At 37.2% G+C, this 72089-nt stretch overlaps 1 protein-coding gene across 4 annotated transcripts; it reads right to left on the bottom strand.

The window, feature by feature from the left end:
• Positions 1-18492: 18492 nt before the first annotated feature.
• Positions 18493-39514, bottom strand: LOC114319250 (glucan endo-1,3-beta-glucosidase 11-like). 4 transcript variants are annotated; one of them, XR_014349561.1, is made up of 4 exons: positions 39100-39514; positions 35077-36104; positions 25167-25314; positions 18493-18994 (listed from the first exon to the last, which is right to left on the bottom strand). XR_014349561.1 is itself a non-coding variant. In XM_082903366.1 (3 exons), the coding sequence occupies exons 1-3, from the start codon at positions 39161-39163 to the stop codon at positions 25237-25239; spliced, it is 1170 nt and encodes a 389-aa protein (XP_082759492.1). In that variant the 5' UTR covers positions 39164-39514; the 3' UTR covers positions 25018-25236. The 4 variants fall into 4 exon arrangements, 1 of the variants encoding a protein (XP_082759492.1); XR_014349560.1 differs by lacking the exon at positions 18493-18994 and adding an exon at positions 22578-22935 and having other exon boundaries at positions 39100-39512; XR_014349562.1 differs by lacking the exon at positions 18493-18994 and adding an exon at positions 22812-23385 and having other exon boundaries at positions 39100-39512.
• Between the last annotated feature and the right edge of the window lie 32575 nt (positions 39515-72089).

Genomic DNA, 72089 nt, shown 5'->3' with positions numbered 1-72089 from the left:
TGAGGCAAGGCGCGTAGCCAAAACCTCCGAGAACTCAAGACGAACACGAACAGGGATGATCACCGAGTGTTCAAACGGTGACGTCCAAGTCTTGAGGACGGTCAAAAATGGGGTGTCTACAGTATCATGTTAGCACAAGTATATTTGAAGTTTGAGCTATTATATGCAAGAAATGTTGGATTGAATGTTGAATTCGAGCTCAAGAACACATTCTGGAAAACCCATAATTCATGATGTCCGCTCGAGCGGGGAAACAGTCGCTCGAGCATAAAATACGAGCTCCTAGTATTTTTCTGCAGACATGACGTCCGCTCGAGCGCGGAAGTTCACACTAGAGCGGGAAGCCATGTAGTGAAGCCTTCAGCTCGAGCGCCCAACTTCACGCTCGAGCGTAAATTTGATGCATCCAGTACTTTTGCAGACCTCATGGGTCCGCTCGAGCAGGGAAGTCTACGCTCGAGCGGGGACCCTGTTTCTGAAGATTTTAAAAAGGCATTCTGTGTTTCGTTTCCTGTTCTCTTTCACTTCTAAGTACTCTTAGGAATACATTGAGCATTGTAATTGAATTAAAGGGATAAGAATAAAGCCTAAAGAGGAATATGTGAATTAAAGAACGGATTGAATCATTTGTGACTCGTATGTGTTATGTGATGTGTAGGGTCAAGCTCCCGGGCAAACCAACCAACCGATCACTGTGAGTAATATCTTGACAAAGATATCTGAAATATGTTGTTGTCCAATTGCTTACTTCTATGTAAGTTTATAAGTTTGTTAATCTGATTGGTGGACAATGTTTGCAATGCCAAATGAATGGGCCCAAGGCCAGTCTGACATAAATGAATGGGCCAGAGGCCAGTATGATCTGAATGAAAGATAAATGGGCCAAAGGCCAGTTTGACATGAATAAATGAATGGGCCAAAGGCCAGTTTGACAAGAAAGTCTGAATGGGCCTAAGGCCAGTTTGACATGAATAAATGAATGGGCCAAAGGCCAGTTTGACAAGAAAGTCTGAATAGGCCAAAGGCCAGTTTGACATGAATAAATGAATGGGCCAAATGCCAATTTGACAAGAAAGTTTGAATGGGCCAAAGGCCAGTTTGACATGAATGAAAGTCTGAATGGGCCAAAGCCCAATTTGACATGAATGAAAGTATGAATGGGCCCAAGGCCAGTTTGACTTGAATGAAAGTATGAATGGGCCCAAGGCCAGTTTGACTTGAATGACACGAATGAATTGGGCCCGAGGCCGTATGATGTATTTGGAACCGTAATCACTTGACCTATATTTATATATGTTAGATAGAAACACGAATTGGGCCCAAGGCCATTTGGAGCACGTTGTTCTAAATACCATTTGTGTAACTTCCTTATTTGATATTATTCACTGGGCTTTCGCTCACGCTCATTCATGTGTTTGTAGGTGAGCCAAGAGAGGTCCAAACCCTGCCTCAGTGAAGTTTTTGTGGAACAACCAAAGTTTTGAAGAGTCAGCCTTACGTCTCACGCACGAGACTCGTCTTCACCTTTTGCTATCTTTTTATTTTGTCATTATGGTGAGGACTTTGGATACGTTTGTATATAGTTTTGTTTGGCTGACTTAGACTTATATGATCCTGTATGTACAGAGCTTTGTGTAGTACTTATTTTGATGTGAGTTATTAATATGCATATGTATGGTTTGTTATGATGTGCCATGTAAGCACAGCTCTATGAACAAAGTTTTAAATTGCTTCCGTATGGCCCTCTTTAACTCTGTTAAAATACGTTTGGTTTGGTTTTAGGTCGTAGGTAATCTCATGATTACTGGCCGGTTATGTCCTTAACCCATGGGGGCTTGTTCGGGTCATGACACCGAGGCACATACCCCTTAGCTTCAACAACTTTAGCATGATACACTTCAGAGATGTTGATGACGGCCTTTGTTGCTTCCATCCTAGCAGACTGACTTAGTCCAAGTTGGTCAAAGAAGGCACGAAACTTAACAGAGTTTTGTAAAGCTTGAGCATGAGTATCCTCTACAAGTTTTTCCTCTATAGGTACTGTTTCAGGGATCTGGCCCGTTGCGATTTCTTCTAACTCATCCTAGTAGGATGCCATGTGCACTTGATCGCGCACAGGCCCAAGATACCTAATCATATGTACATTCTTCCCCTTGTCCTTGTGGTTAGGATAAGGTTCCTTTCTTATATCGCAGTTGCTTTTATCTTTGAATTTCAATTCATTTGCAGCAACTTTCTTCTTGAAGATACTTTTCAAAGTCTAGCAGTCCCTAGTGGGGTGTCTGGTGGATCTATGATAGACGCAATAATCTGGGCTTTCTCTTCAGCATGTGTTGCTCTGTCATTAGAAGAACCCTGTTGCCGTGGGTGTTGTTGAACTTTGTTGTCTGCCATCTTTTTTGATGAAGTATAAAAGCCACTGCAAGTATGGACCATCAACAAAGCAGCCTCTCTAGTGAAGTCACCAGAAATGTAGGGGGTTCGATGTGAGCAGTGATTAAAGATGCAAAACTACGTTAATGGTCCAATAATGGTGAGATGACTAGAGAGTGAGCAACTAGGTGAAGGTGGAGCAAGTGACTCAAAAAAAAAGAGAATGGCATTGCACAAATGGGCAACATCTCCACCAAATCTCCAAAAATCCTCTCCTTTGGGCCTTCGGAAATGGGTCATATTTATAGGCTTTTCTTTGGTACCAAAGGATATCGAGTAGCCAAATAAAGTAAGGACAACTGTCTCTAAGAATCACATGGAATATTCTGCCTTGGGCCACCAGACTGAAGGTGCTACGTGTCCCTCTGCATGTACTGTGTACTATTTGTTTGGCACAGATGCCTCAGCAAGTGCACTTGCAGTGGGAGTGTTTGCCACTGCAACTTGCCTCCTCAGCTTGAACCTCAGCAAGTGCACTTGAGGCGGTAATGTTTGCAGCTGCACTCGCCTTCTCAATTCAGTTTAGCCAAGACATACATTCTTATGATTTCATAGCCTGCTATTAGCCATGTTTTTGTGTTTACCTCAGCGAAGCCTCCATCCTTAGCCACCTAACTATAAACTTTCCAGCTTTCCAGAGCAAAGGCCACAGCCAAGCCTGCTATAAGCCACGTTGTGCTTCAGTACCAAGCCCAAGGGGACTTCCTTGGTCCTGTCTATGCGACCAAGGTAGGTCTATGATTTGGGTAGATGGAAAGGGAGTCCATTGCACTTGGGCTGCCCTACTCCCATCTTCGCGGGGTCACCATGGTATACTAGTGTCTCTAGGGCTGCTATCAATGCCAAGCATTAGTCTCTACTTGTGGAGGCGACGGTGTTTCCTTCGCAAGTTAGTTGCAGAAGCTATAGTTGTTATGGTGGCTATTTCCCGCGACAAGTTCAAATCGCAGCGCTGACAAAATACCTCTGCAACTTGACTGCTGCAAGTGCTACCTCTGCAACTTAGTTGTACTAATTTTCTCTTTCCCTCAGCAACTTTAGATGACAGTGGTACCAGCAATACTTGGAATGGCAGCACTAAGACAAAGTGTCTCAGCAACTTGACCACTGCAAGTAATGCCTCAGCAACTTGACTTAGACATTTTCCCCTCATGGGATCCACTCAGACTCTTGGCGGGTCGGACCTGCTTCAGCCCACTGTTGACCCACTTCCCTTGGGCTTTGGCCTATGCTCCTTTAATCATTCCTATTCGCCTAATAGGGGCAACCTCTGCACTTAGGTCCATACTTAATTTGGACTTTAATTTCTGATCCTTTACACTAACTATTATGGGTTAGTGGTCAATTTGATGATGTAAATATTTCTCATATTTGTAATTCCTCTCCTATCCTATCGATTGAAAAAAAATAAAATAAAATAAAAATAAGATAAAATAAAATAAAAATAAAAATAAAATTGGTGAGAGATTAACATACAATTTGAAATATTGATTTATGCTTAATTTTTAAATAGATATATTATCAATTGAACTAAATTTAAAAAATATATATAAAATAAATAAATAGCAAAGATGATACAATTAAAATCACATGAACTAAATTGATACAACAGTCAAATTACAAGGATCACTGATATAATTTTCCCCCCAAAACAATAACATTTTAGGGCTCATTTGGAAATGTTTATGTTTATCAAAATTTTGAAAATCATAAACAAAAGTTTATATGGTGTCTATGTTCACTCAAACAATATAAGCAGTTTGCAGATTTTACTAAATTATGGTAACTAAAAACAATATTTTTGTATTTTAAAAATAAGTTTTAATTACCTAGCTAACCTCTCACCTCCAGCCATCATCGTCGGTGATCTCTTTTGCTCACTACCTCCTGCCACTAATAAGCACCTTCAACAACCATCTATTGCTGGTAACCACCTCCGGCCACCTGCATTCATTTATTTTCAAGACAAAATTTTAAAATACATATATACTGAAGGAAAATAACACGGGTAACCGTACTACTTGATGCGGAAATGATTTGGATCGGATGTTTGAAATACGAGTCTCATCTAGAAAACCCTTCTTCAATTGAGAAGTTACCAGAATTTCCCAATATTGTATCTACACTCTAAATCCCTAGGTTCTACAATGGTGACCTAAGAGGAAAGAACAGAGAGAAATATTTTAAAGAGATTTTTCGAGTAAAGTCCGGCACCAATAATCCGTATTATTATCTTCTCTATGTCAGATATATATAAAGAATTTCTACTGATAGAGGTGGAGTTGTGTCACCAACAACAACTCAAATACCTCTTTAGATAATTCTCTTAATTATTTTATAGTATAAATTATGTGAATTGTTTACAACGATGCTCCATGAGTTATGGGTCAGACCAAATCTGACCTAATTTCTAACATAGATGAAAATATTTTTGATTTTGATTTTTATTAATATAGTAAATTATAAACTATAAAAGTTATGAAACGACAACTGAGATTGCATTGCGAGTAGTTAGGGGTTTGTTAATTGCTTTAGTAGTGAAAATTATCTTCATCTACCTTACATTTACATAGGAAAATGACACCCCACAAATTATAACTTGACACATCTTTAAAGCATCATTGAAAAGGCACAAGCTTTTACTTGTATTTCACCTTCCCCTCCAACTTCATCAAGTTGGCTTAGAACACGTGACAGTTCTCTACATAATTGTGGGGGTGTTTGGCGAGTTGGATATTACTCCCTTTTTGACTAAAATTTATAAAAAAATAAAATAAAATAGATTAAAATTGTTAATAAGACACAATATCATAAATTTATAATCATTTCACTTTTTCTCTTACAAATATCACATTCAACTACAAAAAAATTAATTATCTTCCCAAATATAAAAATTTTAACCCATTAAAATAGTCAAAAACTAAAATAGTCTATTAAAATAGCAACCCTCAAATACCCACTTTTTACGCGTCTTAAATGGTATTTTAGGGCACTAGATAACACTAATGTTTTGAAAACCGGACTGGTGAACCGGTGGATGGGTCACTGATTCAACCACGAGTAAACTAAAACCAAACCGTGATGTCATAATTATATTATAAATAATTTTATAATATATTTGTAAAAAAAAAATTAAGTTCAAGAAAAAGAAAAAGTATATATATATACAAACTTATAATACAATTATTTTCGTATACAAAGCAATAAATGCATGAATAATTTGGTAGTTAGCATTTTCAATACATTTCCAAAGGTTGAAGGTCCGAATCCTTTCACCATTAATAACACGCTTAAATATCTCTCATAAATTAAAGAAAAATGCTTGAGAGCTCTAGGAAATGAGCTCTAAATCATGCACTAATGACATGGAAGTGTGTGGGGTCCAGTTTGATGTGATGCTTTAGCTTGAAATTTTTTGTTTTTTTGTTTTTTTTTTTTTTGGGACTGCCAGCTCTACTTTTAGAGCTCTATAGCATTGTTGTAAATTAAAAGTGGGCTATTGAGCATTGTACAACTAATTCATATTTTATTAATACTTGTTTGTTAGGCTGAATTGGATTGGGATAAAAGTGGTGGAGAGTGAGGAAGTGAGAAAATATATATATATATATATATATTTAAATTGTTGGCATGAAAATTGTAAAATTTTCTCTATCTTTTTTTACAAAATTTTAAATTAAAACTTTCTCTATCTATTTTTCTAATTAAATGTTTGCAGAAAAATAAACTTTTTTTTTTTTTGTTTCTTTTCTTTCGTTTCACTCTCTCTTGATTTCACTTTTCACACTTTTTTTTTTTTTGGGCGCTTGGGTGATAAATTTAATTTTAATTCTCCTTGCTCAAATGTTCAGACACTAAAATAGTATGCCCATAAGAACATCATTCTATGAAATGACCAACCTATCCTCAAAAGTTCCCAAGTTATTTGTTTGAAACAACTCTCTTCTTATTTGTTCAAACAGCAGTGCTTCCGACCCCTAGCTGGGGACACCCCCAGTGACCCTCCTCCCAGTGCCACGTGGTAGCCTGCCACTGGTTGAAATAAAAAAAAAAAAATTAAATAATTTTTTTTGGCCAATCAAGGAAGACCCCCAGCACCCCCACTGGAGGTCTAAGTCATTTTTCTTATTCAAATTATATATCTGACAATCAATTCTCTCTCTCTCTCTCTCTCTCTCTCTCTCTCTCTCTCTCTCTCTCTCCTCCAAACCATAAGAAATCCCCCATCTCTCTACTACCGTCACCAGCGATGATGAACACCAAATACCACCAGCATCATCTCAGTTCTTGTCTCTTTCCTCTCTGATGTCAGCATGAAACAAAAGCTTCTCCGACTCAGTTAAATCCTTCGCTGGTAGTTTAAACGCCGCTGCCACAACCTGTAAAGGAACCGGTGCATCCATCTCCTATGTCGTCGTCTTCCTCGTATTTGCTTAGCTTAGATTTTGTTCCCCTAAAAGACTACGATAAGCTATGGAGAATCGTCACTACCTCGGTTAAAGGTTTCACCAAGATTTGGCCAAGGCCAGACCTGAGTTTCCGTAGGCCTAAGGTGAAATAATTTTTCGGGAGCCTTTTAGATATGCATAAAAAATCAAAATCAAAATCAAAATCACCCTGTTTGTTTTAAAATTTTCAAAAATAATTATTTGAGTTTGCAATTCATATTTTTTTATATTTTTAGTATTTGGCAACTTTAAATAAATAAATAAAAAAAATACAAATACTACAGTTTTTAAGTGTATCTAGATTAGATGTATCGACAAAATAAATAAATAAATAAAAATTTGCCTAAAATGTTTTAAAAAATCACTAAAAAACACATAATTGGGCCATAAACAGAGAAAAAATAGGTCACACAAAATTAGACTAACGGCTAATACATATACATATATTTTATATTTTATTATTTTAATTGGGCTAACAACAAACATTTATAAATATTTTTTAACTGGGTCTTTTATCAATTAGGCCGAATAGAATTTTTGAGACCCTTTAAAATGACCTAAATTAATTAAACAAAATTAGACCATTTTAAGTTTTTAACAAGGTACAAGACTAATGAATTTAGAGGCTTTTTTTTAAACTTAATTTTCGAGACCCTACACACAAGCGTCACTAGCCTTAGCCAAGGATCGACCCTAGATCTGGCCGACTTCTGGTCTAGATCTGAGGCTGACTGGCTCTCCGACTTTGCCAAGATATAGGCATTGGTGCTGTCGTCGGAGTCAAGGACTAGGCGAAGAGTGGCGCCACCGTACCTGAGGCAGATCTGTAATGGTGGTGGCAGATCTGTAATTTTCGATATGGCGTTGGAGGTGGAGGTGAAATTTCAATCTGCTGGTGAATTATGTGTGTGTGTGTGTGTGTGTGTGTGTGTGTGTGTGTAGGCACACTTCTGATGATAAGCATGTGATCTCTTTTGTTTTCTGTTCATATATGACGATCCTACGACTACTATTTATTGAAGATTTGCTATTTCAATTCAAGCAATCATTAATCATATTCTGTTTCTTACTGATAATTACTCTTATTTGTTTGATGATAAGCATGTAACTATGATCTCTAGCTCGGAACAGTTGATTCCATTTCTGATCGATGTGATCAGAATCTGTAAATTTACTTTTTTGAATAGATAACTAGCTATGTTGATGATCACTTGTGGTCTTTCACTTTGATATTATTAAAATTTATGATCTGTTAGTGATGAGAATTATACATATATACTATTGGATAGTTTTCACTGTATTCAAAAAATTAAAGAAATTAGAGAAATTATTTGATTACAAAAATGAAAACAGTGTATAAAAATAAATAAATAAAAACAAATTTTTTTTTTAATTTTGTTACAAAAAAAAAATCAAAATCAAAATGTGGAATAGGAAAAATAATTAAACAGAAAAATGATCAAGGCACTTTCCTTATTATTTTCTCGAACAAATTTTGATCAAGTTCAGTATTTAACACTATATCCTTAAAACAGATTCGTCCTCTCTAGGGTGTTCACAGAATTTGGACGTTTATCTCTCAGGATAAAATGACCTTCAGCACACAGTAGCAACACTACAAACTATTTGCACTATAAACACACTTTGTGTTTATACACTTTCATACAAGAATAATTAATGCAGCAAAACGCAGAGAGTGATAGCAGAGGCAAGAACGAATTTTCTGGATGCAAAATCCAAATGAGGGTCTGTATATTTATAGAAGAAAATGTGGCTATTCAAATTTGAATCCAACAGGTATGGTACCTGTTCGGACAATGTTGAACAGATAGAAAACCTGTTCGGTTTTGAACTTAACAGGTATGACCCTATTTCATTTGAATTTAAACAGATATGGGTTTGAACTTGAACCAGTTCAGACATATATGAATCTGTACAAAAGGTTTGAAGAAGTGCAAGCAAAATTTGAATTTTTCCAACCAAAATTTGAAATTTAAAACTGGACAGATTTTATTTTACTAAAAAATAAAATTAAATTCAAATATTTTTTTTCCAAAAAAGATAAGTATTGGGCCGGACAAACCCAACCCAAGGCGGCAGCGTGTGTTTATTTTGGGTCCAATGGGTCTAACCCATTTTGCCTATAACCTCCTCCTCTACAAAACTTAAGTGTCCCTTGAGGCCTACGCCAAGTTCCAAACCCAAGTCTTGTAAACCCACACCAACGTTGCCTCCCAAAGCAATGTGGGACAAGTTTTATTTCAAACCTTAATGGAAATTTCACTAAAAATACTATTTCCATGAAGTTTACTTTGGTTTTATTTTTTCATTCACCCGATAGTAGTTTTGAGCAACTAAAATATACTACGTGAATCACAACGCGACATAGAACGCGTTATCGCTTCGACCCGCTAACTTTGACGCATGAGTCCTACCTAAAAAATATACCAAAATTAAGAAAAAAATTATTTTTCCAATACCATTTTTAACATATACACACGTCCGATAATAATTAAGGGGAAAAATCACTTCTAAGAAAAAAAATTCTTCTCTCTCTAATCCAAGCAAGTGGTCTCTTTCGTTTTTAGTTCATATATGACGATCCTACTGCCACTATTTCTTGAAAAACTAAAAATCATCAATCTTATTATTTTGTTTTTAGTTCAACAGATCATCACCACTTCCACACATTTCAACAAATAAAGAAATATTGTGATTGCTTGTTAAATAGTTGTTTTAACATATAAAAAAGAATTTTGAACAGATAATTTCACACAGATAAGAAAAAAAAAATTGAACATATAATTTCAACATATAGCCAAAAAAATTAAACATGAAAAAAATTATAAAAATAAAATTTGGAGAAATAGAAAACTTACAAAGATAAAATTTAGATAGATAGTTATAAATTTAAATAGATAACAAAATTACACAAATAAAATTTGAACATATAAATATAAATTTGAACGAATAGAAATTTTTTTTTGAACATATAAATACAAATTTAAACAGATAGTCAACGAAAAATCAACAAATAAAAAAAGAGGTAAAATTGAAAACCAAATATCTGTCAAAACCAACAAAAGGATTTGTCGCCAAACTACCTCTCACTAATAAAAAATATACATTAGACTTAATACCTTATACCTCCTTAGGTTATACTTTTCAACAATTTTTTTTTTATTTTTTTCGATGATTAGATTAAGAAAGATGTAGAGCCTACATGTTCAGTCAGTGTCCCCTAATCTTTTCTACTACAGTATTTGGTTGGCCAGAAAAAAAGAAACGACGAGCAACTTTCTTTTTTAATGCGTATATGTAAAATTTACCATTTTTAAAAAATAATGGTGCGCTCTATTATTTTCTTAACATCATGGAGTCAGACGAGTTAATTACTTGTCCAACTTGAATAACCGCTATTCTAAATTTGCCTCTCGTCATGTCAAGCTATTCTTCAATGTCCAAATAATCAACTCTATTTGGGCAATAATGATGTCTCTTCAGAAAGATAAGTCTAAGACGGTAACGGGCAAAAAAATTAGTCACAAAATGCTATTCTTCAATGTCCAAATAATCAACAATATTTCCCGCTATAATGATGTCTCTTTAGAAAGATAAGTCTAAGATGGGTAACAGGCAAAAAAAGTTTAGACACAAAATACATATGGACAGAAAAATAATTTCAAGAATTAATTTCAACTAACGAATTTTGTAAAGTTTTGTCTATTTATGTATAAAGTAATGGGAGGAACTCAAATGTTTTATCAGAATTTCTATGAAATCACTCACATGCATGTGATGGTTTGGTAGAATTTTTAGTAAAATATTTATGGTCTCGCATTTTTGTTATATATATTATATATCCAATTTTATCATCAATTTTTGTATTTATAGCAGAACTACTTTAGAAATGTATATATTTTGCACTTTGGTCTAAATAATTTTCAATTCATGAAAAAGAAAAGAGTAAATTATGCAAACGGTCCTTATAGTCTACATGATGTGTCAATTTAGTCTCTACTGTTTCAATTTGCTCGATTTTTTCCCTTAATTTAACAGATTGTGCCATTTTAGTCTAATAAATAACAGTTGTTAAATTTAGTGGATGGAAAGTCTACACAATGTGTCAATTTGATTCTTGTAATTTACACAATGTATCAATTTGATCCACGTTGTTTTAATTTGCTCAATTTCGACAGGAACCAAATTGACATATTGTGTAAACTATAGAGACTAAATTGACACATAATTTGACTTTCCGTTCACCAAACTTAACAATCGTTATTTATTGGACTAATGACACAATTTGTTAAATTAAGGGACAAAATCAAGCAAATTGAAATAACATGGACCAAATTAACACATCTTGTAAACTATAAGGACTATTTGTATTATTTACCCAAACGAAAATTTAAGTATCACCATTTGAACGGTGCTTATCTATAAGTGAAGAACTCAAGAATTGGTTTATTATTAGACGATGTAGAATTCACAATCTGTAATTCTATGGGTGTTGATTTCCGACCTCACAACCAAACAGAGAACTTAGCTAGAAATCACACAGCAGAATAGATTAAACCACGCACCTACGCACAAGAAGATAAGAATACCAAGGTGGCTTGTCCACCCGGGAGTACAACGATTAAGTCAGTTACTTATCTCTCAAAGATATCAACTTAATCAGCAGTATACAAGTAAGAGCATACCTTAGACCCATGGAGGTGCCTCACTTTTATAATAATCAGTGCCCTCGTCCCTTAGAAGTCTCACGTCATAGGACTCAAGCACAACACTTATCCCAAACTCTTTGTTTGATAAGAATGATCTCAATAAAGAGCCCCATCTCTATCCGAACTAAGTGCCTCAACTTATTTAGGACTCTTGTCCTCTATCCGAACATCTCAGATTCTAATATTGCTATGCCATATCTCGGCAGCATCACAATAATCTTGGCATCAAGGCTCGTCAACGTGGCACCTCGGCCAACACCACGGCAATGTAGCACGACTTAAAAATATGTCCCTACAATTGCCCCCTAGGTTCTATTACCTCAGCAATCTGAGGTAATGGAACCTGTATCGTCTGATCTTTCAACATATCGACTAAACAACATGCTAAAGATACTCCTTCGGCCAAGATCATAACTTGTTGGCGTTAAAAAATTAAGACTCAAATACCCACTCGTCAATAACCATGAAAAAAGAATCAAGAATCAAGACGATTCTTCTCGTCCTCCTTGCCGAATATTGGCCATCTATTCCTACTAAGTTCCCACAAACAGCGCCAAATTGTGGGTGCTGATTTCCAATCTTACAACCAAACAGATCTCTCTATCGAAATCTAGGGAACTTAGCTAGAGAGCACGCGACAGAATAGATTAAGCCAAACACCTACGCAGAAGAAAATAAGAATACCACGATGGCTTGTCCACCCCGAGGCACTCCAACAATCAAGTCAATCACTTATCTTTCAAAGATATCAACTTAATCAATAGCGCACAAGTAAAAGCATACCTTAGACCCACAGGGGTCCCTTACTTTTATAATAATCAATGCCCTCGTCCCCTAGAAGTCTCACTTCATAGGACTCAAGCACAACACTTATCCTGAACTCTTAGTTAGATAAGAATGATCTCAATAAAGAGCCTCATCTCTATCCGAACCAGGCGCCTCAACTTATCTAGGACTCTTCTCTTCTATCTGAGCATCTCGATTTTGATATTGTTATGCCATATCTCGACAACATCACAATAATCTCGACATCAAGGCCAGTCCACATGGCACCTCGGCCAACACCTCGGCCATGTGTACAACCCTAAAAATATGTCTCCACAACTGTCTCCTAGGTTCTATTACCTCGGCAACTTGAGGTGATGGAACTTACATCGTTTGATCTTCCAACATGTCAGCTAAACAACATGCTAGAGATTGAGATCATGACTCGTTTACGTTAAGATATAAGGACTCAAATATCCACCAATCAAAAACCAAAAGCCAAGAATCAAGAATTCTGAGATCACACCACTAGCCGAGATCCCGACTCTATCAGTTCAAGAATTCCGAGAACCCAAGATGCATATGAGCTGTCATGTCATAACTGTCCTAACAGTTTCATCCACGTGTCATCACCAGACTAGTTCATACTCATCACGCGTCAAATGCATCACTTCATTTATGAACCACACTGCCTGATGTCACCTGACATCAGCCAGGCACGTTGCCCAAGGGTTTGATATTATGACCTTTACTGCCCTTTTATTTTTCAACAAAACTTTTTTTCTCTCTCTCTCTCTCCCCCTCTATCTTTTCACTTCTCTATTCACAACTTTCCCTTTTCTCTCAGAGCATCTCTCTCTAAACCTCCATTTCCAAGCCTTCGAAAGTCTTTGCAAACACTTGTATTTCATCACCTATGGCGACTAATCCACCATTCTGCTTTGATCATCTGAGGCACCTTACTCCGGTAAATACGAATCCGACGTCTGTTTCCTCATTGTAGGACTGTAAGTTCGTCATTCTCACTTCTTCATTATCAGTTTTATATATTCCCCATGTCTTTGCATTCTTTTGCACTTTTTACCCTATTTTTCCCTGAAGGTCGATTATAGTTTATACATTAATGCCTAATTTTGTACACTTTTGAACATTCAATCTTGTATCTGCATCATACTTGGTTTTCAACCATCTACACTTGTCCCTGTAACATCTCCATATCCTAAATGCATTCTGGGTCTATATGCATGACGGTCCCCGTTTAGACCCGATCATTTTCATGTTCTTCGATGTGGTGGCCCAGGTCTGGGGCTGACCTATTTTATTCTCTTGAGTTAGGACACGAGGTTGCTCTAGGTGTAGTGGCCTTGCTGGTATGGTATAGGGCCTTGGTGTGTCTTGGGTTGGCTGTGGAACACCAACCTAGAACTTTCTGTATTGGCCAGGTCATGCCCACAACCATGGCCTTCGTGTCTGCAATGGACTGGCCTAAAGGTCGCGCCTGCGATGGGCCTCGACCAAAAAATAGCTCCCAGTACTTTTGTAAGCATGTTGCTCTGCCCAAGCAAAGGATAGGCTACGCCTGCAGATGAGAGGGGGGTTTAGTTGGACCGCGCCCGTGGTTAGGTTGTTTTGGTCCGCGACTGTACCACCTAGGTAGATTGCATCCGCAGTCCTGAGTTCACGCCCACTATAGGGATGTTCTATCACTACAGGAAATTGAACTTTTGCCGACTAAAAATTTAGTCGATAAAAGTTCGTTTTTAGTCGGCGAAAGCTTTCCGCGACTTATTCTTTTGGTCACTAATAGAGGATAGGGAAAAGTAATTAGTGACTAAAAATTTTTGTAGTCAGGAAAAGGTTCTATTTGCTAACTAAATTTTTTGTTGCTGAATATATAATTACCACGACTAAACTATTTTGTAACTAAAGCACTTTAGTCGCCAAAAGTGATATTTTCCCAACTAAATATGTTAGTCACCAATTGGCACATTGAACAATGAAACATGTTAGTTGCCAATTGTTACATTCCACAACGAAACATGTTAGTCGCCAAAAGTCACATACCACGACCAAACACGTTAGCCGCCAAAAGTAATGTTTGTGCAACTAAAACTTTAGTCAGCAATAGACCTATTAGCAACCAAACCCTTTGGTTGCCAAAATTAATAACTTTACCAACTAATTATTTAGTTGCCAAATGTACCCTATCGCCTACCAACATTTTGGTTGCCAAATGTAAGTGCTGATACACCGACTACCTTATTTAGTCAGCAAAAGTATTACTTATCTTTCTCGACTAATCACTTGGTTGCTAAAAAAGGAAAACCAAAACCAAAATATTAGTGAAAAGCTGAAAATATATATTTTTAGTTCATCTTCTTCTCTCTCTCAGCTGTTTTGCCATTTATGAGCTTTTTGAGCTCTAAACCTTGATTTGATCTCTTTTTAATCATCCCTTACCCTTAGTGCCTTAGACTTTAGTGTAGAGGAGGTAGAGGGTGTAGACGTCCCCGAACGCCCCAGGAGGGAGTCCCCCCCGTTCTGTTCGTTTTGGGTTCACTACAGTTCAAGACTCTCAAATTGTCACGGTTCTTAATCTAAACCAAAGAGTCCAAATCTGGCAAATCGTTTTGAGAAATAGATTTTTTGAAAGAAGTGCCAAACATTGACTACTTTGCCAGATACAGAGTCGCCACCTAAATATTTTATTTTGGAGAAATTTAGGAAACCCTGACTCGGTGCCAAAGGCCACGTGTCCGTCATCAGCAAAGTTGCCTCGGCTCGAGAACTTGGGTACGATTGGGGAAGGTCAGCTATGAGCACCCCCTCTCGCCCGATCCGAAGATCGGCCTCTACTAACCATGATATCCAGCTTTGAAAACGTTATGTGTTCTTATTCCAATTATTAGCCTAGAATTACTATGTTATGCGCGCAGCAAACAAGTATAGACCAAATCGCCTAAATTGGAACAAAACATTGCATGTTCATTTTGAAGATGGTTTGCCACTCGCAAGTAGGCTGAAATACAGGTTTTGCCACCCTCGAGTGGGCTTTTAGAAAAGATGGTTTTGCCACTATCTAGTGGGCTTAAAACTCACAGTTTTAATGCATTATTCCAATTTAGGTAATTCAACCTCCATCCACAGGCATTCAAGTAGTATATCACATAAGCAGCTAGCCTTATGGTAATCATGCTGTTATGGCCACACTCACACGCATGCGGTATGCTAAAGCATAAATGCTTACCGAGTACTCCAAGCCAAAACAGAAACTAGTTAGTAATCATATGCATGATCCTAGTTTAAGATGGCTAATGCAACACATGCGAAATGCAACTAGAAATGGGCTCGGCTGTTCTAAACATGGCATGTGAAATGCTACAACTAACACGTATTCAATTTGGAATTGAAACACAATGCAGTTAGCATAATGTGCCAAGCCTGGTACATGCAAGACAAATGTATGAATGCACACATGCATAGCATAAGGTATGCTAATTTAAATATGCCCTAGTCTACCATCATAAGCGGGTAAATAAAAGGGAAGAAAGACGTGGGGTTGGAAGACATACACACACTCACGCACACTTATTACACAATTACCCTCGCTCGGAGGGTCCGAATAAATATTACAGTCCGAATAAATAATGCTAAATTAATTATTACAGAATTTCTAATTAATTAACAAATTAAACATAAAATTAAAGTGGCCACAGCCCCTGCCTTGAAATGCGTGGATGATGCATGCTTGACTCGTCTTGTCTACAGATATGGTACGGCCAAAGAGTGAGAGCTTCTGCAACCTAGTCAAGCCCATCGACCACAGAATGTCTGAAAACAGCCTTAGATGAACCATGGGGTCTCTGGAGCCATCGAATCGATCAATGTGCGACATTTTGAACTGATATGGTAATGTCACTGCAGAGTCGGTATACCCGTCTTCTATGTCGGGGATGGAGTTAACACCTTGTGCTCTCTTGAATAGCTTCTCCAGCTTGTTGACCTTAAGCACAATTGGGTCAACCTCAAATTCAAACGGAGCCTTGATTTGATACACAGGTGCTTTGGAGGCTTGTGGTGGGATCGACTCTGCTGGATCGCCCTGATTCTCTTTGACATTAGCAGTATAGGCAGTAACCGAGTGCTAGGATACCCATGGAAGGTGCATGGGACGCAAAAGCCGCTGCCAACAGTGGTTGTTGTTGTTGCAGCCTATTTTTTACGTTAGCCTGACGGACTGTGACCTCGGCTTGATGAACAACGTCTTGCTGTAGGGTTTCAACTGTTTATTGAAGATGATGTATTAATTCCTCCATGCTGACTGGAGGATACTGTGTCATCAGAATAGGCGAGTGATCTCGTGCTGGACTGGATGCAGCAGATGGTCGCTGAGCCTGACTAGATGTAGATGAAGTGAGGGGTGACTGCTATAGAAACTGGACCAATGAACTCTGCTTGACTCACCTCCGTCTAGTAACCGGTGGGAGCGAAATAAGCACGGGCTGTCCCCTAACAAAATCTCTGACTTTGCAGAGCCTTTTGACACAGGTCCAGAGAACTTGGGGGATATCCGAACTTTTCGAAGCTATGGTGTTATACTACCTAGCAAAAAGTAATAAAGCAAAAAGAAAGCAGTAATCAGAAACAGCACAGCACCTCAGCTACTGATGTTAACAACACATAGATGTAATCAAAGCTGTAGGACTGCACTCAACACTAAATTCTACCCCCAAAATAGATACCAAACTTGCAACTGATATGCACATTCCTGTACAGTTCCACTGTAAAGCACATACCAATTAAGTGAGAGCCAAGACACTGCTATGAGGGGGTAGGGTTACCCTGTCCTAGTTTCATCAGGAACTAGGGTTTACTATTCAAACAAAGCGATTTCATGCAATCATGTATTCCAGTAAGCATCATGTCCTAATTTGGAACAGTCTTTATGGCTTTTCAATATTCTACTAGGCCAAATGGTCAAAAGGGTACCTCAACAAAACTACCTAATATACCTCTCACGCCTAACACCGAGAAGTGAAAGGAGGATCAAACGGTACAGCGGTAGTCCAGATCCAAGGGTTGTGTTCCCATCATGGTAGAGCCTGTGACCGGTCAGCCTTTTGGCAAGCATTTAGGCAAGCCTCCGACAAACCGTCTAGGAATAGTAGATGGCAAATACAGTGACTTAAAAGCACCAAAGCAAATGCAATACAAAGAAACGTATACGTGTAGATGAAAGTTCATATCATGAATTTCAAGTCAAGTTCTCTAATCTCCCCAGCAGAGTCGTCAGAAACTGTAGCTAAACTGTAGCTCAACTTTTTCTCACCCCCTTTTGAAAGACAAATAAGCCCTACAATTTGGACTCCCGCGGTTCTGAATCTAATCTCACAAGTGCAATGTGAAATAGATAAACACCAAAGAGTCCAAATCCGACAAATATTTTAGAAAATCAATTTTGAATCAAATTGCCAAAAATGGACTACTTTGCTAGATACAGAGTCGCTACCTAAATATTTTTGAGAAATTTAGGAAACCCATGACTTATGCCAAAGGCCACGTGTCCATCATCACCAAGATTGTCTCGGCTCGGGAACTTACGTACGACAGAGGAAGGTCATGTTTGTTTTGAAAATTGTTTCGAATATGTACCACTTGAACAAGCGATCGCATATGAACATTACTCAAATTATTCCAATTCAAGCAATTAGCCTTTATTCATAAGCCTTCAAGCAATTATAGCACTTATGCAATTAGCCTCATGGTAAGCATGCTAAACATGGCAACAATCACACTCATGTAATATGCAAAAGTGAGTAAAGGCACACCTAGTACTCCAAGCCAAAAAGATAAAAGAGTTAGAAAAATGCATGATCCCTAACTATGCAATATGACTAATGCAACACATGCGAGATGCAATTTATTAGGCTCGGCTACTAATATGGCATATGAACCAATTTCATAGCATACGATCTAAGCACGTATTCAAAGAAACACTAAACTAACAATGCAAGTTAGAATGACGAACCGAGCCTCAATGCGTACAATACAAGTGGATGTAAGCATGAAGTATACTAATCAAAACGCGATGCCCTAAACTAACCATCATAAGCAAGTAACTAAAAGGGAGAAAGACGTAAGATTGGAAGACATATACGTTATTATAACATTGCACCCTCACACAGGAGGGTCCGAATGAATTATCTAGCTAACTAATTAAAGCTAAACTAATTAAGCTAATTATTACAACAAATAAATTAACTATTCTAGCTAATTATTTACAACACGTAGCGAATTAGCAATTCTAACTAATTAATTACAAAGCCACTATGTTAAGAACAATACTAATATATTAATAACACTGATTCTGATGCTCGATGGAAGGCCCATGCATGAATGCGGTTTTGACCTGAAAAAGTCAATGTTTCTGCTGCTGAATGTCTCTGTTGCACAATAGATTACATGCACTGATTTCCACCTCTAGATCAACTTTGTTCTGCTTCAGGAGAACACTGTTGAATTTTACACTAGTAGCCGGCAGGGGGCCTACCGTCCACTAAAGGTGGCCTGCCGGCCACCAACAGGAGCCTGTCGGCCACTGATGACAAAACTTCCCTACTGCAACAAAGAGCAAATAGAGTAAAGACAGTATATTCTCAAGAGTTTGTTTGTACAATTTACCTCTTCTTATCATGAACAGATCAAAGGAGTAGTAAGTTTGGTTCATAAACCATCAATGGAAGCAATTTCATTGCATGATAGCTCATGAACCAAAGTATGCAAGTTCAATAAATATAACAAAATAAGACTCTAAAACCCACTTCTCTTTCATGAATTGATCAAGGGAAGTGGTGACATTGGAAATTTGAACCATTTCATCACTAATGAGTATGAAATGCCTCAAGCTTCCATGTGTTCAATTAACGTCTGATTGAACACAAAATCAAATTCTTATCTTGCACCATTTTAGTCCCATTTTTATTACTTCATTTTAGTTACCAACCATCCTTTAATTGATTAAGTCCAAATGGTGAGTTTAAGTCATCTAAAGGAAAAATGGCTCAAACCAAGAGTTGCTTTGGGCATGAAAGAGACATCATACCGTTGGTAATGAACCCCCAAAGGTATTAAACCATTAAGCATGACATCTCAATCTCATGCTTAAATAAACAAGTAGTTTGAAACCACTTTCAAAGAAAAAAAGAAAAGCCAAGAAATGAGGGAGGTTGCAGAGGTGAGTAAGAATGATCATAAGTATGGAAAGCCATAAATAAACACTATCAACTCAAAGGAGATGGTGTCTAAGGCCTAGAACACCAAACTCATGAGGACAATTATACTATAAGCATGCAAAACAAAGCTCAAATGCAACTATCAATCAAAAATAGTGCTAAAACAGTCTGAAAACAGTCCTAAAACATACTGGAGTTAAGACAAAAATAGCTAAATTAATAAGCTAAAACATAGCACAAGCTAGGCTAGTAAGCAAGATACAAGAATGAGAGGCTAACCCCTCCAAATTTGGACTTCAAATCATGATTTTAGCCACTGAAATGACTTTGAAAATCAGTGTTTAAAGGCTTAAAAAAAGATAGTGCAAGGGTGGGAAACACAAGGGTAAAAGCCTTCAAAGTAAGGTGTAAAGAAGGGTGAACCACCCCTCAACCTTTATTAGCCTTAAAACTCAAGTTTCAGCCCAAAAATACAGAGGTTTTATAACCCAAAGACAATTGGAAAATAGCAAGAAAAATAGTACATAAAGCAAGTAAAGAGAGGAAGCTTTATACCTTTGAAGAGGAAAACCAATTCCAAGCAACAAAACAAAGCAAACACACCCTCAAAAGCTCAAACAAGGCTCAAGAATACCTCAGCTCAAATACGGAAAGGTTTGGTTAAGAGTGTATAGGTAAAGGTGAAGGATATGTAAGCAAGGGTTAAGAAATTTACAAGAGAGAGAGAGTAAAAATTTTGCTCCAAAATTTTTCTAACCCCCAAATATGAGGGAGGTCATCTATACATAGAAAACTTGAATTTTTCTCATAAACATCCATCCATACACGTGGGAGCAGATGCATGCATCTGTGCAAACAGCTGGCACAGTTGTCACAAGATATCTGCAAAAGACATTGGTTGGCAGGCCACATTAGTGGCCGACAACCAAAAGTGATGGCCGGCGGCCCAATACAGTGGTCGGCAGGCCACTAGGGGTTGCAAGCTTGAAAAACCAAGGATTGATCCAAAAATGAGGCAACAGGAGTGCAAGGTTTAAAAGGCTCAAAGCTGTGGCATTCCGCTAAAGACTTCGAGCACTTGATAAGCATATAGACTCATCATCTGGTGTGCAAGCAATGACGTCCAAGTTATAAGTGCCGTCAAAAATGAAATGTCTACATTGTGGATGATTGAAAAATGTATTGTACGACTAAAATGGCATAAAAGGCAAAGTATTGGGACTGTCGGCGTAATTTTCCTACATATTTTTTAGAAAAGTGCATAGAATATGTAGTAGTTTATATTCTGTGCACTTTTTATAAAAACAAAACACAAAGTAATAAATAAATTATTTGTCTGTAAGATTTTTGTTTTAACAAATCAAAATGATCAATGTTATATAAACAAAAAATTTATGTAAATTTTTTTTATCTTTAATGATGTGGCTGTCATGAATTCTATCATTTTAAAAGAGGTAAATTATAAATACACTTTCTAAAATTTGATTAAAATATGATTTGCTTTTTATAGTTTTAAAAATTATATCTCGCCCCTTGAAATTTTTAATTTCATAACAAACGACTCATTTTATTAATAAATTATTAAGTCATTAAATTTTTTTTAATGATGTCAAAAATTTATTTTAATTAATAAGTCAATAATTTTATCATTGTGTAAAAGAGCAGTTAGGTAATTTATTTTTTCAGTTAGTTCTGTTAAATAAAAAATTTTAACAATGGGCTATTTGTAATTTTTTGAATTACAGGGGACAATTTATATTTTAAGTAAATTTCAAATAGTATTTTTGTAATTTATCATTTTAAAAATAAAAAGTTATTAATGTGAGAAGAACTAACTATTTTAATTAATTTTTTTATTTTTTATAAAAAGACGTATAAAAAATAAAGAAAATTATTGATATTTCAGTAGTGAATTTAAATTTTTTTTTAATTACTGTAGCTAGTTTCCAAACTTACTATTTAAAAATAAAAATTAATGTTATGCAAATAAAAAATACTAGAAATCTCAAATAAATTATCAAAGATTCTACGTATTAATCAATATAACTTATCTTTTAAAATTTATTATATATATTTTTTTCAAATCAGTAAAAGGTCAACGTAATTTATCAATTTTTTTTTTTAATTTATAAATTAATTTCTGGTCAAATTATGATCAGAAATCAGGATATTTTCAAAGGTCACATCCACATAGCTAATCCTTTTGCCGACAAAGTTTAGGTTGTTGGGCTGTCGTGTGTGATCATCTTCCACAATACACTGCAAATTCGCTTGGTTACTAATTAATTAATTGATTGATTAGAGCCCATTTTTCTACCAAACCCATGACGACTGTATTTGGGGAAAGCCTATAGGTATATTGTGATATTTTGGAAAGTTAGTAAAAAATTAATTTTTTAATTTTTTTAATTTATTTTATATTTTTGTGAGTAAAAAATGTGAGAGGTGACGTAACTCAAAATGTTTAAAAAGTTAAAAGCTCACATTTTTTTTGCTTTCCAAAAAACCCCATTGTTATATATTTTTTGAAAAATGATTAAGAGTACTAAAAGTGGTGCCAATAATGTGGCAGTGGACGGGGCTTTTTTTTTTTTTTTTTTACATTGCCAATGTATTAGTGCTATTAGTGATTTTTTTTTTAATTATATGAATCATAGTTGATATTTTTGTGGTGTGTGATATTTTTTTTATGTTAAATGTTATATATGTTTTTTTGGTTGAACTCATGATAATTTGTTATGTAATTTTGAAGTAATATTATGTATTTTGTAATACTATTACAAAAATATATAATATTTTTATAAAATATATAATTTCATTTCTCAATCACAAATTATCATAATCTCTATAAAGAAAATAGGTAATATTTACTATAAAAATATATAACAAATATTACAAAAATATGCAACTAATACACACACTTGTATGTAGCATAGGATTTCCCTTATAGGAGGAATTACAACATAGTAGGAATAAGAAAAAATTATAAAAATATATAAGACGTAAGTGATTTTGTAATGAAATGTTAAAAAAAATAAAAAAATTCTGTATATAATTCTCCTATTGTATATGACTTTTTTACACAATTCATTAGAAAACCAATGATTACTCAAACCAAGATACAGTCAATTCAGGAACTCTGTCCACTAGAAAATCTACAATTGTCATTATGTGATTCCTCTGGCTGGCAAGAAACTATAATTATTCCTCAGTAGCGAAAATTTTATAATTAATAGTCTCCTCTCTCGGAATGGCTAACAAGGATATCTTGATGATCTCTACAAAGGGGCGCTGCCTTGGACCTGCGGGAGAGTAAGGAGGATTTTCCTATAACAAAAAAAAAAATTCTATAATTAAGACTAATAATCAAAATGACCAATAAATTTGTAGAAAGAAAGACAATAGCCTATTTTGTCACTCTGATTAAAAGTTAACTTTTTGATATTTTAATTTTTTTTTAGGTTATATCATATCTTTATTTTTAGTATATTTTTTCATAAAAAATCAAAAATTAACTTTTAACCTACTTGTCAAAATAGGCCAATTTTGAAAAAAAAAAAGGTTGACCTTTGGAGTTGGATCGTAAAAGAGCCAAGACTATAGAGATCACTCTTAAGTGGTGCTACATTCCAAAACTATTCAACCATGTAACGATAAATCGCGAACTTGTACATAGGCGGGGGATTCAAACCCATACTCCTGACACTAGACACGTTTTACTCAGGCATGAAAGGTTTGTTCTACCAACTATATGTATTGTTACCCGGATGGCTAATCCTGAAAAAATAGTTTTAAAGTTTTAATGTTGAATAAAATACACCATTCGTCTCCAAGTATGATGAGATTCTGAAGTAGGAGAGTTCTAAATGCATTTCAAAAAAATCGTTGGATACCATACATTTGTTTTTTTGATATCATTATATCTCTACCACCATATTCTATCATTCTAGATGTTGCCACTACTGCAGTCATCCCATGCTTGTTTCCTTTCACTTCATTTGAAGTCATAACTCTTAGTTCTTACTACCAGTGTTGAAGAAATGGTAGTTGTTCAAACGTAGACCATCGAACAAATGGCAATGGTTAGAATATAGACTACTAAGCAAATGGTAGTGGTTTGAACAAAGACCACTGAAATTGATCTAGCGTTGTTGAAAGAGGACAGGGTAGATCACAAGGGGGTGGTAGCCACAACAATATTTAGAGGAGAAGGAGATCGCCAGATTTAGATAGACTGAGAATGAGAGATCATGACGGGATTAGAGAGGAATGAAAGATCGCAAGGTTTAGGGTTAGGGCTTTAGGAGAAAAGTAGAGGGGACAATGGGTAATGGGAAGAGAAAAGTGGGGATGGATGGAGTTGGGTGGGCTTGGGGTGGGTATGGATAAGTTAGAATTAATTGGTATGTTCAAAGAAAAAGATTAAAATTCAAGAATGAAGTACTCAAAAAAATGAGACATCCAACAAGTTTGGAATACATTAAGATCCCTTAAAAGTATGTCGTAAATATCACTTTGATACTTGAACTTTTAATTTTAAGGTATACAATTTGAGTCACTCAAACAACTTGTCTAAAATATTTGGGAGAGGAGATCGCCAGATTAAGGAAAAGTAAGAATAAGAGATCATGACAAGATTAGAGAGAGGAATGAGAGATCGCAAGGCTTAGGGTTAGGGCTTTAGGGGAAAAGTAGAGGAGACGATGGGCAACAAGTAGAGGAAAAGTGGGGACGGGAGTTGGGTGGCTACCTGAGATGGTGTGGTCAATGATAGAAGTGACACTGAATATGGGAAGGGCTTGAGATGGGTATGAGTAAAGTTAGAATTAATTGGGATGTTCAAAGAAAAAGAACAAAATTGAAATTTAGGAATGAAATACTCAAAAAAATGAGACATCCAACAACAAATTTGGAATACATTAAGAGACTCCCCTAAAGTATGTCATAAATATCACTTTGATACTTGAACTTTTAATTTTATTAATTTTATCATTAAGGTATACAATTTGAGTCAAACTAGTACAATTTCAAACAAATTTTCTAAATCATATAGCTGCCCAAAGTTATTAAATTTTCTCACTCAGATGAAGAAAACTAAACGTAGCCTTGTAATGTCGAGAGAATTGAAAAAATTTAAACTTTGTAGACCAACACATATTTTAGGGACTAAAGGTGAATTTTATCATTATTTTGCTAATGATTTAGACGACCATTTGTATATGGATCAATTCGATCCAAATTAAAAAAATTGGGGGCAAAATTGATAAAACTGAAACTTGAAAAAAGCAAAATAAAAAGAAAACACATTTTACGAGAAGAAATGCCCAATTGCCCATCAATGGTAGGTCCAATCCCTCTGTGACTGAGATCCCAAACACTTTGTCATATGAACAATCAACACCAGAATACTAAATAGCAAAGAAGATTTATTTCCAACTAATAAATGTACATTGCTAAAATAGCAATAATTGATCAGCAGTTCATACTGTGATTTTGCTCAGTAACAAGAATCGATGATGTATTTGTGATACGCAGAAATATGAAATGAGATGCCAAACCTGTGACTATGGAAAACTTCTGAATGCTAGCCTTGTATATAAATCTAAGAGTGACCCAAAATTTGCTTTGTCATGAATTTATAAAGAGTAGTAGCACCAAAGCACATAGCACGGAGTAGGGTCCGGACCAACCTCGAGCTTGAATATCCTGTAATATTGCCAAAAAAAATGTACAAAAGAAACAGCCAGTGATGTAATAGCAGCTTAAACGGTGCCCTAATAAGATGACTGCGTATTCAGTACATCTAGTACTACTTGATCCTTTTCTTTCTTATGCATGTTGATAAACGAAGCTTTAAAAGTTTGTCTCCAGATTTTTATTGTTAAGATGCTCGATCTTGAGTAGAGCAGCTTTAGTTTTTGTTACTAATTGCATAATAATGTTTCCAAATAAACAAAGAACAAAATAGAAGGGCATCATGAATAAAGTAAAGTGAATTTTGGAATAAGAAAACTAGTTTTGGGGACAAATAACATTACTTCCCATACCAATTCAAAAATCAAAAGCTGACTTGGAGCTGTTTCATAGGTACTGATAGTGATGAAGTGAAACTTGACAATTTCTCTGTTTACACATGTTTTTCTCCACAATTTCATGATATGCGGTGATTGATCTATTCTACAACTCAATGTTTCCCTCCACAACTTTACCAAAGTGCATAAATAATCTTATCTCACCAAATTACAAAATTAATGTTTTTCTATTATTTTCTTACAAATTTTTCCTACTAATGAAATGCATGCAAGAAAGAAAAGAAGAAAAAAATAACATTCCACTTTTGTTTCTTTTACTCACTTTGTGCCATTTTCACCTTCCATCACTTGTTTCTTTCTAATCTAAGAAGCATGGACACGGACACGGACACGTGACACGACACGAATACGACACGGACACGCCGACACGTTAATTTTAAAAAAATGCAGGACACGACACGTGGAGGACACGCATGAAATATATAATTTTATATATTTATTATATGTTATATATATGAATATATCATTCAAAGATAATAAAAAATGCAATATAGCACTACTTCCTATAAATTTATATGGTTTTTGTTTTATTATTGTATCTTAAGTTGTTTTGTTCAAACTTATAATTAGTTTTACATATCTATAATCAATAGACACATGTGTTTAAACAATTGACACGTGTGTCCTCCAAGTGTCCAAAGAGTGTCCGGGTCTTTAAAAATATTTAAAAAATAGGACACGTTTTGAAGAGTATCGGACACGTGTCCTAAGAGTGTCCAAAGAGTGTCGGTGTCCGACACGGACACGACACGGATACGTCACCTTCTTAGAAGTGTCCGTGCTTCTTAGTTTCTAATCAAACGGAGTCAAATGGAAAACTTGCAGGATTTTTAGAAACAAGGCTAGCATTCTCCGGACAGCCAATATTTTTAGAGGTTTTAGTGTGGAAGTAAGGGACAAAGGGTAGAGGAAAAGGTTATGGTTTCATATAAATTCTATCGGCTATGATTTTGGAGCTAAAAATGTGGTTGTTTGGGGAGTATAAATAGTAAACTGGATTAGTGCACCTTATTTTTTTTAGGATTATGACTCATAATAAGGAAACTAAAAGACCCAAAAACAGTATATGACCCATAATACAACTCATGGGTAACCCCTACAGCACTTGTCAAAAAATTATAAATACCAAAATACACCTATTTCCAAATACCTATACAAAAATAAATAAATAAATATTTCTAGTAGCATTATAACGTAAAAGGAAACGCCAATTTAAAGTTAGTCCCATAAATGATTATATGATTTCCAAGACATGATCAAAACGAAACTATAAATTTCCCCACTTTTTCTTTCATGTTCTGCATCATACTATCTGAAGAAAAGTGCTATTGAGGAAAAATAGCAAGAATGGGTAGTAGTTTGCTGAGTTGTACGGTTGCAAATGATCCAAGTCAAGTCAAATGAAATAGTGGGTTGACCTAGCACGGCTTCAAAGATCAATTAGCTTTAAAATTTGTTCAAGCTTTCTTAGTTAGCTACCCCACAACAAAGTTGATGAAAGGCCCAAATAAGCTCATTTTCTATGGACACTGGTGCTTATTAGCTTATTTAGCTGAGCTTAAAAGATAAACTAGTCTCAAAATACAATTAACCTAGGCTTGTTTATATTAGAACCCGATATCAAACAAGTTTCTAACTACCCAAACACAAGCAAGCTCAAGTAGCTTTATTAATTTTCCAAACCAAGTTGAATGAAATCAGGGCGAAGTGACAAAAAGGTCTATGAAGGAATAAGATGCATTTAAGGACAAACAAACTCTGTTATAGTCTCGTGGAAATAGAAGTGACATTGAAATATGATTTGGTCCAAAAAAACAAAGGGTTTCCACCAACTCTCTCGAATATCTGTATGAGTGTGAGTACTTGAGTGAAGATAACAAAATTCCTGTCAGTATCCTTCCCTTGTTTAACCCTTACCAAAGCTTCCTGAAATCTTCATCTTCTTTGGTCACTAAAGTAGTTCGTCGTTTATTGTCCAATTATGTCTCGGCTTTGGATGCTTCTTGTTGCAACTCTTGGTTTCATTTGGATGCAGCTGGGTTCAATGTTGGAAGTTTTGCAGAGTTGGGGTGGGGGTCGCATTGGGTGAAGGCGTCAAAAGGCATGGATGCTTGCATCCCACTGTTTGATGTGGTTGATTTGTTTTTCAAGGTGTGTCTCATTCCGTTTCGTGGTTGGAAAGGCGGCTTCCTTTGATGTTAGGTAGTTGGGTTACGGGTTTGGTTGATCCGGATATCTTGGCTTTTGTAGATTTTGTGGACTTGATTTCTTAGTTTTGTTGCCCTTTTGTGGACTGTTCCTTTTTGTATTCTTTGCATCATCTTGATGCTTTTTTAATAAAAGTTTGCTTATTTATCAAAAAATAAAAAGTAGTTCGTCAACTTTTTTCTACTCCAAGATCTTCAGCTCTAAAGGATATGTTCAAGCTTCTCGTCTTGATCAAGGTCTCATTCCAACTACTGAGGCTGAGCAGTTAATTACTTTGCAAATTCCAGATGATCTTCCTTGACACCGGGAACAAGGCTACACTCATCTCCACTTTGGAGTGATTTTTTGTTTTGCTTGCTTTTTTTTTTTTTTTTTGATAACTCGGTATCCACTTTGGGGCTACATTTCATGGCAGAAAAGGACACCCAATTGTCTCATCTCATCACGAGTTGCCCTTATGGATACCAGATTCCAAAAATATCAGCAAGCTTGTTTTGCTACTGTTCAGATGACTCTCAACCCTGGCACCATATTGTTGACTTTCTATCCAAATTTCAACATGCCTTTGGTAGATCCTCACCTACTCTAGGCTCTCAAGTTAAAGTTCAAGTTCAAATAGATGGTGCTCCTGCGGTCTCCACTACCTATGCCGCTACTCTTCATTGCCAAATGGCCTACAGATTCCAAAACCATGCTACAAAGCCTGTCCAATCTTTGGATCCTAGAATGCCACTCACCCAGATGGTTCTGTTGAAATCACTTTCCCTAAAGGTGATACTCCACCTATAGAACCTACGAATTTTTCACCTGAAATCAACGTGTTACAAACAGTCCTTGTTCACTCTTTTACTGCTCAAGGCTCTCCCATATATGTCCCTAATTTTAGATTCCACAACTTCTTTGATACTTGTGACTGCGTTGACTGTTTGGATGATCCTTCCTCTTACTTTGATGCTTCTGATGATGTCCTCAGAAGCGCCAAAAGGAAAAAGCCTAAATAACGACAATTGAAAGCCCGTTCTGAGAATGGTAATCCCACTGTTGGTCTTCTTGGCCAACCCTCTGGCAAGTTTAATTATTATGTGACTTATGGTGAATATCTTTCTCAACCTGCACCTCAATCTTCCTTACCAAGCACTTGTCAACCTGAACGTCCCAGTTCACCATTTGGTCCCACTGGAAATCCTCCTCTGGACTGTTGTATGTTTTCTCCATGTTCTTCTCGGAATGAAAATGATTTTCCTCCACTTGAGTTTTGTGGGTACTTGTACCACACCTGGCATGTGGCGAGCCCCTCAGGCGCCACATCATCAGTACCTTACCCACATGGCGGACCTACAAAGCACCACACATCCTTATAGGATTAATGGAGGTAGTATGCATAGCCTAAGCGGGGGCATGCACACCACAATAATGAGTCTTAGTATGAAGAGCCCAATAACAGGTAGCACCATGGCTTGCCTCAAGCCCATGCTCCTTCGTACCCAACTCACAACCCGACCAATAGCAACATAGTTAGGCCCTTGGCTCACTCATTCACTTAGCTGCCTAGGTTGAGAGTAGGACCTAGGCAGCCCTGCTTGGGATCATTGGAAGATTATGAACCGGAGGCTAAGGTCATGGGATCTTCGAGGTGATGTGGACCTTACACTCACGCCTCTGTTGTATACGTGACATCTATGAAGCACGGATACTCCGAAATGGTCCCCGTACGCGTATCGGATACGGATACGGATATGCGCCCGATACGGCGGGATACGTATCAGATATAGGAAAAAGAGTATCCTATTTTTTTTTATTTTTTTTTTAAATTTCGGATATATTTGGGATACGCGAGGATACTTGAAGGATACGATCGGGATACTTTCGGGATACGGCGGGGCAAAAAAATAATTTTGAAAACATATAACAAGGGTTAAACTATAAAATAACAAAATAGGTAAAATAAAACAAAAAAAAAACAAATCAACCAAACCCAACCTAGTCGCGACAGCAACAGCAAAGAGGAGAGGAGAGGAGTCGTCTCTATCAGCAGCTCGTCGTCGTGTCTATCAGCAGCTCAGCTCGTCGTCGTCTCTATCAAACAGGAGCTTGTCGTCTCGTTGAACAGTAGCTCGTCGATCGATCAGGTTCGTCCCTCTCTCTCTCCCTCTCGCTCGATCTCACTCTCTTTTTCTCCCTCTCCCTCTCGCTCGATCTCTCTGGTCTGGATGGACAGATCTTATAGCGATCCCGGGTTTTACCCTTGTTGTACAGTGATCCGGACATGTGTCCGTGGATGTTGGTTGTTGTTTATTATCTTGTTTGCATCCTTTTTACTTTGTATATTGAGTATGGGATGTGTTGGGCAGGTTTGTTACAGGTTGGTTGTGTTTGGGAGCCTGGTGTTGCTGCCCAGATTTTTGGCTCTTCGCTCGAGCCAGGAGTTTGTCGCTCGAGCGAGAGTGAGGTTCGTGTCTGGTGGGTCGAGCCAGGGTGGCTTCGCTCGAGCGAGTGTTGCGTCTGGTTCTGGACCTGAGAGTTGTATTTCCTGGCTCGAGCGAGCTTTTCGTGGCTCGAGCGGTCTGGGTTTTTCTTCACTCGATCGAGAACTTCTTGGCTCGAGCGAGAGTTTTCTGTGTTTGGTCGCTCGAGCGACCAAGTCTTCGCTCGAGCGAGCGTGTTTTATATCAGCGGACAGTAGCGTTTTTGAACATCACTTTTTCACTCCCTTTTTCTTTCAAAACCTAAATCCGAGACTCTCTCTCTCTAAACTTACATTCTCTCTAAGATTTGATCTCCCTAGAGTGTGAATCTAGCCTAGAGCCTTTGTTAAAAAGATAGAGGGCGTTGAGAGCTTTGATTTAATCTGAAAAAGTTTGGATTTGGAGCAAGTTGATTTTCGAGTCTTCATCTCCTTTTTGGCTTAAACTTTGAGGTAGGGATATCCTACTCCTCTCTATGGATTTTGTCTTTAAATTTTGGTATTTTGAGATGTTGGGCTTGGCTTGGTAATTTTGTGAAAGTTTGGGGCTTTTGTGTAATTTTACAAAAGTTGGGGTTTTATTCATAATAAACCTAGATGCATGTTTGGCATAGAGAAATGGAATAAATGTTGAATCATTGATGAAAATGGGACCTAAGGGTTGAAATGGTAATTATGGATAACGACCTAATTACATTGTTTAATTAATTGGGATAATTAATTGTGAGAAATGAGGAAATGAAATGTTGATTGAATATCCATTGTGCATTTATTTTCTGTTTAGAAATAACTGCTTTGGGCTATCGGTGGAGGATAGTCGTGATTGTTGTAGACAATGCATGATGATTAGGCAAACTGAAACTAATCAATGAAATGTGTCATGGAACTTGACGGTTGATAGAATACATTAACTGTATGTATTGGGTGATTGTATATAGAACCAATGTGTTTATATACGTTATGTGTAGAGGAGGAGATAGGGGATGTACTCCGCGGTTTAGGGGAAGATAGGGGATGTACCTCTAAACCGGATAGTGTTGGGAGAAGATAGGGGATGAACTCCGTAAACACAGCTCATATGCTTGTCTAGAGAAGTGAAGATAGAGCTTATATGCTTATCTGTGAATGTGGGATATTGTTGTTATACATATCTGTTGAGAATGTGGATATAGCTTATATGCTTATCTGAATGTGGGATATAGTTTTTATACATATCTGTGGAAATGATGATAGAGCTAACATGCTTATCTGTTGAAAAAGGGAAAATGAAAGGTAACTTAGACTCATAAGTTGTATGACATAAATGCGTAATTTATGTGAATGTATCTGTGTTAGCCATCTATCAATTGCTAATCTTTTAGTCATTGTTCATGGTTGGTTTAGTGTATTTCTACTGGGCTGTGGCTCACCCTATATGGGAATATCATTTTCAGGTACAGGTAGCATGCCACCTCCAAGGGCATAGCTGGGAGGCTAGAGGCGGACATACTTTTGTCGCTTAACTTTTGATGTATTACATGTAACTTCAAGCCAAGGGCTAAATGTGTAAACGAGTTAGTACTCTTTTGTTGTAACCAAGTGTTAACTTGGAAAGCTGTAAGCCCGTAGGGCATTTTGTTTTGATGTTAACATGTAATACTCATGTAATGGAACTCCGTTGAATAAAAGAATGTGGTTAGTTTATATGTAAATGCATGTCTTATCTGATGGGTTTAATGTTGTTATTTTGAGGGCGTTACAGATCTCCTTCGATCTGACTCTCTTCCTCTCTCGCTCTATCTCTCGCTTTCCCTTTCGACCTCTGTCGACCGGCCCATTTGATATGTATATATATATATTTTTTTTAGAAGTATACTCTGTCAGTAATATTTTTGGACCATCTGATATCATATATATATATATAGCTTTTATATTTGTAAATTTTTTGATTATTAGTTTAAAAGAATTAAAATAAGTTGAACTTTGTAAATTAGTTTAAATTAATTTCTTATAAGTAAATAAATAAATAAATAAACTTATTATTAAATAAATGAATTTTGTTAAATTCTTTTAAACTAATTTACTTATAAGAAATTAAACTAATTTTTAAACTAACTTACTTACATTTTTAAACTAATTTACAAAGTTCAACTTATTTTAATTCTTTTAAACTATTAATCAAAAAATTTACAAATATAAAAGCTAATATATATATATATATATATGATATCAGATGGTCCAAAAATATTACTGACAGAGTGTACTTCTAAAAAAAATATATATATATATATACATATCAAATGGGCCGGTCTACAAAGGTCGAAAAGAAAAGCGAGAGATAGAGTGAGAGGGAGAGATAGACCGAGAGAGGGAGAGAGTCAGATCGAAGGAGATCTGTCCATCCAGACCAGAGAGATCGAGCGAGAGGGAGAGGGAGAAAGAGAGAGTGAGATCGAGCGAGAGGGAGAGGGAGAGAGGGACGAACCTGATCGATCGACGAGCTACTGTTCGACGAGACAACAAGCTGCTGTTTGATAGAGACGACGACGAGCTGAGCTGCTGATAGAGACGACGACGAGCTGCTGCTAGAGACGACTCCTCTCCTCTCCTCTTTGCTGCTGCTGTCGCGACTAGGTTGGGTTTGGTTGATTTGTTTTTTTTTTGTTTTATTTTACCTATTTTGTTATTTTATAATTTGACCCCTTTTATATGTTTTCAAAATTATTTTTTTGCCCCGCCGTATCCCAAAAGTATCCCGACTGTATCCATGAAGTATCCTCGCGTATCCCAAACATATCCGAAATTAAAAAAATTAAAAAAGAAAATAGGATACTCTTTTTCCCGTATCTGATACGTATCCCACCGTATCAGGCGCGTATCCGTATCCGATACATATCCGATACGCGTACGGGGACCATTTCGGAGTATCCGTGCTTCATAGCACGAGAGTAATGCCTCTCTTTCTCATTTCACAAGAGTAGTGCCTCTCTCTCTCTCTCTCTCTCTCTCTCCACCTCTTTCATATTCTCTTTCATCTGCCCAAAAAAATCTACATGTCCTCCTTTAATGTTACAGTCGTTACTCTCTCTCCATTCTTTCTACCCATCTCTTCATTGTTCAAGAAAATCTCTACATTGATGTCTCTTTCTCTTCCATTACATATTACAATCTATCTATGTGTTCTTCGATCTCTCCTCCCAAAACCACTTTCCCATTTCACTTTTCCCCCAAACACCCCTTTTCCTCTTTAATCTCCCCTGCCACACTTCAATTATGGCAGCAATGGCTTTGAACAGGGGTATGTCTCTAGCCTCTCTTCCACTCCACCCCATGTTTCTCTCTCAAATCTATTTGCTTTGTTTGATTTAGAGTCATAGTATGAGACATGGAAGGTAATCTGTATTGATTAGGTTTTTAAAAAAAAGAACAAAAGAGAGAGACATCGCCAATTTTTCCCAAATTTCTTACTTGAACGAAATTCGACCACTAATATCAATTTCTAATGATACGATTTCACACTACTTTTCAGTCAATTATCGTTCGTGAAATACCCAACTTGATAGAGTCTATTCAGATGACAGGTAAAGGGCAAATGCAAGCCGACCGACCCATGAACACCCCTAAAAAATATATAATAGAGACTAACTAGATAATCAATAAGTACTAAATCTTTCTACCTTGTTGTATATCTTCTTGCATCCGTGCAATCTATTTCTTACTACATTTATAGCAATCTAAATCTAAATCAATTAAAACTTCTCTTTTTTTCCATTTAGAAAAGAGCATATCAATGCATACCGAAACGGCCATTGCACGTGTGAATTTCCGTTACACCACTAAAGCAGGTGTAACAGGTAGTGCCTACCGCCACAACCATTACGTAACGGCTACAACAGTTACGTAACACCACATTTTGAAACCTTGGTAGTGACATAACTTGGTATCAAAGCTCTTCAACACCCTCTCCATTTGCATTTATCTTTCCGTTTGCATTTTGTTTCTCTATATGTTTGGTTGTTTGCATCTTCACATGCAAGACGGGGTTGCACATGAGCGAGGGTGTTGAAGAGCTTGATATGCATTGTTAGACCCATTTTCTTATAGCTTAGGTATTTGGGACTGGTGGTGATCTAACAACTTGGTGAAGGTAAATTTAAATTTCCTTTTGGCTTAAAAAATAAATAAATAAATAAAAAATAACTAGTGCCACAAATCTATTCAGTGTGTTTGGTTTGAGTCTTCTGGATTAAGTTTTTTGAAAACTGAGTTTTTTGATTTTCGTGTTTTTTTTGTTTTTAGTGAATATTTTTAAAATTTTAAATATTTTTTTAACTTTTTTAGATGCACCTTATTTAGATATATCTAAAAAGTAAAAAATTTGTGAAAAAATATTTTAAAAAATTAATAAATACATAAAAATACAAAAAATGTATTGAATTGTTGTATTTTTTTTTTTTTTTTTGTATTTTTGATATTTAGTGAATTTTTAAAATATTTTTTTTATAGTTTTTTTACTTTTTAAGTGTATTTATGTTAGGTGTGTCTAAAAAGTAAAAAAATTGTTTAAAATATTAAAAAAATTCAATAAAAACAAAAAAATACGGAAAATAAGAAAATAGAATTTTCTGAAAAGTATTTTTGGAAAAATGAAACCAAGCAAGCTTAAGAGAAGAACTAGATCTAACAATAAAATAATACATTTCAAAAGGGTAAAAAAATTCATACCTTCAAAGACAAAATTGATGATGCTGCAGAGGAAGATTTCAGCCCAGCAAACCCAATATTATACGAAATGCTCCCATCAGCTTTAAACAGTCCAAAGTTCCTCTCAGAAGTTGGACCTTGCTTCAAATCCTCATTAAACACTGCAAAGACATATGCCTTCAACACACTTTTCGGCCGGCGCGGGGTTCCCTTCTTATAGGCAAGCCTCTTACGCAGGTTATAATTATAAGTTCTGGCATTGTTTACTGTGGCAGCAGCTTCATTTTGATCTCCACGAGATGCCCAACCAGTCTCTGTAACTATAACTTCCATCTTTTTAAATCCAGCGTCTTCCAGAGCAGCGTAAGCCGCATCTATCTGAGCATCAAGCAGGTTGTCATAATGTAGATTAGCTTTCTGATCATATATTCCGTTAGTTGATTGGAAAAGAGCATAATTTATATCAATTTCTTTTGGATTATACATGTAGGCCAGAAATGGGTAAGCATTCAAACAGAAAGGGGACCCTATCAGCGAGAAGAACTCCAGTAGTGGCTTCATATATTGCACAACATTCCCATTGAAAGTACAGGAAGAGGGAGGGTAAGAATTATTAAAAACAGCCTGTGAATGAGCAGTAGAAATTTGAACTACATCAGCTAACTGAAGCGTTTTTGTGGCATTGTAAATGTTTTTCACTGCACCCAAAAGTGCTTGCCAAAGTGATTGATCACTCCCTCCCAGAACTTCATTTCCCACAGCAATCCCACGGATGTGTGTCCCGGGAAGAAATGCCTGCACATTTTCTTTGACCCATGTCAGGGCATGGTCTGGGTTAGAACTCATATCTTTCACATATTCGTTTGGAAGTCCAACAACTAATTCAAGCCCTGTTCCACTAAAGGCCTTGAGAACACTGTGATTAGCATCATATATTCGAACATTCTTAATCTTTGCAGCTCGGAGGAGTGTAACAACTTTATCAGGAGAGGGGATGTCATCCGCAATTCTACCATAGTTTATCCCATAGGTTCCAGTGAATGATTCCACTGCCAGAATAGAAAACCACAATTCACAATAAGAAATAAATTTCATTCTAAAGAATAGCAAGACAATAACAAGCTTTGCTCAAACATGATATTTAATCATCAATATACATAAATTTCTCAAGCAAACACTACAATGCCACAACAAAAAATACTTGACTTGAATACAGTCAGTAGATTTTGGTACTGGATTTTACTTTTTGTTTTAACAAAATGTAAAAATCTATTTCTAAGATAATTTACGACAATGCAATTAAAATCCTAGGAAGCCCTAAAGTACAACATATTCCTTGAACTCAAGTCATACTAAGCACCCAAAGCAAATTTGAATTTTTTTTTCCCCTTTTCACATTTTAATACAAATAAATGAAGACCATATCAACCAGAGATGGAGACGCGTGAGAGCCAAGGAGGTCATCTGGCCCCCTCAACTTTTGAAAAATTATACTTTTGCCTCTACCAAAAAAACATATTTCAATTTAATTCTTCAATACGTTCCTAAATTTTTATATCACTATATTCTTCTTCATTTTTACTTTTTATTTTCAAAAAAAAATTGTTTAATTTGTCACCTTAAATGTTTAATTATGCTAAATTTTTTTATATAAATTTTATACTATACATGACCAATTTTTTGTCTATTTTATATCACTTCTTATATAAGTACTCATAATTGGTTCCTTTGTTTAGAGATAATTATTACACAATTAATGACAACTAATAATATATTGTGATGTAATTCAATGATTCAAAGCAGTGAAAAGAATTAATGATATATTGCAGCCGTTCCTTATAATTTATTCACTTTCTCTCTTATTTCTTTCTCTAGTCCTCTCTATGTCTCTTTTTGTGTGTGGAACTTGATATAATCTCGTTCTCATATTTTATGAGCTATGTGATTATTTTTTGAACCATGATGATCATCATACATAAAACAAAATTAATAACTAAAAAAGGGTAATGATCAGTGAACTTAAGCTTATATTTAAATATAACTTTTTTGCCTGATAGTGATTTTTAGCCCTACTACTGAATAAAAGTTGGGTTAAGTTGGATCAAGTTGGATCGTAATTTTTGTTAAAATTTCAACTCAATGATACCCCCTCTGGGCCAAAATCATGGCTCTGCCATTGATATCAATTGCAACATCTGTGCATCATACTCTAAAAACATCATGGCAACTTTGCATATTGATTTCAATAATAAAAAATATAAAAAATAATATATGATTGGGAATTTAACAAGCAAGTTTGCAATATATTATATATATTTTGATAAATACAAGCAAGTTTGCAAATTGATCAGAGCAAAGACAATCTTGAAGCGTGAACTAGTATGGATCAAAACTTCTCCATGGTAACACCTCCAACTAGATGAATCTAGTAACAAGTATTTGTAAGAGGGGCTAATTTGAGCCCACTAAATTATTTAGGCCCAATAGCCCAAGATTAGTGGGTCCGAATTTATCGCAAGTCCAAGAATCGGTGGGCCCAGATTTATCGCCATCAAACGGATTGAATCGCTCTAAGCCTCGAAAGGGTTCGGATCCACGAACCTAGAGACTTACTCAGGCCCGGACTCGAAAGGGTATTAGGCAAGCCTAGAGATCCGAGGCACTCGGACTCGAAAGGGTTCGGATCCACGAACCTAGAAGTCCGAAATACATGGCTTCGAACGGATTCAGACGCAATCTAGAAGTCGCTCCGTTAATGAGTCCCAGAACACTTGCGAGCTCGGAGCTTTCCGGGATCTACGCACCAGAACTATGGGCGTAATGGAGTTCGAACAAAGGACCCGATCCCGAGGACGGTGAGTGGAGACAAATTCACTCTTCGGTTAAACTAGCCTATACCCGGGTCGAGGTGGCACGACCCCGGGGGGTCCATGAGACTCGGCAATATTTTGCGGCAGGACGTCCTCTGGGACTACCCCTGACCCTTTGGGATGATTGGGGATCATTGGTTAGGTGTGGCTAAGAAGAAGGGTTCGCCGAGGGATTGATCTCCTCTTCGGGGTTTTCTCATCCTCGGAGAAGTCACCTCCTCGGAGAGGTCACCTCCTCGGACAAGGTGGTTAGAGAGAATAACCCCCATGTGCCTTGCACATGGGCTCCTTCCTACATCATGAGGTGCCTATAAATAGCACCCGCCCATAGCTTTACAAGGGATGGATTTTGAAGATTTTTAACTCTTGGGAAAGAACTAATTTCCCTTCTCCATTATCAACCTTGAGAGTGAAAGTGGGAGATCCCTGGGAGAGCCTTGCCATTATTCTCTCTCTAGCCATTTTGCCTTCTTCTTCACCCAATCTCTTATCTCCATCATCTCCTTTGTTGTTGTGTTCCTAAGTTGAGGTTATTGAAGAATCTAAGCCTCTCATCATATTCTAGAGAATTCGAAGTTGTTCTTCAAGGATCTTCGAAGATCTTCGAATTTTCCAACTCCTTTCTTGAACCCTCTCCTACAGTATTCATGATAAATCAAAAGAAGACCCTGCTAACGACTGCCCACTTGGTTGGGTAAGGATCAAATAATGCCAAAAAAATGTTAAATTCAATGCACGTCTCACATATTCTCGTGCACTAACATGTTCCTATACACTTTTCACATATTTTTATACTCTTTTTACACATATATCAACATTAATAAGTACATCAATAATAAGTCAATCAAAAGAAAATTTGAAGTTTTTGGCTAGGTAAGCACTAAATTCATGCATCCTAAAAAAAGTGTGCAGATGAAAAAGAAAAAATTTCATCGTAATAGTAAAGTGCTTGAATAGAAACAACCACAAACTCTTCATCAAAATTTTCAAGAATTAATCACCCAAAGGTAATCATCTCACCAGTTAAGGAATAAACCCAAAACAGATTTGATTCAACATACAAATCTTCTACCCAATTTTTAAACCCACAAGCATACATATAGATATATACACACACAGAACATCCAATATGCCATTAGAGAACATTCATGATAGACTTCATTCGGAACAGTACCGTTGGGAGTGAAGAAGATAGAGAACAGGAGAAGGAACCGGACTGAGAAACAGGAAATCTTCATTACTTCGGATTGAGGACGATCAAATCCCGTTCAATTCGTTCGATACAGAGCTTGTTGTTGTTAGTTCGATGATATGCCATAAGACGAACCAGAATACAGTTGACTAATCTATGTAGACGAAGACTGTTCTTCTTCTCTCTCCATCATCTATTAGCATAAATTTGAATGTTTCTCTCACTCTCTCTCTCCTCCGGCGGAGACTGGCGGAGAGTAGGGGATTCCGGCAACCGGAATGCGGTGGTTCAAGGCGGAATAGGGTGGGTGTGGATTGGCGGTCGTTTTCTTGGAGAGAAGGGTGAATTTGATTTTGTCGACTCGGAATTCAAATTATTAATACCATTAGTTAATTGCGGCCTTTATCATTTTTTTCAATAATTTATTAGAGCATTTCCATCCGTTTACCTAAATTTTATTTTAAAATATTATTAAAAAAATTCATTTCCTATTTTAAAAATTATTTTTTTATTTATTTTTCTCCATAGATTATCTATTCTTTCTCAATTCTATTAACAAACTCCCTATTTTTTTTTATTAAAATATAATTTTTAATTATAAATTTAAAAAAAATAAAAATCATAAATGTGTATTACAGTCCCTAAACAAAGCAAAGCAAAATATATATATATATATATATAAGGGAGTTACAGTGACTCCCTAAAAATAGGGAGTCACTATAGCAAAAACTAATTTAGAGAATCATTTAAGGGAGCTGATGCAAGTGTATAGGGAGCCACTTGTCCCTCAAAATAGGTCAGGAGGAGCTTTAGGGCATCTGGTGGGAATGCTCTTGAGATGTTAATTATAATTTATTGAATAAATTATACTTACACCCCTAAAATTTGAATTTAATACATATCACTCTTGATGTTTGAGAAATTATACTAATCCCCTGTCATTGTAATTATTTAGATGGAATAAAATATTGAACTCATACATACTCTCTTTTCTTCTTTTGCTTTTTTTTTTTTTAACGTAATTTTCTCTATTTTTCTACTACAAATTGTTGTCTTTTATATAAGCAGGGATTGTGAAATATAACTATTAATCATAAGAATAGAAATGTAATTTCTAAAATGTCAGAAGACGGAATATAATTGGATCAAATCTCAAAAAGCGTCAATGTAATTTATCCTAATTTATTTTGATCTTCATTATGATATTATTTTAATTATTATTAAAGAATTATTATAGGCTAAATGTCTTCTTTTCTTTTCTTTTTTATTTTAAAGTTATAACTTCCATATAAATGAATTGTTCACGTGGTATCATTATCCAAGAGAATATTTGGCCAAAAATTTCTCATTAGTCCCTTTTAAAATAAAAAAGATATTTCAAACTTTTTTAAATCGTTGTTCAAAAAAAAAAAACTTTTTTAATTTTTAAACCCCTAAAGAATTAGCGTCTCTTTCATCAATAATAAACAAATTTGTTTTCATTTTTTTTTTTATAGACAATCATACTTTTATTAACTATTTTTATATTTCAAACTTTAAAATAATATAATTTTTTTTAACTATATATGGATTTTTAATAAAATTAATAGTTTTAAAATCCTTTCGTTAAGATCTATTAAAATTATATTCTGAATCAGAATAAAATTTTACTATTTACGTTTTTTAGAATTTCACAATTAACCTAAATCTTGTTTGATAGATTTTAATGAAAAAATCATAAAAATGCTAATTTTATTAAAAATCAATATTTACATCAAAAATATATCAATTTAAAATATTAAATTAATCACTGAGAATATTTTGATAATAATAATATGTTCTGAACTTTTCAAAAAAAAATTTGCTGTACTTATATTTAATATATTAAAATTTTATTTTGAGGAGACTTTAACCAAATCCCATATACCGATTTACCAAGTCACCCGAACCCGGTTGCCGTTGGACCCTCTAATTCGACCCACCGTGAATTTATTACTTATTTTATTGGTAAATCCTATTTCATGCACATGTATTCTATTAAATTTTTTATTTATTTTTTAATCAATAAAGTTCCATAATATAAGTTGCTGTCATTTTTTTAAAATTTTAGATATTAAGAAAAAGCGGAATTTCAACTAAAGAACTTTGTGAGAATCTTGGCTCCGTTTGGTAAGCCTCTCAAATTATAGTTTTATCCATTGATTTAAGTGTGCTGTTTGTTTTAAGCTTTTAAATTATAATTCTACACTCATTTCTCAAAACTCAATTCAAAACATAATCATTACTTTTTAAACTCATAACCAAACAAATAATTCAAAACTCTTTTCAAAACTCAATTCAAATCAATATTTTAATTTTGTTAAGATTTTAAATATTTTAATATTTAAATATGCTATGATTTTTTTTAATTTTTTAATTTTTTGAATATTTTTGAATATTTTAATTTCAAAATATTACGGTTTTAATTTTTAAAATTTTAAAATATTTTATAAAAATAAATTCAAACTCTATTTTATAAAATTATTTTTAAATATTCTAATTTTTTTGTTATGTATTTGGTTACGATTTGAGTGTAGAGTTGTGAAAGTAGTATAGAGTTTCAAGTTATGTGTTTGGTTATGAGTTTCAAAAATAATTTCTTAATTGAGTTTTGTTTTATGTGTTTGGTTATGATTTGAGTGTAGAGTTTTCTTTAAATTTAAAATATTAAAATTTTAAATTATTTAAAATTTTTAAATATTTAAATTATTTAAATTTTTATGATTTAAATTTTTTGAATATTTATTTTAATTTTTTACTTATTAATTTTTTTAATATTTATTTTGAAAAAAAAAATTTATTTCCTTTGTAGTATTTTCAATTTTAAAATTGATTAATGTTATTTTCTGTTAATAATAAATTTTTTTAATTGAATCTTAATATTTTTGATATTTTAATTGTAAATATTTTGATTTTCTAAATATTTTTAACATTTTGATTTTCGGAATATTTTTAATATTCTTACTATTTTAATTTTCGGAATATTTTTAATATTTTAATTTTCTAAATATTTTTAATATTTTAATTTTCTAAATAATTTTAAAATATTTTTAATATTTTTAATGTTTATACAGGCCTAAAAAATGAATTGAAAGAAAAATTAATTGACATAAATAATTGACATAGAAGTTATTTGTAAAAAAATTATTTGAAAAAAAAATTATTCAAAAAAATTACTTAAAAACAATTAATTAAAAAAATTATTTTTTTATTTGAGTATTTTAAAAATAATCTGGTTATGACTGTTGATCAAAAATACAGATATCGAGTTATGAGTTGTGTGTTTGATTATTAATTATGGGTTAAATTAAGTTTTGAAAACTATTTTAAAAACTCATCACCAAACAAATTTTCTTATTTCACATGACACATCAAATTTTTAAAACTCAATTCAACACTCTATTCAAAAACCATAACCAAACAAATTTTCTACACTCAAATTATAATTCCACAACTCGCAAACTAAAAATACAACTTATACTCTCAAATCATATTTACAAAACTCTACCAAACGCAACCTTAAAATATCATTCTACAATTGCAAATTTTTACAATTTAAAATATATTTAAAAATAAGGACAAAATATATTTTACCTCCTTGTAGTTTTAATCTAAAGTACTTTTACCTCTCTAACATTTAAATATCAGTAATTATCTAAAAGTCTTGTTTATAAATATTATGGTAGTTCAGGTCATTTAAGATTTTTTGAATCAATAAGCCTTATTTAGTAAAACTGATAATATTATCAGTTTTTCTCAATTTTAAAAAATTAAGATAGTATTTGGTAGAGTTTTCTAAATATGATTTGAGGATAAATTTGTATTTTGATTTGAGAATGAAAAATTTGTTTGGTTATGAGTTTTCAAATGAGTTTTGAATTGAGTTTGAAATAAATGATGTGACATATGATATTTAATTCAAAAACTTACAACTCATAACCAAACATATAACTCAAAATCCTATTCAAAGCTCATAAAAAATATTAACAAAATTCTGGAAAAAAAAAAAAAAAAGGAACATACACTATTCCGCCCAATCGGCCGGACGTCCACGGGTACAACCGGGTTAGCCAAACTCTCCTTCCTAGAAAAGAGTTTTCAAAAGTGGGTATAACATTGATTTTTGAAAACTACAACCAAACAATACGTGCAAACGAAGAGATGGAATTACAATTCCAAAGCTCTTCCAAACAGAGCCCAATAAAATTATCAATTTTGCATAGTAGTGTTCCAAATAATTATTTCACTAACTGATGGGAAAAAAAAAAACACGAGATTAAGCGTTTTTGCCCTTCTACTTATTGGTTTGATTCAACTATTCAATAAAATCGAAAATATTATCTGTTTTTTCCAGTTTTAAAACTGAGAAAATTATCAATTTTTTTCATTTTTAAATTTTTTTTCTTTTTTATTTTTGCACATCAATGTTCTATCATCATGCTTCTTTATAGATACAAAATTTTCAGTTTTTCACCCAAAAAAATAATAATAATAATTTAGTTTTTTTCAATCTTTTAAAAAAAAAAATTCACATAATTTTTTTTAAAATTTTTGTCAATTTGAAAGTTGATGCTTTAAATTTTTGAAAATCAAAATAAATGTCAAATTATAATGTTCTTTTATAGATAATCATAAATGATGAATAATTATAAATAATGAATAATTATTGTTTGAAGGGCAATTCCAACTATTAAAAATTTAATAGGACTGGAAGGTCTAAAAAATCTTAGTTAGAATAAAGTATAAGTTCATAAATTATTATTTATGTGTAAATGCCCCTTTAATTTATGTTAACATAATATAATTTTTAATTTTGACAATATGTGATGTAATCTAAAAAAAAATGTGAATTTCTTGTTGGTATATAATTGGTGATTTAATTTATGTTAACATAATATATGATTTAATTTTGACAATACGTGATTTAAGTTAGAAAAAAAAAAATGAGAATTTTCTATTTGTACATAATTGGATGATTTAATTTATGTTAATAATATATATGTAATATAACTTAATTTGGCTGATGTTTGATTTAAGTTTAAATTATGTATAATAGAGGAAAGAGAGACAAGATAATAGAGAGTAAAACAATGAGGGTATTATGGCCGTTTTATGAATTCTGTTAACGGAGTTAGTATTGTATTTTGGTCCAATACCATATGATATTTCTTTGCAAATATTTAAATGTCAAGGGGTAAAGTTCTTTGGACCAAAATCAAGGTAAAACAAATTTTGCTCTAAAAATATTTTTTTGGTATGAAAAAACAAATAATACTATTGGCTAACAAATTAATTGTAGATTTAAAAAAGAAAAAAAAACACAACTACCTAAAATTTTAAATTACAGTTCTTAAAATCTCTCTCTTACTATTTCTCTCCCTTTAAATCTCATCTCGTAACAAAGAAATTGCACATTAAAAAAATAAAAAGATAATAAGAAAAAACATTGCACATTAAAAAAAACACACACACACACACAAATTTCGTCTCATAACAAAACAATTATGCATTAAAAAAACATTATATATTAATAAAAAGGCGCACGCACAACAACCTAAAATTTTTCCATTCCACATATGCTAATATTTGCAATTTTAAAAATATTTAAAAATAATACTAAGTTTCTAAAATCTCTCCCCTACTATTTTTTGAACAAAAACAGAAACATAAATCTCATCTCATAATAAAATAAGTACACTTAAAAAAAATTATAGATTAAAAAAAAAACACACACACACAACCACCTAAAATTTTCTCATTCCACAATTGCTAATTTTTATAATTTTAGAAATATTTAAAAATAATAGTATTGACTAACAAAATAATTATAGATTAAAAAAATAAAAAAATAAACCTAGCCACATAAAATTTTGAATTACAAATTTCTTAAACTTCTCTCCTAATATTTATCTCCTTCCTAATCTCATCTGATAACAAAATAATTATCTATTAAAAAAACGTTATACATTAAAAATAAAAGTAAAAAAATACATCCAATTTTGAATTACAAATTCCCTAAAATCTCCCCTATAATATTTGTCTATTTCTTATATCTCATATGATAACAATGTAACTATCCATTAAAAAAAAAAAAAAGGGTTATACATTAAAAGAAAAAAACTACTACCACAAAATTTTGAATTACAAGTTCTTAAAATCTCTTCCTTAATATTTCTCTCTTTCTTAATATTTCTCTCTTTCCTAAGGCTCTGTTTGTTTAGAAACAAACGTATGATAAAAAATAAAGGGGTACTTACGTGTAGGTTCTAATAAGTGCACTTATTGTCTAATAGGTCCTATGGGAAAATTTTCTGATAAAAAAAGTCCCCAATTGTAAGTTTTAGCGACAATTTATAAAAATCATGACAAAAAAAAAGGTCACTAATTGTCGATTTTTAGCGACATATATAAAAAATTGTTATAAAAAAATTATTTTTAACTATAATTTTACTAAGACTTATTTTCAAAAAGACTTGATGGGAGTTAAGTCCAACTATTAGGACCTATTGGTAGTTTACCCAAAACTTAAAAATGGTCGAAGTGAAACGAAAGAAAGAAAAAAGAAAAGAAAATTTATTTTTTTGCATGTATTTTATAATGCTTCCGGTTTAGACCCAATCATTTTCATGCTCTTAGATCCGAGATTCCGTACCTTTAATTATTGTTTATGCCCTTTATCATCATGTTGATATTTGAGTTGAGTTGAGTTGAGTTGTTGGTTGTGTTTGAAATAGGTTGGGAGTTAGTTTTTCAATAAAGTTGTTGTCTGTTTCACTTTGGATTAGTGGTCTTTAACATCTCTCAATATTTTTGTAGACTTGTAAAACTTCTGGGAATGGGTGATTTTCGCTCGGGCCGTTTTTTGGAGGTTTGAACTTCTGGAAGGGGGTCATTGTGCACTCAAGCGGCGTTTTGGGTTGCTCAAGCAGTGTCATTTATTGTGTCTAACGCTTGAGCGATGGTTTGGTCGCTTGAGTGGTCTGCAAGTATATCACTTCAAGGAAAAAGGGTTTTTGTTACTTTTTCACTTCCTTTTTCTCACTAAAACCCTCCAAATCATAATTTCTTCACCCTCTCTCTCTCTAGTTCTTGCCTTAAAATCGCAAATACTCTTTAATTGATTGATTTCTCCACCATAGTCCCTTGGAGAGAAAGGCAGAGCTCGTCAAAAGTTTCATTTTAATTGGAGAAGATCTTGTTTTCGGCTCAATCAAACTTCCACCCTTGTTCTTTTCCTCTTCTACTCTTAACGTAGGGATTTTTATAATATTTGGTATGATTCTTAGCTTATTATTTGCTCTTTGAAAATGTTTAGTGATTTGGAGATTTTAGGTTAAATCTAAAGTTTGATTTTGAAATGTAAAAGAGAAGTTTTTCAAATAAATTCTTGAGAAAGATTGTGGGAGTGTGAATATTGTTGGGTTGTGTTGAAATGTTGGAAATTTCTTCCTTAAATGTGATTTTGAAAGTAAAGGAGGCTTTATTTGAAAATCATTAATGTTTGATTTATGAAAGAAAATGAAAAAATGCTGGGTTTGAAAAGATAAAATGAATGTATGTGTTGATAATGAGAGTGGGATTAGATATATATATATATATATATATTATCGCTTCCATTTTGAAATTTATGAGATTATATCTATTGCTGGAAAATTATCTATTGAGTAGAAATATCTGTTTTGGACTATTGGTGGATGATAGCTTTGATTGTTGTAGAAATTGCATGAGGATTATGTTGAGTAAAACTAATTACTCATACATCTTGCATTGAGCATTGAAATTTAAACATTGAAAATGTATTGTTTTGAGGGGGGAAAAAAAGAAAAAAAATGGGTGTATATCTTGGTGAATTTAGTTAGGGGGTGCGGTTATGGTATATTATATTGGCCTGTGTGTCCTTGGTGAAAGTCTAGAAACCCACGCGGTTAGGTGCTGGTTCTTTCGATTAGTACCAATAAAATGACTTTGGTAATGCTTGTATAGCCTACTGGCAGACATGTACCTAAAGATTCTTAGTGTTTTGTATCCACTACCCTGCTTTCTAATATAAAAGTATATTTTTTCATGAATTGATATTTATATTGGCATTACATTGTTTTAGGATAGAAAAGTATAATGTTTGGTAAGCGGCATGCATATGCATTCACCTTATGACTTTGTTAAGTTTCATACATAGAGTTCGAGTATCTCTACTGGGCTTTAGTTCACCCTATGTAGAAAACAATTTTCAGGTGCTGATGATACGCCTTCACCAAGGACATAGCTTAAAAGGACTTAGAGCCGAGAGTTTCTTTTTGTTTGTTTTGTGTAATTATTTTGTACAAGTCTTGGGCTTTATTTGTATTGAGTTTAACTCACTTTTGTTGTACCCTATCATTACCTTGGAAAAATGTGGCCATTAAGGCATAAACTTATATGTATGTCCTTTTGTTTCAATTCATTTACAATTAGCATATGCCATAGATTTAGGATTTAGGATTTAAGATTTAGGATTTAGAATTTATGAATGCATATATGCATATGTCATCTTTTGTATGATTAAGAAGTATCAATGAAACGCTAAATATTTTACAAGTTATACTTTCTTCAGAATATCATGCTATGAATTGTTGTTATTATTTTGGACGAGTTGCACGAGTTGAAGATTCAACTCCAAGAAATGTTAGATAAGGGTTTCATCCACCCTAGTATTTCACCTTGGGGAGCACCGACTCTCTTTGCAAAGAAGAAATATGGCATATTGTGACTGTGCATCAATTATCAAAAGTTGGACTGGATAACTGTTAAGAACAAGTACTCATTGCTATGAATAGATGATCTATTTGACTAGTTGAAGGAGTTGCATTGTTTTCGAAGATCGATTTGAGATCAAGGTATCACTAGTTGAGAGTGAAGGAGGAAGATTATAACGCTCTGAAATAACTAGCAATAAAATCATCTCATGATAATAATGAAATAAAGATACAATACAGAATATAATGCCCTTCCATTTCATATGATCTCGAATGTACAAAAGATAACACGTGGTTATACATTCATGAGTTCTAACCCTGAATCTATAGCATGTGTTATAGACAAAAGAAATGAAATCTAAGCTAAACAGGTAATTAAATGCCTTAAAGGCTACAACTTTTCAAGACGATGCCTAGTTACAACAAAAGTGAGCCCAAGCTCAATACAGTTTAAGCCCTAGGCATGTATAGAAAGAAATACAACAAATAAATAAAAAAAAAAACCTTCAGCTCCAATATCCTCCCAAGCTATGTTCTTGATGAAGGCATATCATTAATACCTAAAAATGGTTTTCTCACATAGGATGAGCCAAAACCCAGTATAAATACTCTAACAAAGTTTATGAATCTTAACAAAAATATAAGGTGAATACATATGCAATGCTTGTGCCGAAAACATTTTATATCTCCTTTCAAAACCATGCAATGTCAAGTGTATATCATAATTTAAGAAATCATTTCCTTGATAATAAAAAACAGGACTGTGAATACAACTCTGGGAATCCCTAGGTACGTGTTTGCGAGCAGGCTATACAAGCACCACCAATTGTCATTTTTACCGGTATTAACTGGAAAGCTCTACATCTAACCGCGTGGGTTTCTAGACTTTCACAAAGGATACACACTCCTTACCTAGATTCACCAAGGTATTCATCCATTTTTCTCAAAACAATAGATATTTTCAATGTATTAAATATGTAACAGTGCCCAATGCAAATGGATGAGAAAACAGTTTCAATTCTCCTAGTTCTCATGTAATTTTTATAGCAATCATACCTATCCTCCACCGATAGCCCAAAACAAATATCTCTAAACATATAAATAATTTTCATAAAGATAAACTTTCCAAAAAGCTCAAGATATGAGTGATAATACATATCTAGCTTCGCCATCCTTATCAACATCAATCCAATTTCACATTTCCAACATTAATTCCACTTATCATTACAAAATCAACACTTGATATACTTGGGGAAAAATACCCTTTCCTTTATAAATCAAATTCAAAGATAAGAATCCATCATTTCATCATAACTTAACAAATAAAATACATTTCCTCAATCATTTCCAAAAGCCCATTTGAAAACCCCTCTTTTTGATTTCAAACGAAAACCCTAGATTTGTCTAAACATCCCCTAATGTCAATGTTGTTTCAAAACACAAATAACTAAGTTAAAAATCATAAGAAAGTGTAAATATGTCCCTACCTCAAGCTTAGAAGACGAGAGAGAGAGAAAGAGTGGAGGAACCTCAAAGACGCCAAAAATCAACTTTGTTTCGATTAAGAGGAAGCTCTCGGTGCGTTCTACCTTTTGTATCAAAGGGACTAGGGTGAAGAAACCAATGGATCTAGGTGAACTTGTAGAGAGAATGTGAGTTTTAGATAGAGAAGCTCCAGATCTAGGATTTGTAGAATGTTTAGAGAGAGAGGGAAATGAAAAAGTGACTCAATAACTGATTTTTACGAAGTGATACACGCATAGACTGCTCAAGCGTAAGAAATGTCGCTCGAGTGACCAGACACAATAAGTGGGATAGCTCGAGTGCACAAAGTGACCGCTAGAGCGAAGAATACCAACTCTCATAAGTTTTACAGACAAAAGACCATCCCTCGAGCTCAAAAAGAACTGCTCGAGCGCAAGAATAACCGCTCTAGTAAAGAATGCTACCTCCCAATACTTTTGTAGGCTTACAAAAGTACTAAAAGTCTACAAAGAGCGCTCGAGCGCAAGAAGTGTCGCTCGAGCAAAGAAGCCAAAATTTAGGCAACAACAGTTTGAAACACAAGCTGCCAACCTGTTCCAAATGCAACCATGGCACTCCAATAACCAAACTCAATGAGGAATAAGGAGAAACAAGACATGAACAACCATATAAGACAATGAAACTCGAATCCAAAACATTAAATGGGTCAAGTCTAAACCAGAATCGCTATAAAGATATTCACAAAACGACATTCCGTACGCGGTATGGCCATTACGAGTTTTTAGTGATGCATTTTAGGTTGACCAATACACCGACTTCGTTTATGGATTTGATAAATGAAATCTTTCGTGAGTTCTTAGACCGATTTATGGTTATCTTTGTCAATGACACCCTAGTTTTCTCACCCTCCAAGAGGGAATATGAGGAACTGTTGTGAGTTGTACTTGAGTTGCTTAGAGCACACCCTTTATATGCCAAGTTCAAAAAGTGTGAGTTTGGCTAAAAGAAGTTAATTTTTAGGCCATGTGGTATCTGGGGAAGGGTTAACTGCAGATTCATCTAAGATAGACTCAGTGCAAGACTAGGAACAACCTAAGAATGCCTTTCAGATTTGGAGTTTCTTGGGCATAGCCGGGTATTACTGATGTTTTGTGAAAGATTTCTCTAGATTGGTTTTACCGTTAACTAAATTGACAAGGGATGGGATTAAATTCGTGTGGAGTGAGGCTTGCGAACAATCATTTCAGGAGCTTAAGGATAGACTCACCACCACTCCAATTTGGATTATTCCGGAGAGAGGTTTGGGTTATTTGATTTACTGTTATGCGTCTCGGAAAGGCTTTGGTTGTGTATTAATGCAAGAAAGGAAAATGGTAGCGTATGGCTCACGATAGTAGAAAACACATGAGAGAAATTATCCTACTCACGACCTAGAGTTAGAGGTAGTGATTTTTGCCATAAAAATATGGAAGCATTACTTGTACGGGGAGAGATTTGAAGTGTTTTTGGATCATAAGAGTTTGAAATATCTATTTCACAAAAAGACTCGAATTTGAGGCAGAGGAGATGGATGGAGTTTATGGAGGATTATGATTTCGAGTTACACTATCATCCAAAAAAGGCCAATGTAGTGGCCAACTGTAGACACCCCATTTTTGACTGCCCTTAGGACTTGGGCGCTACTGATGGTTTACTTGGTGATGAAAGATGTGTAGAGCAAAGGTTCGGTTTCTTCGGCAAGGAGAGAGTCAAATCCAAACCTCACACCCCATTTTTGGACCAAAAAGATTTTAGATCTTAAAACCCTCTCTTTCAAAACATTTTTGAAAAGTTCCTACGATGTTCTGACACTCGCATTTTGTTAAATGTTGCGCTTCTCGGTAAACCGAGCAAGGACAAAGTGGAAATGAATGAAAGAGATGTGAACACTTTGAAAAATCTTTCAAAACACCTTATTTAGGGGTTTGGAGTTGAGGAAAAGAAGAAAAGAGGGAAGAAACCCAGTTGGGGTAGGAGTTGGGCATAAATCGTTAAGAGAGAGTCGGGCAACCCTTGCTAAATCAAACCTATCCTTTTGTACATTTGGATTTCAGCTATGAGGCCACCACTGTTAGAAAGAAGACTTCCGGGGCTTCATTTTTCACTCAAGAATCTCTTCAAGCCGAGGCCAGATGAGGGAGATATGGTTGGTTGAAGTAGGGCATAAAGCCGGTTGGACCGAAATTGAGCAATATTTACTAAAAGAGGGATATCTCTTAGAACAGTTTGAATTTTGATGTTAGGCTAGCACCATTGGAAAGCTTACTTCTGGGGCTTCAATTTGCACACAAGAATGACCTGAAAGGCATCCAGATTAAGGAGTTATGCTTGCTTCAAGTTGGGGACCAAGACTGATTTTTGCTGCCGACCCCTATGGGAGTGTGTCGGCCACTTATGGAGCATGCTGGCTACATGTTGTCCAAAAATGATCCTTGTTAGCCACAAAAAGTGGACAGTCAGCCATAAATTTCCAGAAAGCCCAGAATCTGCAGATATTTCTTCTCCAGCTGTTGCACACTACTCCAGATATTTCTAAATCAGATATTTTGACCAAATGCTCATATATTGAAAGGGGAAGCAATTTTGGGAGCCTCTCTCTCTAAAAAAAGCCCTCTCTCTCTAGAAATTTCAGATCTAAATTTCAACCTTTCTCTCTAGTTTGCTCTCTCTCTCTTGCCCTTGTGTGTATACAAGAGATACACTTGGAGATACACCTTTCCTTGGCCTAAGCATCCTTGATCAAACTTGATCACCATTGGTCTGAGATCCCTTGGACCCTATTTTGAGCTCTCAAAGCTGGTTTTAGCTCAGATTTTGGACCTGTTTTGCAGCTATATTTCAAGGGTAAGAACTCTTTCCCTTTTAGCTTATTTTGCATGCTTGCTTCACCATCCTTTTTCCATTGTTTGGGGCTATTTTGGGGATGGTTTTCGAATACAAAAAACTCTGTTTTTATGGTTTAAAAATGGTGGTTTAAGCCTTGTTTGGCTAGGGGGTGTTTTCTCCCTTTTGCTCCTTGGCTTGTAAAGCCTTTTGAGCCATCTCTCAAAGCTTTTCAAACAACCTCTTTTTGGCCTTTTAACCACTGAAATCCAGAGGATTTTCAGTGACAAAAAGCTTGTTTTGAGGTCCCAAATAGGAGGGGATAGTCTCCCCTCCCTGTCTCTCCATGCCATGCCTTGTTAGCACTATAAAGTAGCATCTTTTTGTGGCTTATGTTAGCTCTTTTCAAGCATGTTTTTGTGACTTTTAGGATCTGATATAACTCTTTTTTGGGCTGGTTTAGTCACCTCTTGCATGCTTCATGTGCTTGTAGTGCAATCTCACTCATTAGCCTAGTGTACTTGGTGTTTTGGCCTTTCATTCTAGCTTGTCTTGGCTATACTCCATGCATGTTTTTGGCATTATTTTGACATAATTTAGGACTTTTTTGAGTGTTCTTGGCCTTTTGGGGCTTGCTTTGTATAGCTATGGTGTAAATGGCTTCACTAGTCTTGAGTTTTAAGGCCCTTAGCATGCTATATTTGTGATGTGTGCATGATATGGCATCATTTGGTAGGTAATTTCAGAGCTTATATCTTTGCCATACTTCCACTTAAATCATTCTTTCAATGCTTTTGAAAAGTTGAGCATTATGCCTTGTTTGTGAGCCAATACATGAGCTTATTTTTCTTGCCATCTATGCTACAAGTCTAGCATGTTTTTGCCACTATTTTGACCTGCCTTAGATCTATTTTGAATGGTTAGGGTCATTTGAGCATTGCTTAGCATGGTTATAGTGTAAAGCCCTTGACTAGCTTTGTATTTCAAGTCTCTTGGCATGCTTTATTTGAGCTATTTGCATGATATAGCATCATTTGGAATGGTATTTCAGAGCATATAATCCCATCATACACTCACATATATCGCTCTTGAAGTGCTTTTAAGAGTTGAGCCTTTATGCCTTGTTCATGGGCCAATGCATGAGGATGCATTTCTTGCCTTTCATGCTATCATCTCAGTGCATTTTGGCCACTATTTTGGCATGCATGAGGTCTGTTTAGGGCTGGTTTAGTCCTTTGAGCATTGTATTGCATGCGTCTAGTGTTATGCTCTTTGTACTTCAATGCTTTCGACTCCGAGCATGTCTTGCATGCATCCTTTTCATGCTTTGATGTCATTTAGCATCCTATTTCAGTACTGGAATATGTGCCATTGCATGCCATCTTTCATTTGTTTTGTCACTTTTGAAAGAGGTCTTAAGCCCGTTGTTGGTTTGAGCACGAAATTGAGGCGTTCATGCCTAATGGTTTTAGCCTTCTCTTGAGGGCTTCTACTAACCAAAAGCATGAGGCTTCTTTCCTGCTCAAGGCGCTTGTGGCTTGGTCCGTCTTTCCAATTAGAGGACTTCTCATTTTTGGACTTAACCAATTAAATGATGGATTGGTAATGTAAACCGCGTAAACAAAATGAATCTTAGTAAAACATGCCAAGATAACATGTTTGTGTGGCATTGCATTGTTTGGATCGGACGTTAATCCAAACACAAGAAATGAGAGACGTTTCATACTTGAAGTGATGAAACATGCCTTATTTCTTAGTCGTCGTCCCCCTTGATTGTGCATGATAGGGTGGAGGTCTCTTGAGTTTTGTATGTTATTTGTGCATTTATTGACTTGTGCAAGCTTGGCTCTTAAGCCATCATGCATTGAGATGCGTGATTGGTGGCTTGAGAGCCGAGTACTACACTCCTTTGAGCTTGAAAAATGATAAGGAGAGTAGTTGCACACATATTTCCTTGTGAATGCATTGTTGTGCCTTTGTTGATCTATGTTGCAGCAAAGTTGAGATTCTGGAAAGGAAAGTGGCCGGCTGGCCACTTGCACTAGCCTGCCGGCCACTTGTAGCAAAATTTTCCAAAATGCTCCTGTTTGAGGCAGATACAACCTGAAAAGTGTGTTTGATGCTCTGAGGTCACCGCGAGTGCAAACAGAGACAACTTATGGCAAGGCAATGCATTTTTGGGTGAAGCAAACCGAGCATGTATCTCTCCCTCTTCTCGAGGCCATTTTAACTGCTTTATTTGGATAGTTAATTTACCGATTTTGTAATTAATTAGTTAATGTGTTTAGCTAATTTAATTCATCTATGTAATATTCTAATTAGTTTAGCATAGCTAGTTTCAATTTGGTTTGTAATAATTAATTAGCTAGATTAGTTAATTAGTTGATTTGTAATAAGTAGCTTAGCTTAGCTCTTATTTATTCGGACCCTCCTGTGAGAGGGAATACTGTTGTTATAAGGGTGCGTGTGTGTGTGTGTGCATGTCTCCTAACCCCCACTTCTTTCTCCCTTTTACTTATCAGCTTTTGATGGTTAGTTTAGGGCTTAAAGGGTCCAAATCTGGTAAATCGTTTTGGAAAATAGATTTTTAGAAAGAAGTGCCAAACATGGACTGCTTTTCCAGATACAAAGTTACCACCTAAATATTTTATTTTGGGGGAATTTAGGAAACCCTGACTCGTGCCGAAGGCCACGTGTCCGTCATCACCAAAGTTGCCTCGGCTCGGGAACTTGGGTACGATTGGGGAAGGTTACTTCGTGAGCACCCCCGCTAGCCCGATCAAAAATCGGCCTCTACTAACCATGATATCGAGTTTTGAAAACATTATGCATTCTTATTCCAGTTATTAGCCTAGATTTACTACGTGATGCGCACAGCATACAAGTATAGACTGGATCGCCTGAATTGGAACAACACATCTCATGTTTGTTTATTTTGAAAATGGTTTGATGGTGCTACCCGCAAGTAGGCTAAGACGTGGATTTGCCACCCTCGGGTGGGCTTAGAAAACGTGATGGTTTGCCACTCTCAGGTGGTCTTAAAACTCACAGTCAATGCATTACTCCAATTCAGATAATCCAACCTTCACCCACAGGCATTCAGGTAGGTATATCACATAAGCACATAGCCTCAGGGTAAGCATGCTATCATGGCAATCACTCACACACATGCAAGGATGCTAAAGCATAAAACTTACCGAGTACTCCAAGCCAAAACAGAAGTTGATTAGAAATCATGCATGAATCCTAACTATGCTGGAATGCCTAATGCAACACATGCAAAATGCCACTAAAATAGGCTCGGCTATTCTACAATGGCATGTGAAATGCTACAACTAACACGTATTCAACTCGAAATTGAAATACAATGCAGTTAGTATGATGCGCCGAGCCCGGTGTATGCAAGACAGATGAATGAATGCAAACATACGAGCACAAGTATGCTAATTGAAACATGCCCTAATCTAACCATCATAAGCTGATAAATAAAAGGGAGAAAGACGTGGGGTTGGAAGACATACATCACACACACGCACGCTTATTATAGCATTGCCCCCCCTCGAGGGGTCTGAATAAATAATACAGTTCGAATAAATAAAAGCTACAGCTAATTATTACACAACATTAACTAATTAACAAACTAGCTAAGTAAGCATGTAAACTACATGAATGTGACTGCCTCGGCTCTATTTTGGGTGACGATGGATGCATGCATGCTCGAGTCACCTCGTCGGGAAATTCCATCGCGATGCCTCGTCTCGCCTTTGTTTGCAACTGATTTTAGAAATTTGCACAAGGCTCCAGAAGGCTGAAACTCCACCCTGGGAAGGCTGCCGACCAGATATTGGCTTGGGAAACACCTGCTGACCACCCTTTGTGGTGGAAACCCAAAAAGGTGGTCAGCCTGTGTAGACACCCCATTTTTGACCGTCCTCAAGACTTGGACGTCACCGTCTGAACACCCGGTGATCATCCATGTTTGTGTTCGTTTGGAGTTCCCGGAGGTCTCAGCTCGCGCGCCTTGCCTCAGGATCTCCGAGCTCGACTGTTTAGTGTCTGGTTGTGCACCAAACACTTGTGTTTTGCCTTGGAAAGGCAGGGAATGCCTTGTGAGGCATCCCCACACATCACCGACCATGGCCAAAGGTCACCGGCTGGTGTTTTGCTGCCATCGGCAATGTTTATTGCCAGTCGGCATTATTTGTTGCCGGTCAGCACTCCCTTTTGCCAAAATGGCATTTTTGGGCAGCCGACTACTGTTCATCTGCTTTTGCAGATATTTTATCACAGCTGTCTTGCATTTGGCTCCCCTCCATACACGTGTATGGAGGGATCTCCCTCTTTAGAAGCTTGTCTTGTAAGCTTTACAAGACAAAAAAGCTCTATAAGAGGAGCCCTTCTCTCCCTTGCTTAGGGTTAGACACTTTAGAGATTTTGGACAGCCATATTAGGGTTTTGAGTTCTAGGGTTAGGATTGATACACATTCTATCTCTATACCTCTCTCTTTTTACCTTTGTGTGTGTTTAAGTGTGTTTGTCTTACTATTGCACACAAACACATAGTGTTTCACCTTCCCTTAGCTACTGAGGTTCTAAGAGGTTGTTTTTGAGGTTTTGGAGCTGGTTTCAACCTAAAAGAGGCTGCTGGTCCACCATTGTTGAAGGGGTCTTCAAGGGTAAGAAACTAGTCCCTTTATTCCCCATTTTTGTATTGTATTTTTACCTATTTTAAAATTGTTTTTGAGCTTGGTGTATAATATAAAAAAGTTCTGTTTTTAGGCCCTCTAAATAGTTTGTTTAGAGTGTTTTGTGGTTTGGAGGTGTTTGACCCCTCTTAGGCCTTGAGGAGGCCTTATTTTGTGCTATTTTGTGTAAGCTCCGAGACCTTGGTGTTTGGACCTCCTCACCACTGAAATCTTGAGGGATTTTAGAGGTGAGGATGGTGCCTTGAGGTCCCAAGAAGGAGAGGGCCACCCCCTCTCCTTATTGTCCTTGAAATGGACCATTTTTGGCCTCTTGAGGGAGCATCTAGCTAAGCTTCATGTTGACCATGCCTTGGCTGTTTTTTGTGCCTATTATATCATAATATGCCTATGTTTATTGTTGGTTTTGGTACACCATGCATGCTTAGCATACCTACCTTGTAATGCCATGTTTAGGCCTTAACATGCCTTAGGTTGTAAACCCTTGTTCAAGCTTGTTTTGGGTCTAGTTTTGTGAAACTTCTATGCTTATTTTACCATGCTAGAGGTCTGTCCATAGTTGTTTGGGTCGGCCATGGCATGCATTGTATAGCCCATTTGCATTTTTGGCTTGTTGGCCTTAAGTGTGTGAATGTATAGCATGCATCCTTGCCTTAATTTAGTGGGTTGGGACCATTTGTCATGTAATTTCAGTCCCTTTGACATGCTTGTATGCTTGCCTTGGACACCTCTTTAATGCTTTGAAAGCTTGTGTAGCATGTTCCATGTTTTGGCCATTGTACATGCCTTTGGATTTGAGCCACTTAGATGCCATCTAGGGGGCCCCCTTTGCATGGTCTAGGTCTGCCTTGAACCTATTTTAAGTCCTCTTAGCCTTGTGAGGCTTGGTTGACTTGGTCATGGTTCAAGCCCCTTTGACTTGCTTCAAGTACTTGGGTCATTTATTGCATGCTTAGTCTATTTTGTTTGCTTGGTTTGACACCATCTTAACATGATTTTCAATGCTTATCTTGCATGCCATATGCCCATGATTACCCTCTTTCAAATGTGCTTGAGAGTTGTCTCATTTGTGCCTAAGAGTTGGCCCTTTAACATGTGCATGTGTGTATGTGTATTTGGTCCTTTATTTTGGTCACTTTGGCCACTGTTTTGGGCCTAATTAGAGCTGCCCGAATCATGTTTAAGTCCATCTCTTTGTTTGTTGCATGTACACCTTGTATGTTGTAGCATATTGGTGAGTTGTTGCATAATTGAACTTGCATGATTGAATGAAGTCACATGTTTGTTTACATGCTTAAACACCCACATTATGCCTTGCATACTTGTTGGTTGCACTATCTCAAGCCTTGTATGCTTGTTTGCTTGTTTGCATAGTTGGTGTGACTAGTGTATATCACTCGCATTGCATTGCTATGTTGCATGCTAGCTCGCATGATTAGGATTGCATTGCATTGCCATGCATGCTCTACCTCTTGACCAAGTCATGATGGAGGTCGAGTCCCATTGGTTTGTTGGTTTGCATTGTATTTGACATCAAAACGTGTACACTTGGTCCTTTGGGCTATCACGCATGGAAATGCGCGATTGATGGTCCGAGAACCAAGGAGCATGTCCCTTTGAGTCATTAACATGATAAGGGACATGATTGGGGCATATATGCCTTGAATTGTATTGCCATGCTCTGCCTTGCCCTCTGTTGCTGCCAATTGCAGATTCTGCAGGAGCTTTCTGCCGACCGGCAGTGCTAACTGCCGACCGGCAGTGCTAAGTGCCGACCGGCAATCCTCCCTCTGCCGATAGCTTCACCAATGGCCGGTGATCACATGCCACTGCCGGTGGGCATTCTACCCAGCCGATGGCATTCCCCAGTATCCAGAGAAGCAACCCTGAGGTTTTGGCAGCCTCCAGAGGAGTACATCAAGGAAAACAGAGACAGCCTATGCATGGCGGTGCACTTCCGAGCAAGATCCGAGCACGCATTGCTTTGAGCTCTCTTCCCGAGGCGATTTATTGTTTTCCCTAGCTTAGTTAGTTTGTTAACTAATTAGGTAATTTGTAATAATTAATTAGCTTGTAGGTTAATTATCTGTATTATTCTTTTGGTCCCTCCGAGCGAGGACGAATCTGTAATAAGTGTGGGTGAGTGTGTGAATGTCTTCCAACCCCCACTTCTTTCTTCCCTTTTATTTACCTGCTTATGATGGTAGATTAGGGCATGTTTAAATTAGCATACCTTATGCTATGCATGCGTGCATCCATACATTTGTCTTGCATGCACCAGGCTCGGTACATCACGCTAACTGCATTTGTACTTCAATTCCAAATTGAATACGTGCATCAATTGATTGCATTTCACATGCCATGTTTAGGTTAGCCGAGCCTACTCTAATCGCATCCTGTATGTGTTGCATTAGCCATTTTAACATGAACTAGGATCATGCATGTTTGCTAACTAGTTTATTATTTTGGCACGGAGTACGATGTAAGTAGTTATGCTTTAGCATCTCGCATGCGTGTGAATGCTATCATGACAGTATGCTTACCATGTGGCTAGATGCTTATGTGTTATAAACTGTTTGAATGCCTGTGGGTGAAGGTTGGATTGTTTGAGTTGGAAAAACTCGTTGAAATCCGTATTTTAGCCTACTTGCGAGTAGCAAATTCCAAAACATTTTTCCAAAACAAACGGATATGCAATGCTTGTTTCCAAATTAGGCAATCTAGTCTATACTTGTTTGCTGTGCGCATAACGTAGTAATTCTAGGCTAATAAATGGAATAAGAACACATAACGTTTTCAAAAATGGATATCACGGTTAGTAGAGGCTGATCTTCGGATCGGGCGAGAGGGGGTGCTCATAGTTGACCTTCCCCAATCGTACCCTAGCTCCCGAGCCGAGACAACTCCGGTGATGACGGACATGTGGCCATCGGCACCGAGTCAGGGTTTCCTAAATTCCCCCATAAAAAATATTTAGGTGGCGACTCTATATCTGGCGAAGCAGTCCATGTTTGGCACTTCTTTTTCTAAAAATATGTTTCTCAAAACGATTTGCCAGATTTGGACTCTTTGGTTCAGATTAAGAACCGTGACACAAATCGAGTCCGAACTGTAGCGGGGTCCCTCGCGAGCGCGTCTACAGCCTGCCAAAAAACCTAGTCGGTCGACCATTTTCTGCCCCTGGATTCTGGTTTTTCTACAACAAAGGCAAGAGAGAGAGAAAGCAAGGTATTTTCAACATATGTGTGCAAGACCACTCTCCCTGTCCTTGCACAAGCTCAAGAGAGTGTAGACCTCGATCCTCGTGCCACCAATCATGTATCTCGATGCATGATGGCCGAGGAGTCGAATTGTACGACTCAATATGAAATGAATGCACATATAAGCGAGTAAAGCCAACAACTCTATCATGGACAGTCAAGAGGGTCGGTTACCGAGAATCGAGGCACGTTTCGTCATTTGGAGTACGAAACGTCCCTCATTTCCCGTGTTTGGGCTAAACCCTACTCCAAACACAATGCAACAAATAAGGATGGCATGACATGCACAAATGCAACTAGCATGCGATCCTAATGCAATGCGACCTAATCATGCAAACATGCAAGGAGGAGATACAAACATGCTACTACCATACACAATGCTATGAACCATATGGCATACACGATGCGACTAACAACCTAGCATACGCAATGCAAGGAAATGAGATGGCATACACAATGCAACTAACAACCTAGCATACACAATGCAAGGAATGGCATGGCATACACAGTGCCAACAACAACATAACATGCACAACACATTGTAACATGACATACACAATACAAGATGGACTTAAACCAATGTGAGTGGACCTCAGCCACACTCTAATCAGTGGCCATATGAGGAAAATGAGACAACCGAAATACATGCAAACATGCACGAATGCAATGGACCGAACCTAAGGCATCAAATGCCACTCTACCAAAACATGGCAAGGGATGAAAGATGGCCCACAAACATGCAATTTTCAGCTCTGAAACACGATGCGCAATGGTTCCGAATCATGAAAATATGTCACACAATGCAAGCTAGATGGCCCGAAATACCGAAACTAGTGAATCGGATTACACTAGAGGTACATAAAGCAATGCACGAATGGCAAAACCAACCCCAAACAGACCTTAGGTAGGTCTGAAACAGTGGGGAAATGACCTAAAATGATGGCTCGGAATGCAACGAAATGGAGCTCATTCAATGGTCGGTAAATGAGGCATACAAGCCCGACTCTAAAACGCATTTAAAGAGTATAAAACATGACAATATGGCATTCAAACAAGCTCTGAAATATGATGTATAATGGGTCCAAAACATGAACACACCTCAGTATATGCATGTAATGGACCCCGAAACTTAAAGCTAAGCAAGTGTATTGAACCACAAGCATGCAAAACAAACACCATTCGACCATGAGACCCAAAAACAGAGCTAGGACAGTCCAAAATATGCACAAAATTAGTTTAAGGCATGGCCAAAATGTGCTAGAATCAAGGGTCAACAAAGCATGCAACGAAAGCTAGTGAACCATGATTTACACTATAGTTATATGAAGCACATGAGGGCTCACCAAACCAGCCAAAAATAGAAGTATTCTATGCCAAAATATGCCCAAATGACCACTGAAACTCAGTCAATGCATGTTAGAATGAGGTGCTCCTTTACAAGGCCATGCAAGGGGTTGTTCCACACATATAAGATAGACATACAAAATGGCAAAACCACCTCTGGACAGAGGTTATGAGGACCGTAAAACCCACCAAAAAGGGCCTGGAATGAGGCTAGGAAGCGTGCAAGTAAAGGGCCCTTTGAAAGGTCATGAAGAGGATTACTCTACACGTGCAAGATAGACATCGAATATGGCCAAAAGGGCTCTGGACAGAGTTCATGCAGGTCACAAAACTCACAAAAAGGTGCCTAAAACATGGCTTCAAAACATGAAAATGCGGGCTCCTTTGTAAGGCCAAGGAAACTAGTAAACAAAACAAGGGGTGAGAGGGTCACCCCTCTCTGATTTTAAGGCTAAAAAACACATGTTAGCCACTGAAAATCCGTTGGATTTCAATGGCTAAAAGGCCAAACCAAGGCCAACACAAATGCTCTAATGCATAGCTCAAAACAAGAGGAAATGAAGCATGCAAGGGGGTAGATGACCCCCAACAGAAAAATGACCTCAAAAAAACATATTTATAAGCTCAAAAAAAACTTTTTTAAGTTTATGACGAAACCCAAAAATGCCTGCAAGTAAGTCTAAACAATGAAGCAAAATAAGGGCCAAAAGAGGGAACTAGTGTCTTACCCTTGTAGAGCAGAGGGCCAGCAGCTTCTGGACCAAAATAGGAACTCTCCAACCTCTGAAAATGTGCTCCTAGGTGCTTAGGTTGAAAATGGAGGTGCTGTGCTTGGAGGTGTAGTGCAATGGGACCAAGAACAAAGGTTTTTGGAGCTTGGAATATAAAGATATGGAGGGAAAGTGCATGTATGCTCAAAACAGGTTCTGAACCCTAGCTATGGAAGAGGGCCCTTTCCTTTATAGAGGAGAAGGTATAAAGCTTCTCCAAGAAACTTAAAAGCTAGCTTAAACATCCTCCACGTGCATGGAGGATGCATTCTGAGGCTTCCAGCTGGCACAACTGGCTTCAACTCATTGAGACAAAGAAGGAGAAAGCTGGCCGACCAGTTCAGGTGGTCAGCTCACCACTTTCCCTGGTCAACTGACAGGTCAAAAGGTTCAGGTGGTCGGCCTGCTACTTTTTCTGGTTTTTCAGAACAAAAAATTGGTCTACCGAAAATAAGGCGGTCGGCTAGTGATTGGTAAGTCCAAAAGTGGTCGACCAGATGTCCAAATTGAAGCCCCAGAAGTTAGCTTTCCAATGGCACCATCCTTGCATCAAAATTCCTCCTGTGCAAAAAGTTATGCCTGTTTTGGTGAAGCTGCGCAGATTCGGTCCAACCAGAGTAATGCCCTACTTCAATCAACCATATCTCCCCCGTCCAGACTTGGCTTTAGGAGATTCTTGAGTGAAAAATGAAGCCCCGGAAGTAAGATTTCCAATGGTGGTGGCCTCATAGCTGAAATCCAAGTATGCAAATGAATAGGCTTGATTCAGCGAGGACTGTTCGTTCATCTCTTAACGGTTCATGACCATTTTCTCCCCCAACTGGGTTTCTTCCCTCTTCTCTTCTTTTCTTCAACTCCAAACCCCTAAGTAAGGTTTTTTGAAAGATTTTTCAAAGATCTCATCTCTCTTTCATTCATTTCCACTTTGTCCTTGCTCGGTTTACCGAAAAGCGCAACGTTTAACGAAATGCGAGCGTCGGAACATCGTAGGAACTTTATTTTCAAAACATTTTGAAAGAGAGGGTTTCAAGCTCCAAAATCTTTTGATCAAGATTGTTTCAGTCCAAAGGGGGTGTGAAGTTGAGATTTGACTCTCTCCTTGCCGGAGAAACTGAACATTTGCCTTGCACACCTTTCTCCACCAAGTAAACCATTAGTAGTGCCCAAGTCTTAAGGGCGGTCAAAAATGGGGTGTCTACAGTTGCCCTTCTTTGACAAAACTCAGAAGTCAAGAAGTGACGAAAGTGAATGTCAAAGCTCAGAGACGACCCATTTTTGACAAGGCCGAAGACTTGGACAAACAAGCAAAGTACAGACAAATAAATGGTTGTGCCCGCAGGCTGCCTACGTATCCCTTTGCAAGGAATCAAACCAGCGTAGTTCAGGGGCAGGATGCAAAATGTTATGCAGGAAGATTTTGATAATTGGACTTATACGCTACGCGAAGCCTGTTTGAAAAGTGGACTTATACGCTATATGAAGCCGGTTTGAAAATTGGACTTATACGCTACGCGAAGCTGGTTTGAAAATTCAGGATTTATGCAATGCAATGTAGTAACTAAAATGCAATGTAAAAGCTAGGAAGTGAAGGTACCTTACAGGGGCTATTGGCAATGACGTACCTCATGCTGCTGGGGATCTCTCGCTTTTTCTTGGTTGAACCACAGGTACTACTTTTGTCCCTGACTGTGGTCACAGCTTGCCCTATTCTCCAACAGGGTGACAGATTAGGTTGGTTCAGTATCCAGTATTGAGGTGCATACACATGCTATCTCAATCTATGGGACTGTCACACAGATTTCAAGCCGAGGACATACCTCTGGGTATTTAAACCAGACTTTAGTGCGTTCTAGGCAAGAGCCATTCTAACTCTAGTTTCCACCGTCTCAGTTGGTCTCCTAGGAACTCACCGCTAACACAGGCAGGTGGCTATACCAGACCACTGGAAGTCGTTCAGGCACGACAAACACCAAAGGATTTGCACCTTTAGAGGATTTAAGGTCTCCTAGATCGGAGGATTTAAGGTCTCCCAGACCAGAAAGTGCACAAGACAGTGCGAATGAAGATGCATGATTTAAGGTCTCCTAGACCAGAGGATTTAAGGTCTCCTGGACCAGGGAGTGCACAAGACAGTGCGGATGATACAAAAATACAATGTGCACAAGACAGTGCGATGCAGAGTGAATGCACAAAACAGTGCTAAATAGATGCACAAAATAGTGCGATGCTAAAGGTGTACAAAACAGTACGAGCAGGGTGAATGCACAAAACAGTGCGGTACAGATAAGGTGCGCAAGATAGCGCGATGCAATGCACTAACAAGTGTGGAGAGGTACGCAAAATAGCGCGATGTGATATGCAAAGCACAAGACAGTGTGATTGAGGTGCGTAAAATGGCGCGAATGAATGTAATGCACAGGACAGTGCGATGCGCAAAATAGCGCGAATGTAAACTTCACAAAACACTGCGATTGAGGTGCGCAAAATAGCGCGAATAATAAACTACACAAAACAGTGCGATGCGCAAAATAGCGCGAATGAATGTAATGCACAAGACAGTGCGATGCGCAAAATAGCGCGAATGTAAACTGTACAAAACAATGCGATTGAGGTGCGCAAAATAGCGCGAATAATAAACTGCACAAAACAGGGCGATGCACAAAATAGCGCGAATGAATGTAATGCACAGAATAATGCAATGCGCAAAATAGCGCGAATGTAAACTGCACAAAACAGTGTGATTGAGGTGCGCAAAATAGCGCGAATGATAAACTGCACAAAACAGTGCGATGCGCAAAATAGCGCGAATGAATGTAATGCACAGGACAGTACAATGCGCAAAATAACGCGAATGTAAACTGCACAAAATAGTGCGATTGAGGTGCGCAAAATAGCGCGAATGATAAACTGCACAAAACATTGCGATGCGCAAAATAGCGCGAATGAATGTAATGCACAGGACAGTGTGATGCACAAAATAGCGCGAATGAATGTAATGCACAGGACAGTGCAATGCGCAAAATAGCGCGAATGTAAACTGCACAAAACAGTGCGATTGAGATGCCCAAAATAGCGCAAATGATAAAATAGTGCGAATGAATATAATGCACAGGACAATACGATGCACAAAATAGCGCGAATGTAAACTGCAGAAAACAGTACGATGCGCAAAATAGCGCAAATGTAAACTGCACAAAACAGTGCGATACGCTAAACATCGCGATTGATTTGAAATGCACTAACAGCGTGATACGCTAAACAGCGTGAGTGATTTGAAATGCACTAACAGTGTGATACGCTAAACAGCGCGAGTGATTTGAAATGCACTAACAGTGCGATACGCTAAATAGCGCGAGTGATTTGAAATGCACTAAACAGTGCGATACGCTAAACAGCGCGAGTGATATGCAATGCACAAGATAGTGTGAGTGAGATACAACCACAAGATACACAAGACAGTGCTAGTGAGATACAAAGTGTAAGTGCACAAGATAGTGCGATAAAATGCATCTTCTATGCAAGTATGGGGGCATTTTCTATGCAACAGATATGAGCATTTTCTATGCAAGTATGGAAGCACATTCTATGCAATATTGAAAGCATATTCTATGTATGAGACAAGCAAAACATATTCTATGCGGAATCGAAAGCAAGCATATTCTATGCATGAATCATAACGATGCGCGGCACGCATGCAACAACAGTGTATATGAAAGTTCACATTCTATGCAATAGAGGAGTATCAAATATGTACTCTGGTGCCTCTGATTTGCCTCTTAGAGGACTTCACAACACACTCAGCTCAAAAAGGGCACACCCTGTTCATATTGGCGAGAGATAACATTTGCATGTGAAACCCTCGGGTGCTGCTTGGACTGCCATTCTGACTTGAAGCAAGCTTACACTTGGGGTCGAGATACACTCATACTCAGATGCACCTGGAATGCAGTCTCGAATTTTGCTAAAGTTGAAACATGCTAAGATGCTCCAAATTTTCCCTCTTTTTTTTGCTTTGCAGTCCGGAACCTAAATAGCTTCAGATAGGTCCTTGTTTTACTATTCTGACATGACCTGGGTTGAACCCTGCGGCTTTATGAAAGAACCCATCCTGTTTTACACAAATGTGGAGAATGACATGGCACTCTGAGCACAAAACGATTTTTGAAATTGAAATGAGAAAAGGGTTCTCAACCGGGTATTGAGCCTACAACTGGCCACAACCAAAACGACTTAACAATGGAAAACAAAGGTAGAACAACCTAAACACAACTCAACAAAGGAAAAACAAGGTAAAACAACCTAAACACATCTATTGACACTCAAACGACTCAAAACAAGAATCGAGACAAACAAAACACACAAACACAACACTTAGTTGTGTTATAAAGGCAAGAGACCTCTTGGTGCACGAGGAGCCAGTTTCTCCGGGTATTGTTTCCTACCCTTTCTTATTTGTGATTCTCACATCACTCGGCCCTCAGGCTCGGCTTTTCTCACAAAACCCTTTTCCTCACTTTTTCTCTCAGCACACATCTCTCTATTCTTTAATCTCTCATTTTTTTCCCCTTCCCTAGGTGGTTGATGGATAAACAAGAAATTGCGGGCTCCTGTCCCTAGCATTCTGCTAGATTCTTTTTCTTCTGTGCACAGCTGGTGAGTTCCTCCCATAAAGGAGTTGCGCTACAACTGGGTGTGTAGCAAATCAGCAGCTGACACCGGTTGACGATGCTCTGCTCAGGAGTTTGGGTGTGATTAGATGTGTCCAAACAAGGAAGTGGAATATCTTAGTCCATTCCATTTCGTGCTTCGCACTTGGCTTGATGCCTTGTTGCTTGGAGGATAAGAGAGCTTTCGACATTTTGCTGTTAGCTTCAGTTGTGCCCTTTTCTGGCAGGTAGAGTGCCCTTTCTGGCAAGCATGTTAACAATGGGGAAAAGACAGAACACCTAACTCAATTGTGCCCCTAGTTCATCATTTTGACCATTTTTTTATTTTTTTTGGTTTTCTACTAAAACAATTTGACCAATATGAGAGTTAGATTAACACACTTGTTCAACTTTTTGATTTTGAAAATCATGCAAGTTAGGTCATGAGCACTGAAAATTTTCCTTTTTTGGGTCCAAGAAAGGGTCCAGTTTTTGAAAAAAGTGGGTTAATTTTCGAGAGAATTAGTCAATCTCAGTAAAAATTCTCAAAAACTAGTTTTGCAAATGGCCACTGCTCGACCAACATGGAACTTACTCTTGAGATGCACAACCTCAGATCCGAAGGAAAATTGCCCCTTGCTTGAAAGAGCTGCATGGCAACAGAGAGTTACCCCCTGTTTGAACGGCACCGCGGCGCATTGAATGGCAACGGAAAGTTGCCCCTTGTTTGAATGGCACCGCAGCGCATTGTAGTTAGTCCTCAGAGTGACGAACACAACCAAATTCTCGGATACAGAGAAGGCGAAGATGATCAAAACCATTACATGGGCACAATCAATTTGAAGTGTTTTACGGCTAGACTTCAGAATGAAGTTGCCTACGTATCCCAAAGATGGGAATCATTCCTTACGTAGTTCGGGGTTAAGGTACACTCGGGTATTAACCTCTCCTTTCGCGCTCTAACTATTGCCAAGGCCGCCTTTTCGGGTTTTCAACCTTGCGAGCTCTGTTTTTCTTCTTTTCAATTCTTTTGTTCTTTTCTTTTCATTTTCTTCATTTTTTTCTTCTTTTATTTTCTCTTCTTTTTCTTTGTTCTTTTTCTTCTTTTTCTTGCTCTAACTTTTGCCTGGGTCGCCATTCTGGGTTTTCGGCCTAGCGAGCCTCTCAAGGGTAAAAGTGTAGCTTTGTCCATATTGAATGGTTTGAGATCTTGAAGTCATCTAAATCCAGGAGAATGGCTGTTGTTCGCTAATGATTTAGAAGTCCATCCAATGGAGGGTTAATTTGCCCCTAGTGTTGTGGATAGGAACTCGGTTGTCCTTCAGCAATGTCTTCTTCTTTCCTCCCTTCTGGGGTTTGGCATTCTTGCCGATCTTCATTGATTTGTGGAATGATCCATCTTCGGCTCTTCGAGCACAATCTAGCATCTTTTGGCCCTAATTCAAGGGGTGCTTCTGATCTAGCTTTGCAAGCTCCTTTTGATGACATCTGATCTTCTTGATCTGACTTCCTTACTCCTAGTTCGAGGGGCGCTTCTGATTCGACCACACAGTCCTTACATGGTGGTTGACCGTTGAACATTCTGAATCTAAGTTCAAGGTTTGAAAGCAAGGGGTTGAGTGTCGAGACTGAGAGCGATCCTAGGCTGCACAATCTCAGGAGTGATTCCACACAGGTCTTCACAGGACGGCGCAAAACATTTTTGAAACCTTTTAAGAAAGCGACTAATCGCTCTCGCTGAAGACAGTGTAGGACCAATCTGGATCAAGCCAGGATCCTTCTTAATACTCACATTAACAAGCATGATTTCATTCATTAAGGGTTTTGCACGTCTCTCTTTCTCTCAGTTGATCAAATTTTGCAAAACCCGAAGAATTCCTCCCTCTTTGTTTTCATCACAATATTTAAAAAGTTTTGAAAAACTTAGGTCAATGCAATGATTTTCAAAGCACAGAAAAGCACTTTCGTTTCATTCAAACTTCTGGCACAACTGGCACAAGGCAGAAGCGAACACAAGAATGTGAAAATCACTGCTGTTCATTCAAATCTGTTGGCATTACTAGCTCCAAGGAAGAAACAGACTCAAAAGAAAGTGAAAAGACAAACACAAAACAAAATAGTGATATCCGAGGTAACATCCCCAGAATCACCCGACTCTAACAAAACAGGACTGACTCAATACAACAAGACAGACCCAACTAACTCAATATTAAAAGACTAACTCTACACAACGGGACAGACTCTAAACGACATAACAAAACTAACTCAATACCCGAGTCAGAAAGTACAAAAACCAACATTCACAAATGCTTAAAACAGTGCGTGCCATACGCCACATCTGGAGTAAACTGAGTGTCGCCCGCAGGTGGTTCATCCCCTGATCACATGTTCGCATTATCTCCTAAGTTCACCGATCTAGTGCCGATAGACTTTGCCGAGCTTGGAGCGACAATGACCCCGTTGTCAATCAAATCTTGCACTTCGTGGCGAAGACGAAAGCAATTATCGGTGCCATGACTGGTTTGTTGATGAAAGGCACAGTACTGGGCAGCATCATGCGTAGCCGGAAGAGGATTCGGGAGAGGCCGAGGCTCAAGGGGTTTGAGATGGCCTTGTCCAACAAAGATTTGGAGACCTTTGGACAAAGGCATATAGAGGGCATGGAAGACCCTCTGACCTTGGGGTTGGTACTTCAAAGTTTCTGGATTTTTGTTGGACGCACCAGCAAAGGGATTGACAGGTGCTGGCCTGGTTTGCCAATCTCTTCTGAGTGCAGGATTAGAGCTCAAAAGATCGTTTCTGGTACGACAACCCTTCTCTCGGTTTTCCCCTTGTTTCGAACTGCTCTCGTTTTGAGTGACGAAAGTATCCTTCACAATCTTTGCAACAACTGCAAGTACTTGCTATTTGTTTAGCCCTTCCACTTTCAAAGCCTCCACAGCCCGTTAAAGGTGTTCATGGGGACCAATGCCTGCCCTTACCTTGTTCTTACCACCTGCTTCCCCTTTGCCAAGGGTTTGGCTTTCTTCAAATGCAGCCAGTCCCAAGATTGGGGAGCCTTTTGTCATGAAATTCCCGGTATGTGATGTAGTCGATGAGGGAGCCAATCGGAGGCCAGATTTGTCACAGTTCTTTGAAGATCTTTGATCATTCTCTTCAGCTCAGAAGTAGTGGGCTCACGGGTTTGAGATGATTGGGATCCAGGTGCATCCATCATGCATAAGTCCTTGCTTTCTGGAATGAACACCTCAGGCTTGGGTAGATGGGCCAGGGTGGTGTATATGCTGAGGTCATAGGTGGATGGCAGTATATGGATGAGATTGAGGTAGGCAGGAGATGTTTGGTCATTGGAGTCTGAAGGTGGAGCTATCGTCCGATTGTCGATGAGATTTTGGACCTCGTGATGAAGGCGGTAGCAACGGTCGGTGCCATGACCGCGCTGCTGATGGTACACACAGTACTTGGAGGGGTTATGTCTGGTTGGCAATGGGTCAGACAGAGGTTGAGGATCGAGGGGTTTGAGATACCCTCTTTCCATCAAGACTTTTAGTGCGCTAGTTAGGCTCATATAGAGAGGGGTGAAAGTTCTGCCCTGAGCTCGGGCTAGGCCGGCTGTTTGTAGGCTTGGTTTGGCAAAAGGGTTGGCTGTGGCGACTGTATTGATTTCGGTGGGTTTCGGAATAATGCTACTACTAGCATTGGTACTCCCTGCAAAAACCCTCATTGTCGGTTCACTTGTTCTGGGAATGATCCCACTGTTGAACGCATTCTCGATCTGAACCCGCAGTTCATGCAAACTTTTGAAAGTGAATAGCAGAGCGACTATCAACTTTTGAAACATATCATGCTCGAGGTTTCGCACCATCATCTGCACTTGATCCCTCTTAGAAGGGCGGCGATCTATCATCTGTGCTGCCTTTGCTCTCCACCTCGCAACAAACTTCACAAAAAGGCTCTGTTGGATTCTGGCGAGTTGCTTCAAGCTCTTGGATGGTCATTTCAACTTGGGTATTGTAAGAATACTGATCAACAAAGGCCTCAGCCAATTCTTTCCAGTTTTGCTTCACTGTATTCTCCAACTTGGCGTACCAAGCGGCTGCCACACCTGACAGGGTTCTTCCATACAGAGAGAGTTTTTGTGGCTTAGTCAGACCCATCGGCTTCAGGATATCCAAAAAAAGCCGGATATGTACCATAGGATCTCCAGACCCGTCGAAATGGTCAATATGTGGCATTTTGAATCTGTCTGGGAGCCGTACGGCAACCTCGGTGTACCCATCCTCAATGTCGGGAATGGAGTTAAGGCCCTGTGCCTTTTTGAATTGCTTCTCAAGGTTTGCAATTTTCACCGTGGTCGGATCGAGGCCACTAGCATCAAGGAGATAAAGCCTCTCATTAGGCTGCACCAGGGGTCTAAAAACTCGGGCTTGAGCCAACCCTTCTCGAGGATCTGGACCCTGCAAATCTTCAGCTGGCAGAAGTGGGTCAAAGTTTGGCTGGGGTCCCAAAGCTGGATGTGAGGCAGATGCCCCAGATGGGCGTTGCGTTTCAATGCTGGTCTCAGCCTGCATGGTAGTTCCCTGATTTAACGCTACTATCACGGCCACAAATTCTTCCGAACCCTGTGCCATCACGGTTTGTTGATGATGCGACTGGTGACTGACGAATCAGATGAACCGGTGAGCCTTGACTGGCCTTTCTTTGCCTTGCCTCAGCGAAGGAAAATACTGGCTACTCGGAACTGAGTCTCTGACTGGACAAAGTCTATCAGCACTAGTCCAATGTACCCGGGGGATATTGGAACCTTCTGAAGCTATGATTCCAGGACTACCTAGCAAAAGAGAAAACAGGCAGCATCTCAACCCATTATGAGCGTAGCTGAATGGCCGTGCTCTCTACCAAATTCTGCCCAAAAGTCCGCCTGTAAACTGATACCCTCAGATAAAACTGATTCCCAAATACTGATGCCCGCAGGCCTGATACCCAGACTTGCAAACTATTACATGCATTCTTGTAGGGACACACCCTAAAAGCACATAGCAAGCAAGTGAGAGCCAAAACACCCCTATGTTGGGATAGGGTTTCCCTGTCCTACTTTGTCCGGAGCTAGGGTTTCACTACGCACGCAGCGGTTTGAAACAACCTATAATCG

The sequence above is a fragment of the Camellia sinensis genome, chromosome 13 (genome assembly GCF_055761805.1).
Source record: "Camellia sinensis isolate YWXY chromosome 13, ASM5576180v1, whole genome shotgun sequence".
Taxonomy (NCBI): Eukaryota; Viridiplantae; Streptophyta; class Magnoliopsida; order Ericales; family Theaceae; genus Camellia; species Camellia sinensis.
This window is presented reverse-complemented; position numbering and strand designations above follow the sequence as displayed.

Coding starts and splice junctions, on each gene's coding strand:
- LOC114319250 (XM_082903366.1), bottom strand. CDS start 39,163: ATGAAGATTTCCTGTTTCTCAGTCCGGTTCCTTCTCCTGTTCTCTATC. Junction 36,105..39,099: donor TATCTTCTTCACTCCCAACG/GTACTGTTCCGA, acceptor CTATTCTGGCAG/TGGAATCATTCACTGGAACC. Junction 25,315..35,076: donor CATCAATTTTGTCTTTGAAG/GTATGAATTTTT, acceptor GCAATATTACAG/GATATTCAAGCTCGAGGTTG.